The following is a 72089-nucleotide window of genomic DNA, read 5'->3' as shown; positions in this document are numbered from 1 at the left end:
CATCTCCAAAACTCTCTCCCTTTACACTGTCTGAACTGGAAGATGCTTTGAAGAGGGTTAAACCAGGAACAGCTGCTGGCTATGATAACATCACCCCAGAACTCATTCTTAACTTGGGCCCCGCAGCAAAGAAGTGGCTCACTACATTCCTGTCCCACATCTTGGAATCCGAATCTATGCCCAAAATTTGGCGTCGTGCGAAGATAATAGCAGTTTTGAAACCAAAGAAAGACCCAACACTGGCCGCCAGCTATAGACCAATTTCTCTCCTCTCCGTGTGTTACAAACTCCTTGAGAGGCTGCTTCTGTCACATATTTCTCCTCTTACAGAGAAATTCCTATCACCCGCCCAAGCTGGTTTCCACCCAGGAAGATCTACCTGCGAAAAAGTCCTGGCCCTCTCAACTTACATTGAAAATGGATTCCAGAAGAATTTAAAGATGGGTGCTGTCTTTGTTGATCTCACAGCAACCTATGACAACGGTCTGGCACCGAGGTCCCTAGTCAAGATCTCAAGATGCCTGCCTCCATGGGTGGCCAACACTATATCGTTTCTTCTCCAAAACAGAAGATTCCGGGTGCATCTGGGTGACAAGTCTAGCAGTTGGAGACTTGTCTCAAGTGGCCTCCCCCAGGGCTCTGTTCTGGCTCCTACGCTATTTAATATTTACATCAATGACCTTCCAGAAACTTCTTCAAGGAAGTTCATCTACGCCGATGACATCTGCTGTGCAACTCAGGCATCCAAGTTTGACATCCTCAAGGAAACACTCATGAAAGACATGTCTCTGATATGTGATTACTGTAAAAAATGGCAACTAATCCCTAGCACTGCAAAAACGGTATTATCTGTTTTTCATCTACACCATACCTCGGCCTCGTGTGAGCTTAATGTGCAACTTGACGATACGAGAATCCGGCATGAAGCACAGCCAGTCTATCTTGGCGTTATTCTCGATCGCACCCTGTCATTTCACAAACATCTCATAAAAACCACAGCAAAGGTGGGTGCGAGTAATAACATCATTGCAAGAATGGCCAGCTCCTCATGGGGTGCGAACGCTTCCACACTACGATCATCATCTCTGGCATTATGCTATTCCACTGCAGAATACTGTGCCCCAGTATAGTTCTGTAGCCCCCATGTCCACTTGGTCGATTCCAAATTATACTCCTCCAGGAGGATAATTTCTGGAACCATCCGTTCCACCCCGGTTCCATGGCTGCCAGTTCTTAGCAACATCGCCCCGCCAGATATTCGTCGGGATGCGGCATCATCTAAGTTCATTTCCCACGTCTACGCTCTACCGGACCTGCCAATATACGCGGATATCTTCGCCCACCCTGTTCATCACCCTGGGTGATGACATCTCATCACCCAATCTGGTCCCCTACGCCTACACTGAACTTCTCTGTTCCAGTCTCTTGGAAACAGAGTTGGCTGTCAGCTGAGGTAAAGAACAAACACCTCATCACAGACCCCTGCAAGCGTCAACCCGGCTTTGACCTAGCACGTTATGATTGGGCCCTCCTCAATCGCTATCGAACAGGCCATGGCTGGTGTGCCGCTATGTGCCATTGCTGGGGAGCCAGAGAGGACCCGAACTGCCCCTGCAGCTCCTGACAGACTATGCCCCACATAGTCAACGACTGCCACCTCTCCAGATTCAAAGGAGGTATCGAAACTACATCAGGCTCAACCTGACGCTGTTGACTGGCTACGGAAGAACGGCAAATGCTAGAAGAAGAAGAAGCTGATAGTTTTTGTAGACCAGAATTATAGGAGCCTGGGGCTTGAACCAGGATCCTTATGCTGGTCCTTGCGCTTTACACCAAGCGCGCTTAACCCACTGCACTACCGCCCAACTCCCGGGAACAGTTTAATTTCTTTAGTCCCAAACTAGGTTGTTTGTCAGGATGTCATCTCTGTCTCTCTGTCTCTCTGTCTCTCTCTCTTTTTCCTTTTGTCGCCCTTGTTGGATAGGACAGAGAGAAATGGAGAGAGGAGGGCAAGACAGAGAGTGGAAGAGAAAGACACCTGCAGACCTGCTTCACTGCCTGTGAAGTGACTACCCTGCAGGTGGGAAGCCAAGGCTCAAACTGGGATCCTTAGGCTGGTGCTTGTGCTTCTCGCCACTTGCACTTCACCCACTGTGCTACTGCCCCACCCTCAAAGCTGTCTTCTCTTTAGAGGCTTCCTTGCAAGGGGAGATTAGGACCTAGAAGAGAGCTCACCTTGTAATGCTGTCAATTTAGGTCAGGTGAGGTTCCAGGCTAGAATCCCAACACCACACTAAACCACAATACCACCTAAAGCCTATGGAGTCATACATTATTCATGTCTCTGTCTTTCTTTTTTTCTCTCTTTCTACCATAAATGACGAAGAAAAATGCTCCCATTCTCAGAAGGGAAGCTAGGAAATATTACTCTCCCACTCAAGGAAGACTAACTCTGGAATAAGCATAGCTTAGAATGTTCACAACTATGACTATGGACTGTGAACTCAGTCTAACAGGGACTTAGAGGTTGTTCAAGCTTGTTGATAAATATGAATGGATAAGGACCCCACAGTTATGTCATTGTGGCAAACAGTTAATTTCATCTGTATCTTTCTTCAAGTTTGTGAGCAATTCTCTGCCATAATCCTTCTTTCTAGTTCTACTTCCAACTCTGACACCATCTTCTCAGACAATATTTCTAGTCTACCCCCCCATGTTAGTTATCAAGCTAAAGCAAAGATTATTAAAACATAGACTCCTATGAATACTCCTAAAATAAACTTCTGGACTTCCTTCTACTCTAAGGTCTCTACTTTCATCTGTCCTATTTCTACTTTATAGTTCTAGTATATTAAACATTATTTTCCTGCTTACTATCTTATTGTATGTCAACCACCAAGATCCAGATGCTACTATGATTCCACCCTGACTTCCCTAGGCAGATGACCTCATCAATGCTTCCTGGAATCTCACCTCTCCAGAGCCCTTCCCCACCTGGAAAAGATGGAAATAGGCTGGTGGTATGGATCAGCCTGCCAACACCCATATCCAGCAGAGAAGCAATTACAGAAGCCAGAACTCCCATCATCTACACCCTAGAAAGAATTTTGGTCCATACTCTCAGAGAGAGAAAGAATAGGAAAGCTTCTAATAGAGGGGATAGGACACAGGACTCTGTGTGGGAATTATACCCCTATTACGGTTATACTCCTTAAAATCTAGTAAATCAACATTAAGTCACTAATAAAAAAATAAAACATTAAAAAATTCCCATTTGTGTGTGGAATCATGTGTACCCTGGTACTGCAAAAAATATAACTAGAAAAGATTCTACTTCAAGATTTAGAAATGTTTTTAGTGGTTCTTTGTGTTGAAACCTCTATTTTTTTTTTTTTTTTTACTTTATGGTCATTTTAAAAGAAATTGATATTGTTTTTTCCAACTCCCTTTTCCAATTTTGTTTTACCTTTACTATTATTTTCTTCTATAAATATTTTTAAATTATTTCACTGGTCTGGGTTAAGTTTTTACACACATAAAAAGACATAAACAGAAAGAGAGAGAATAATACAGCACTGAGGTTCCAGCAGTACTGGGGGGGGGGTGTTAGAATTTGAACCTGAGTCATGAAGAGGCAACAATTGTGCTCCAAGGTGAGCTGTCTCATTGGCCCTCTTTATTTGAATAAAGAATATAGTCAAAATGAGATTTCTTTTTTTTTTTCCTTTGTGTTGTGCCAGGGACTTACACATATGTGATTTCACTGCTCCTATGATTTTTTTTCATTCTTTTTGTTTCAGATATATAGTGAGAATTAGACAGCAAGAGACAACCAGTTTTGAGCCTTTCCCTGTGTTTTGCCAATTCCATGTGGTTCCAGGACTCCTAAAAGGGTAACATGCATGACAAGGTAATGTTGAAACAATCCCATTTTCTTCAAATATCTCAGACATCTTCAGTTGTATGACTTTAGAGAAGTCATACAACTGAATGAATTCTTAGAATGAAGTCTTCAGAGACTTCACTCAAAGAAAGAAATGAATCAGTATGTTCAGTGATTAATATAACATAAATGTAATTTTAATTTTATGATAGCAAGTGTGTATGATTTTTATGTTGGCATTATTTACCACATAAACTTTTAAATTCTGTTCTTTAGCAAAAATTTCTTGGGTTTAATGATTAAAACCTTTGAAAGTATTTAGTTTAGTTAATAGTGAAAACTAACCAAAATAATTAGTGTATGTCCATATCAATGGAAAGACCACTGTAATAAAGTATTCTGGAAAAAATACCTTTTCAAAATTTATATGTTACTATTTTAATTTCAAGACTAGTAACTGCATAGGACAGCATAACTCAGTAGAGTAGGTTTGTAGGTATAATCCTTATTAAGAAAGAATTGATATTTGAAATGGACAATGTTAGCACTTTAAAAATAACAAGAGGATATTGCCTAATAACCTTAAATCAACTGAATCAATTTACTTAGCTTCAGCATCAAAGTTGATAGGTGAGGATGTCATAACACATCACAGTTTTAATACATGTACCATCTTTTAAAATTGGAAGCCATAGACAAATTATTTGACCTCTCCAAATATGAGTTTTCTCATTTGTAAAATTGGTCACAATTATATCCAAAGGTTATGAATGATTGTGGACTTTTTGTAGATGACCTGCAAAATGAAGTGTAAAAAGTTAAATGCAACTGTGTCAATAAAACTAATCTGAAATAAAATTTATATTATTTTTAGTATTTTCACCACTATACATTCTTATAGTTATACATAACTGTTCTTTTGATAGTCAGCTATGAATAGAATATTTTACCCATAACAAATACAAACAGGAGTGAAATTATATATCACTGGATTAAAAAAATTTAAACAACTAGGAGTGAAGTGATTAAGATGGATTTGTAATGGAATATTATAAAACAGCATGGGTTTCACAGTGTGAAATAATTTCAGAACAGTAAAACAGTATGTATGTTATGGAAATGGCAATATATATATTTTTAAGAGTTCCTCTAAGGGAGAAATTGGAAGACTTTAAAAATTAAATCAAATTTATGGAAGAACAAAGAAGTAACTGCTATTGATTTTATAAATTTAGTCATATATATCTCTTATTGCTCTTTTGAACTGCATATACCAAGAATAGAGATAGTTTTTTTTGGGGGGGGGGATTTAGACAATTTACTTTGCATTTTACCATACAGGGATTGTAACTACATTCTTGTTTATTAATCATGCAATGCTTACAAAACTGTGTAATGCATGTAAACTTCTATTTTAATTGTGAAGCATTAAATCTACTTTGTATAGGGCTAGGAAGATAGCATATAGATTATGCAAAAAAGACTTTTATGCCTGAGACTCGGAGGTCCCAGTTTCAATCGTTGCCTCACCACCATAAGCCAGAGGTGAGCAGTGTGCTGGTTACAAACAAATAAAAAATTTAAAAAGTGAATTATACCATCACTCACTAGGTCCTGTTTGGATCTACACATCTCTATGCAAATAAATTGAACAAAAACCTAGATGAAATGGATTCATTTCAAGAATCATACCACCTGCCAAGCTTAACTCAAGAGGAGATGTATAGTTGAACAGACCAGTTACTAGTACAGAAATTGAATCAGTAATCAAAAATATTCCTAAGAATAAAAGCCCAGGTCCAGATGACTTTACTAACAAAATCTGTAATGCTTTCAAGGAAGAACGAAGACTAATTTTCCTTAAACCCAACCAGATTTTGTTTATTTTTTGCCAAGAGTGTTTTTCCTCTATGAACTTATTTATTTTATACAAAAGAAAAGCTTTTGAATTTTGTGCTGAACAGGTGGCATTAGTCAGCCAGCTTGGTTTGGAGTATTACTGAGGTCCAGCTGTCAGATAGTAGGAGAACTAAGAAAATATTGCCTGTGCTAAGATTACTTATTTATCTTAGCTGCACAAGTAGCAATCAGTGGTGTTTTAAATAAATTTGTATTCTATTGACCTTGTCAGATGTGGCAATAGAGTGGGGATCATATACTAATGGGTACATTTAAAGAAGTTCACAAAGTGAAATGTATGTTTTATCTCGAATACACTGTTAGTATTTGTAATTTTTTTCATTTAAAACTTGGTGAAACAAACATAAATATTTCAGGCTTACACTCTAATTGTGAAAGAACATTAGTTGTTATAAACATCAGAGAACAATTTAGTAAGAATAATATTTTTATTTTTAGGTATGTGCATATGTGTGTTGCAAACTGTATTAGTGTATTTCTGGAATGGTTGCAAGATATAAACTTCTTAGAAAATGGAAAATTACTTTGAAATGTGAATGTCAACAGATCTATTTAAGGTAGATTGTGATTTGAAATGTTTTTCATTATACTTAATTCAGGACAACAAAAATATGCTTTTAATTTTGAGGATATGTTCTTCTCTAGCAAATGTCAGAATGCAATAGAAGACATATTAAAGAGCTGGAAATGTGTCATAACTCTCTATTATCTTTTTGTGTCTGGGGGTGCATAAAATTCTAGAGGCTGATGTATTAAAAACCATGCGTCATCTGCTTATCATTTCTTACTATGTGAACTTAACCTGATGCGCCACTGCCTGGCCCCTGTTTATCATTTCTATTGCTAATATGTCATTGACTCCTTACCTTTGCAAAGATCATACTTTCATAAGTTTCTCCCTGCCAGTTGTCACAGATTTTTTACTTTAAGGAGAGTGAGTGAAAATCTGCAACCATCTTATGCTATTTATAACTGTACCATATTCCTGTTTATTCTTAAGGAACTGAATACTTCTCCAGGATATTATTAAATACTGTATACATTATGCCACCTAGATATAAATATTACAAAACTGGGAATTATGCTATACAGTAATAGGCCACCAACATCCCTCTGAAATAATGTTTTCCAATGTAATGAACCCTCAATTTCAGTTGATTTTTTTCTTTTATTGGCCCATTTTTACTACCAACAATTAACAGTTGGAGTTTTAAGTTAAAGGACAGTACCATTGCCAAATATTGAGGGATTCTATAGAATACATGCCGGCGCTCCTCAAAATGTCAAAGAGGCAGACTGGGAGTATGGATCGACCAGTCAACGCCCATGTTTAGCAGGGGAAGCAATTACAGAAGCCAGATCTTTCGCCTTCTGCAACCCACAATGACCCTGGGTCCATGCTCCCAGAGGGAAAGAGAATGGGAAAGCTATTGGGGAGGGGATGGGATATGGAGATTGGGTGGTGGGAATTGTGTGGAGCTGTACCCCCCCATCCTATGATTTTGTTAATGTCTCCTTTCTTAAATAAATTTAAAAAAAAAAAGGCAAATCTGAGAAACCGTACTCCACAGGAAGGCTGGAAAGACATAATGACTAATATAACGTATCCTAAATGGTAACTTACACAGAAAAATGACAACAGATTAGAAAGTTTGAAAATATAAACATCTTTATAATAATAGTGATAATAGTTCATAAGTACTAGTTCATTAACTATGGCATATATCGTAATTTCCAAGATGTTAGAGGAAACTGAATGTGCCATGAATTCTCTGTAGAAACTTTTAAACCCTTAGGTCTAAAATATATTAAAAATAACATGTATTGCAAAGTAATTTATTGCCCAAAGAAAAATATGCTAGCAAAATTCAAAAGTATTTCCCACTAAAATGTTATTATAAGATTACCAGTGTGTTCTTTATATAGTCAAACTATGCATTGTTTAGAGGTATTAACATAAAAGAAAGTTATGTAAATTAAACTTTGGGGCAGAAAGGTCTTTGTGAATAATTTTGATGTTATTCTAACATTTGTGAGTAACTTTATGCATTTGAGAATTGTCCACAGTAAATCCATGTAAATATTAAAGAAAAATTTTGAAAATATAATTTGAATATAGTTAAAGGGAAATTGCCCCAGGATTGTCATAAAAACAAGTTTAAGATAAGTAATGCTAGCTTCAAGGCTGAATGAAATAACTTACTGTGCAGTGAATGACTGTTTAGTAAGTAGCACAAAATTCTCAGGGTTATGAAATGAATGGTGGCATTAAAGGAGTGAGTTTATGTTTTGGGTACCCTGGCTTGAAAAATCACAGGGAATAGAATGCATTTCAGTGAGCAGTAAATAAAGCAGTGAACCATATCCACCCATAACAGCAATATGAACAGCCTTTACCAAAACTGACCTGGTTATGGTAACCATTGAATCTGCCAGCATCAGAGTCCTCAATATGATAGATACCATTTCCTGGTAAAATTTTTAGTACATGGGTACCATTTCTCATCTCACAAAGATAGCTATCTGCAAGACACACTCACCTCAAAATTAGGTCCATCGTTATTTACCATGACCCTCTCTCTCCACCCCACTCATTGTGACTTTTCAGTATCCTTGCTTTGGTGAGATACACCAAACTAGTCTGAGTTTTACTTTATGTTTCCTCTTTCTATTCTTGTTTCTTAAATTCTGCCCATGAGTGAGATCATTCCGTATACATCCTTCTTTTTCTGGCTTATCTCACTTAACATGACTCCTTCAAGCTTCATCTAAGATGAAGTGAAGAAAGTGACTTCCTCACCTCATTCTTAATAGATGAGCACAACTTTCTTGGAGACATGTCTGTTATTGGACATCTAGGTTGTTTAAAAGTTTGGCCTATTACAGGTTGTTCTGCTATCAACATAGGTTACACAGATCTCTGAATGGATGTGTTTGTTTTCTTAAGATCTATCCCCCCAAAAAGAATTGCCAAGTCATAGGGTAGGTCCATTTCTAGTCTCCTGAGAGTTCTCCAGACTGTTCTCTACAGTAGTTAAATATTTTTACATTCCTATCAGTAGGGTAAAAGTGTTCCTTTGCCCCCATAATGTGTCCAACATATGTTGTTACTGTTCTTTTTGGTGTATGACATTCTCACAGGAGTGGAGTGGTATCTCCTAATTGTCTTTATTTGCGTTTCTCTGATAATTAGTTGCTTTTTTCTTCTTCTTCTCATATGTTGGTTCTTTAGATCTCTTGTTTGGTGAATATTCTGTCCATATTACTCTTCCACATTTGGATGGGGTTGGTTTTTGTTGTTGTTGCTACTGAGTTTGATGAGATCCTTACATATTTTGCATTTTCAGTTATTAATCTTTTGTCTGATGTATAACATAAAAAGATCTCACATTCTCTAAGGAGTCTCTCTGTTTCATTGGTGGCTTCTTTTGCTGTGCAGAGGTTTTTAAATTTGATGGAATTCTGCTGGTATATTTTTATTTTTCTTGTAAGTGGATTTGAGTCGTTAAAGATGCCTATTAAACACAAATCAAAAAGATTTCTGCAGGGGCCTTGTGGTGATTACCCAGTGGAGCATGCCTGTTATGCACAAAGACTCAGATTCAAGCTTCTGGGCCCCACTTGTAGGAGGTAAGCCTCCCCTTTCAGTTTCTCTCTCTCTCTCTCTCTCTCTCTCTCTCTCTATATATATATATATATATATATATATATATATATACTATATTATATTATAGTGTTTATTATATATACCTATATATAATAAACAAGTGATAATATGCTCATCTAATTTTAATATTTTTGCTTATTTAGTATCATACTCTGTGATGCAAAGGGTCTAAGCTATGAAGGTATGTCAATATCTACTATTTTTTTAACTTGGACAACAAACTCCATATTTAGAAAAATATAGTATGAAATATAATTTAGAGTAAGAATCTAGCATTTTTATTAAGAGAATGTGAACCTGGTTGTCAGTAAAAATCATGTACATATCTAAAAATTTTCATGACATTTTCCTGTAAAAGTCTAAGTGAAATGTACTATAAAAAGAAATAGGAGCTGTAATATTGTGCTGTTTGGCAGTGTTGCGCTTATACCATTTAATTTAGATCTGGAGATTTACCACTTGCCTGAGAGGTTTTGAAATTGGCTTATTCATCAGCTTTATTTTCTGTCAAATTGCAATCATTATCTTTTTTTTTTTTCTGATGATAGTTCCAAAAGAATATTGACTGTCTCAGCTAATAAGTATACAGAAAATTTTCCATTCTCTCACTGACTGGAAGATTTTTTAAAGAATATAGATTTCTTGGGAGACATAGCATTGCACATAGGACTTCATAAAATTCCTTTATATGTTCCTCTGTCTATGAGATCTTTTCAATTTGTCATTTTATAGGCAGGTGTAGATTTTGTCCATTTTTCCCCTCCATTTTTATATAGTACTATGTACCACATGTGTGTGTGGTAGACTGAACTTCAAAATAGAGGGATTTTTTATTTGCACATCTAAATAACAAAGTCTTGTAGAATATGAAGATGCTAGCTAAATTAATAAAATAAGTTTTTAAAAAATTATTGCTCATTGGCAAACAAGTAATTGACAAAAAGTCAACCACACAGATTTTTTTTTTTTAAATCTATCACTTTACTGGGAAATATTGATTTACAAAACTGTTTCTTTCACAGATGTAGTTAGTTATATGTCTCCCTATAGTAGATGTCAGTCGACCACACCCTCCACTAACAGCTTTTTCCTATAGGACACCATTAATCCCCTTCTGTTTTTCTCCTCGAGAGTTTGGATCTCCTTCAGCAAACCCTAGGTAATTAGGTTTTACCCTGTATTTTCCTTGTCTGGTATTCCATCTTTTTCTGGCTCACTTTACTTGCCATGATTTCTTTAAGTTCCATCCAAGTCATAGCAAAGGAGAACCTTTCATCATTTCTTACAACTGAGAAATATTTACTAGATCTCTGCCAGAACTTATTACTATCTTGTATTTCCCCCTGCCCCAGGGTATATATGGGGCTTAAGCGATGCCGGCACTACTAATTCACCGCTCCTGGCGGCCATTTTTTCCATTGTATTGGATAGGACAGAAAGAAATTGAGAAGGGAGGGAAAGACAGAGAAGGGGAAAGACCTGCTTGTGAAGCAACCGCCCTGCAGGTGGGGAGCCAAGGGTTTGAAAGGAGATCCTTGAGCAGGTCCTTGTGCCTTGTACTATGTGTACTATGTGCTTTAAGCCAGTGTGCCACCGCTGGGCCCGTTACTGTATTTTTAATGTATGACATTCTCACTGCTGAGAAGTAGGTGCTATTGCTGTTTTCAAATAATTTACATCTCTCTGAGTCTTTTTTTTTTTGCCTCCAGAGTTCTCTCTGAGGCTCCCTGTCTGCACTATGAATCCACTGCTCCTGGAGTCTACATTTTCCTCTTTTGTTGCCCTTGTTGTTTATCATTGTTGTTGCTATTATTATTGTTGTTATTGTTATTGGATAGGACAGAGAGAAATGGAGAGAGTAGGGGAAGACAGAGAGGGAGAGAGAAAGACACCTGCAGACCTGCTTCACTGCTTGTGAAGTGACTGTCGGGCAGGTGAGGAGACACGGGGGGCTAGAACCGGGATTCTTATGTTGGTCCTTGCACTTTGCATGTGCACTTCACCCCCAGTCCTACCATCCGGCCACCTCTTATAGAGTCTTTAAGCACTTTTCCATTCGTCTATTGACGATTAGAGTCTATTTTGCTCTTCTCCCCATTTTTAATGGGATTGTATTGTTATTATTATTATTTTAGTTTATGTCACTATCTTTTGTTTGTTCTCTGTATTTTTTGGTGATTAGTACCTTTCCAGATGTAAAAATCTTTACTCATTGGTCTGTTTTAAAACTAAATATTCTCTTTGCTCTTTTAGAATTAAGTATTTAGGATTTTTACTATTCTTATTTACTTTATGTGGAGGTATTCCTAGCTTAATTTATTCAATTTGTTTTTCTTACTCTCTAAAGTGGGATTTTTAAAAAAATAATCATATTTTGTTTAAAAAGTGTCTTTTTGATGCACTCAAATTCAATCATGTACAATTGTTTTAACACATCATGTTTTTATTTTTGATGTGAATATATAAACCTATCATGAAGTAACATCAAACATTTGTAAATCAGCCACTATCGATTTAAGTTCTTCATTTGCAGATTTTTTTCCTTGTTCATCTCTGCAGACCTCATTAATAGGCTTATTAAGTCAGCTAAATGCATAGAAATTAATTAACCATATTTTACAAAGGTTAATAAAAGTAACTCAATCAAACTCATATGTAATATGAAAGAAATGGTTTAGGGATAATCAACTGAGACTTTTTATTTTATTTTATTTTATTTTATTTATTTATTCCCTTTTGTTTCCCTTGTTGTTTTATTGTTGTAGTTATTATTGTTGTTGTTGTTGTTGGATAGGACAGAGAGAAATGGAGAGAGGAGGGGAAGACAGAGAGGAGGAGAGAAAGATAGACACCTGCAGACCTGCTTCACCGCCTGTGAGGCAACTCCCCTGCAGGTGGGGAGCCGGGGTTCGAACCGGGATCCTTATGCCAGTCCTTGTGCTTTGTGCCACGTGCACTTAACCCGCTGCACTACAGCCCAACTCCCCAACTGAGACTTTTAAGATTTTTTATTTACTTTTATGAAAGAAAGAGAGACCAGCGAATTGCTGTGTTCTCGCATTTGTCAATAATGGAGATTGAACCTTGGGCTTCTGAGGCATCCAGCATGCAACTTCTGTACTTTAAAGCTGTGTTGTCTTCCGAGCTACATAATTATGTTGAAGATGAATTATTTCTGCATCTGTGTTCTTGGTAACTTTATATATATATTTTTGTCTTTTTCATCATTTTGTTTGGGAGATAATGATTTACTTAAGAGTTGTTGACATATGGGTATAGTTCCTTACCTACCTCTGCTGTCTGAACACAACTCCCATCACCAACCCAAATCCCTCTTCACCATACAGTGATAGGGAATTGAAACCATCCACACTCTTCCAGCATCACTATGTAGATTGACCTTCTCCTGGTGCATCCCGTGAGTACCCATTCATTGGGGAAACTGACGATCCTTCCTAGCTGACTGAACCCACATGGATCCCAGTCACTTTCAAAGCCATTTAACTGACTATGGAAGAAGGGCAAATGTTAGAAGAAGAAGAAGAACTATGTAGATGATTGAGTCCTTAAGCAAGTAAATGTACATACTCAAGAAGTTGTCTTACAAGAACACTCATCAGTGAATGTGAATGTTTTTCACTGAAGTACTGTTCCCAGTTATAAGTCAAACATTTTCTACGGTCCTCATGCAAAACAGACTTATCTAAAGTTATCTTTAAAATTTTTAATTCCTATAGATCAGCGAGAAAAAAGAAGCACTTTTCCCCTGGATTTTTCAGCTTGTGCAAATACATGTAACAACCTCATTCTAGATAGTTACCCAGAGCGACCTGTGACTTGCTTCTCCCTTAAAGAACTCTGAAAGCACCAGTTTTATCTATTTGTTTTAAAAGTTATAATGCATTTGCAATGTGCTTGTGCTTAATTTATTACATTCCTTTTGCCATTTAGGTCAGTTTTATGTAAATTATTTAATAAATTTTCTTTTTTTTAGAACTTTTTAAAAAATATTTTTATTTATTTATTATTGAAAACAGAAATTGAGAAGGGAGGAGGGAGTGACAGCAGGGAAGAGACAGAGAGACACTTGCAGTCCTGCTTCACCACATATGAAGCTTCCTCCCCGCAAGTGGGGACCAGGGACTTGAACCAGGGTCCTTGCACATTGTAATGTGAGCACTTAACCAGGTGCACCACCGCCTGGCCTCCTCATAATTTCTCATATACACTACTACTCTGACAGCAATTTCAATCATTATACTTAATTCTTAAAACTTCTTACTGGTGGCCCAGGAGGTGGCACAGTGGATAAAGCATTAGACTCTCAAGCATGAGGCCCTGAGTTCAATCCCTGGCAGCACATGTACCAGAGTTATGTTTGGTTCTTTCTCTCTCTCCTCCTATCTTTCTAATAAATAAATAAAATCTTTAAAAAAACCAACAACTTGTAACTGATCCACTCTCCTATTAGCTCTTATTTTATACTCACATTATTAGGTTTAATATGCTAATTTCAGAAAGTTGGAAAATATCAATCATATGTCTCATATATACTTACATAAAATATTTTAAAATTATGAAAAGATTTAAAAATCAGGGAAAGCATGGATGACATAATTTATTAAAATGTAGTTTAGAAAAAGCTGGATAAAGCAAACTGTTTCTAAATTGACATTTTTTGGTCATCATCAGAACTTCACCAACATGAGCCAATGTTGTTGTAACAAAAAGAAACAGAGACAGAGACAGGGGTTGGGATGGGAGTGGGAAGTAAGAGAATAATAACACAGCTTCTCCCAGTGTGCTAAGTTGTCATTCTACAGAACTATTTGAAAGTGTATTTAGATAATTATGTGCAAGTAGATGAAAAATGCGTTGTGTGCAACATCTGTATAGTTGATAATAACTTAAATATTGGGGTAGGAAGACTCCCTAACGGTTATGTGAAAGTACATCAAACCTTAAATGCCAGGTTTAAGCCCCAGAACCACCATAAGCCTGAGATGAATGATGCTCTTTTTTCTTTCTCTCTATGTCTTTCTTGATATATTTCTTGTTAGAATAAATAAATATAATTAAAAATAAAATAACCTAAACATTAAAATAAAATAAAACACAGAATTTCATTCATACATTTCATACCAGCTGTTGTTGTTACTATCCTTTCTGACATGATGTTCCCATATGAGTGAAGTGGTATCTCGTTGTCTTTATTTGCATTTCTCTGACAATCAATGACTTGGAGTATATTTTGCAATTAGCAAGACCCAATGTCAAATTAAGCATCTGTTATAATTTTAAATAATAATTGTGTAACTAGTGTTAATTTCTTTCATCTGGTACTAAGAAAACAGATTGAAGATTGGTTACATGGCTAGCTACATGTCTAACTAGATCATGAAGTAATCTTCCATCATAAATTTAAAGATGACAGTAAATGTATACTATAGACATTATCATCATACGTTACATGGATATCAGTCTACTCTTTTTGCAGATAACTTGACCTTTCTACATATTGATGTATGTAAACATTTCTCTTAGATAAACTAGAGGTTCACTAGCTAGTGTGACTTATATTATTCCTATATTTTCTACTTCTTTTAAAATAATAATCTAGGGGAGTCGGGTGGTAGCTCAGTGGGTTAAGTGCATGTGGTGCAAAGCACAAGGACCAACAGAAGGATTCCAGTTCAAGCCCCTGGCTCCCCACCTGTAGGGGAGTTGCTTCATAGGCGGTGAAGCAGGTCTGCAGGTGTCTATCTTTCTCTCCTCCCTCTTTCTTCCCCTCCTCTCTCCATTTCTCTCTGTCCTATCCAACAACAACATCAATAATAACAACAATAATAACTACAAAATAAAACAACAAGGGCAACAAAAGGGAATAAATAAATATTTTAAAAATTTAAATAAGAATAATCCATATTTCTAGTCTATGTATTTTTTTCTGACAATAACTTTATCTTCAGACTGTTGGTAATACTAGGCCATTTTTTTCAAATGTTTACTATAATTTCCCCTTATTTCTTTCTTTTTTATTTGGTTAGAAAAGACTTTAGACATTATATTTTTTCCCTGCCTCCAGGGTTATTGCTAGGGCTGGGTACCTGTACTTTGAATCAACTGCTTCTGGAGGACATTTTCTCACTTTTGTTGCCCTTGTTGTTATTGTTACTGTTGCCATTGCTGTTGTTGTTGAATAGGACAGAGAGAAATTGAGAGAGGAGGGGGCAATAAAGAGGGGGAGAGAAAGATAGACACCTGGGGTCAGGCGGTGACACACTTGGTTGAGCACACTTGTTACAATGTGCAAGGACCCAGGTTGGAACGTCCAGTCCCCACCTGCAGGGGAAAAGCTTTGTGAATGGTGAAGCATGGCTCCAAGTGTCTTTGTATCTCTCCCTCTCTATCCCCACCTCTCACTTTCTGGCTGTTTCTATCTACTAAATAAAGATAATTTAAAAAAAAAAAAAGAAAGAAAGAGAGGGGGGGAAGAAAGAGAAAGACACCTGCAGACCTGCTTCACTTCTTATGAAGTGACCCCTCTGTAGGTGAGGAGCCAAGGGCTGAACTAGAGTGTCATTCAGAACTAAAAATTATCTACTCTTCCACAATTAAAAGATCCTTGGACATGAGAAGTTCTGATTCTATGATTCATGCATCTTTTCTTTATTTTTTCTAATTTATATACTTATTATATTTGGAGAGTTACTTAACTGGATTTTCTATCACACCAATATTCTTTCATCTCTCTATTTAGATTGCAATTAAAATTCTATTGTGTGTATGTTATTTTATTAATTACATTTCACTGACAACACTCAATCTTTAATGTAAAGGTATGCAAATATAACTTTACAACAAATCACATGACCAACAAAATGACAATTTAAAGCCTAGGAAAAGAATTTAACATGTTAATGTCATTTCATTGTTTATAGGTTTAGAGACCCCTGGCATTTTTAATACTATATTACTTATTATCATTAACAATAATATTTTGTTCTAGTGATTTTAGAATATCATTCTTATTTTTAATGTTTTATTCAGAAAAGTGGCAAGTAGGTTTTTAATTTTTGTCAGCTTTTAGAGGACATTTAATGAGTTTTCTAGTCTTTTTTATCCCTCCCATGTGGTATAGAAAAAAACTGAAAATAAATATTGTTGAGGACAAAGAAAAAAAAGAAACTTAAATATATTCATTTTAGCTGGTAAACCTAGGTCCTTCCTTCCTTCCTTCCTTCCTTCCTTCCTTCCTTCTTTCCTTCCTTCCTTCCACCAGAGCACAGCTCGGCTATGCCTGGGATTGAACGTGGGACCTCACAGTTTTAGGCATGAAAGTTGTTTGCATGACCATTAAACTAGATCATTTCTTTTTTTTATTTTTTATATTTATTTTCCCTTTTGTTGCCCTTGTTTTTTATTGTTGTTGTAGTTATTGTTGTTGTTGTTATTGATGTCGTCGTTGTTAGGACAGAGAGAAATGGAGAGAGGAGGGGAAGACAGACAGGGGGAGAGAAAGATAAGACACCTGCAGACCTGCTTCACTGCCTGTGAAGCGACTCCCCTGCATGTGGGGAGCTGCGGTTTGAACCAGGGCCCTTATGCCGGTCCTTGCGCTTTATGCCACATGTGCTTAATCCACTGCGCTAGACTCCGAGATTATTTCTTTCTACACATTGCCTATTATTTATGTAGCATGAAAACCATAGTACTGGGCAGGCTCACTTGCTTTGCCATGTGCATGGCACAGGCTTGATGCCAGCCTCCAAGGCACTGAAGCAAGTTTTGGTCTGTTTCACACTCTCACTCTCTCTGCCTCTTTATCGCTGTATAAAAACAAGCAATCAAACAAATGACAACAAAAACCAATAGCAGCAACAGCACATACCAGTACATATATTTTAAATGAGAAGATAAGTATGCTGGATATTTGTGATAGAAGCTCTAGATGCATAGTTCCATCCTCACCTCATATTTACTAACTCAATTATCATTTTTAGAATAATTATACCTATGGCAAAAATTCATAGGCAATAAATAACTATGAAGGGGCTAGGTGGTAGCACAGTGGGTTAAGTGCACATGGTGTGAAGCACAAGGAACAGCATAAAGATCCCAGTTTGAGCCCCCAGCTCCCTACCTTCGGGGGTCACTTCACGGTTAGTGAAGCAGGTCTGTAGGTGTCTATCATTTTTTGGTTTAATAGTTTTTGTTTATTTTTTTTCCTTTATTGGGAGATTAATGTTTTGCATTTAATAATAAATACGACAGCTGGTATATGCATAACATTTCTCAGTTTTCACATAACAACCCCCACTGGGTCCTCTGTCAACTTTTTCCAGGACCTGTATTCTCCCTCCTCCCACCCCCCTGCCCCGAACCAACCCAGAGTCTTTTACTTTGGTGCAATACACCAACTTCAGTTCAGGTTCTACTTGTATTTTCTCTTCTGATGTTGCTTTTCAACTTCTGCCTGTGAGTGAGATCATTCCATATTCATCTTTCTGTCTCTGACTTATTTCACTTAACATGATTTCTTCAAGCTCCATCCAAGATGGGCTGAAAATGGTGAAATCACTATTTTTATTAGCTGAGTAGTATTCCATTGTGTATAATTACCACAACTTGCTCAGCCACTCATATGTTGTTGGATACCTGGGTTGCTTCCAGGTTTTGGCTATTACAAATCGGGCTGTTATGAACATGGGTATACACAAATCTTTTTGGATGGGTGTTGTTGGGTTCCTTAGGATATATCTCCAGGAAAGGAATTGTAGGGTCATAGGGTACGTCCACTTCTAGCTTTGTGAGAGTTCTCCAGACTGCTCTCCACAGAGATTGAACCAATTTATGTTCCCACCAGCAGTGCAGGAGGGTTCCTTTGTCCCCACAACCTCTCCAGCATTTGTTGTTGCTACTTTTTCTGAGGTATGACATTCTTACAGGAGTGAAGTAGCATCTCATTGTTGTCTTTATTTTCATTTCTCTTACAATAAATGACTTGGAACATTGTTTTCATATGTTTCTTGGACTTTTGTATCTCTTCTGTGCTGAATGTTCTGTCCATGTCCTCTCCCCATTTTGGGGTGGGATAATTTGTTTTCTTGTTGTTGAGTTTGGCAAGCTCTTTATATATTTTGGTTATTAGCCTCTTGTCTGATGTATGGCATGTAAATATCTTCTCCCATTTTGTGAGATATCTCTTTGTTTGGGGATTGGTTTCTTTTGCTGTGCAGAAGCTTTTTAATTTGATGTAGTCCCTCTGGTTTATTCTTGCCTTAGTCTTCTTTGTAATTGGATTTGTTTTATTGAAGATGCCTTTAAATTTTATATGGAAAAGAGTTCTGCCATTATTTTTCTCTAAGTATTTTATAGTTTCTGGTCTAACATCCAAGTCCTTGATCCTCTTGGAATTTACTTTTGTGTTTGGTGAAATATAGTGGTTGAATTTCACTCTTCTGCATGTTTCAACCCAATTTTTCCAACATTTGTTGAAGAGACTCCCCTTCCCCCATTTAATAGTCTGGGCACCTTTGTCAAAGATTAAATGTCCATAGGCCTGGGGGCTTACTTCTGGTCTTTTCTATTCTATTGGTCAGTGGGTCTATTCATGTTCCAGTACCAAGAAGATACTGTGCCTTTCTGGTCATTTGAAGTTTCTGTCATCACTTTCTGTGTAGTTCTCAGTTTCTACAGTTAGCATGGCTTTTGTTGTTGTGCCAGCTGAAGATGTTGTGGCGAAGATGTTTCATTTCCCTGTTTATATGTCTTGGGGAGGGAGGGGAGATTTTATCCTCAAGTCACCAGACCAAGTCAGTGACCTTGATGTCAATATAAGGTCTCACTGGTGCTGTTCCAGCATCTGTTGGGCAACAGCATTGGAAACTCAAGATGTAAATGGGTGAGATATTTTGGTGATCTGTTTTTCCTTCTTTTTAACAGTTTTTTGGTTGCTTAAACTTGGACTCAAATGTCGTGCACCTGAGCCATCAGTCTTTCAGTTTGGTGCTAGCCATCTCTGAGCGCCACTTTTTGGTCCTGTGATTGACTCTCTCACTCTCTTTTTGTTCACAGCCACAAGTGTCTATACTCACCTGTGGCTTGGGTGCTTTTCCTTCTTTCTTTTCTCTTTTGTTTTCTTTTCTCTTTTCTTTTTAACAGACATTTCTTTAACTCAGACCTGGAAGTGATATACTTCAGTTCATAAGCTCCCAGTTTGGAACCAGCCATTCCTGAGTACAACCTTTTATACCCAGGAATCTCACTGCCATCCCTTTTCTATTTGTGAGTCCCAGCTTTCTACTCACCTGTGGCTAGGTGAGCTTCTGAAGAAATCCTGGTCCCATTTTGTTGAGTTTTTAGGTGATTTTCATTGCTTTTCCTAGTTGAGCTAGGAGAGCAAAAACAAGTCTTCTGCTACTCCATAGCTATGCCTCTGGGTGTCTCACAGTTATAATATTCTTATTTGGAAAGGCAGCAGATGAGAATATTGAACACAGGACACTGCAGGACAAGGTAAAGGAAGAGAAAACAAGTCATAATGCTTATTTCAAGTCATGTTTTATAGAAGGTTATACATTTAAGCAGCAACACTTTCTCAATCAGTTGTTTGGTGGAAGCCAAGTCTCTCTGTGTTAGAACTAAACTACCATGTTACTGAGCAATGAGAGATCTCACTTTTCTACCACTAACAGAGAACATAGAGGTAAAGTATACTTCAGAGGAATACTTGATTCAAAGTCATACGACTAGGCAAGAACATAGTTCATACAAACAATTTAATCTAAGACCTTTTTTTTAGGTCCATGGTGTTAGCATATTAGTTATCCAAAAGTTTATGTCTGGGGTTCAGAATTTTCAAATTCAGTCACCATCACTACAAGGCAGACCTCTACACATGAAAACCTAGTAATATACAACAATTTTGTGACAATCCAAATGAGTCAAGACATTGACAAATGTACCCTGAAAAAAGAGAGGGGAACAAAACCACCATGGATTAATCACTGCTGCTAACACTGACAATATTTTGAAAAACATATGACTATTGCTAAAGAAAGAATGATAGGGAGTCGGGTGGTAGCACAGTGGGTTAAGTGCACATGGCGCTAAGCACAAGGACCAGCCTAAGGATCCCGGTTCGATCCCCCGGCTCCTCACCTGCAGGGGAGTCACTTCACAGGTGGTGAAGCAGGTCTTCAGGTGTCTATCTTTCTCTCCCCCTCTCTGTCTTCCCCTCCTCTCTCCATTTCTCTCTGTCCTATCCAACAACAACAATATCAATAACAACAACAATAACTACAACAATAAAACAACAAGGGCAACAAAAGGGAAAATAAATAAATAAATATTAAAAAATGATAAAGATATCACTAGAAACAGTAAACCAGATTGTCTATTACTTATTTTTGAGACTAACAACCATATCTATTGGCTGGGTGGTACTACATCCAGTTGAGTACACACATTCAGTGTACAAGGACCCGAGTTTGAGCCCATTTCCCACCTGTAGGGAGAAAGATTCGCAAGTGTTGTAGGTGTCTTCTATTTTTCTTTCCATCTGTATCTCTCCACACCCTCTCAATTTATTTATGTATTACCCAATATAATAAAGATAAATAAAATTTAAAAAATGAAGATTTCTTATCTATAAAGAAAGTGTTATGGAAACACAAAGCATTAACTTACTGGCAGTTGTTGAAAAACAACTATAAATTGTACTCTGAAAATTTATGTAATTTCTGTATACTGTGACAGAATGCTGCTAAAGTTTTCCTTTCATCTTTTGCAGTTCTGCCAATCAATATTATCAAATTAGGTGAAATTATTCTGTGGTTGAATTTAGAGATTGGGTATTTGTAAATTTCTCTCAGTCACTTTCAGAAAAACACTGTAAGAGAAATGAGCTCCTTCTGCAGTGGGAAATAAGTCAGAAGAGCTGGAAAAAAAATCTGATCAGGTAGGTTGTTGGACTGTGGCCTCAACCTAGTTGTGGGACAAGTTGGTGCACTGTGGGATTAAAATATCAGCAACTTCAGTGTCCCATAATGAAGCCAGCATGAGGATAAAGTTAGAGCCTCAGTTTTCTCATAAAGTTCTTCTGTCAAATAATGAAAATAACTCTGGCAAAGATTAGTAACAAGAGATTGTTTCTCTCTGTTCAGATCAAGTTTCCCATCTCACATAGTGTCACAGAAATTGTCATCAATTTGGAAAGAGGGATGTAAGTAGCGCAGTGACTAAAAAAATATAAGACTAAGACATCAGACCTTAAAGAAACAATTACATGAAATCTTGTTATTTACTTGCATATGGACTGATAAAGAGCAAATTGGACTGAACATTGCTGTTTTTTTTTAAGCAGTGGCATTTGACAAAGGAATCACAAGCTTGGCCATAAACATTTGTCTTCTCCCATTCAGAATGCTACTTGTAAAACCTCTATGCCTACATAAGTAAAATGTAGGCTACAAAGTCTGAACAACTCTAAACAGGAGAGGTTCCCCCAGTGAAATCCTCAGATATGACCACAGAGGTTGAAGAACAAACCAGACAGTCCTTTTATTCACAGAAATCAATGTGAACCTCCTTGTAGGAACATCTGAATGTGCTAAACAGATTTTCTATAAAAGGAAACCAGAAATCATCACATTGGCTTCTCTAAGGGTTTATATATATATCCCCCCCCCCTTTTTTTTTTTCAAATGAAGCCCTGTTGTTGTGATGGTGGTGGTTATGTGGACAAATAAATAAGGCTTTTTTTCTTGGGTTGGGGAGACAGCTTATTATGTTCAAGCAAAAGATTTATATGCCTGAGACCCCAGAGGTGCCTGGTTCAATCCCCAGCAGCATCATAGTCAGAGGTGAACACTGCTGTGGTCATTCTACTGTAAAAATAATCAAATAATAAAAGGAAATCTTAATCTTAGACAGATTTATTTTCCAAGAAAAGTTAGGCTCTGTTTTGAACCCAACTCACACAAGAATTTTTTTCCTTGGTGCTTACAAATATTGATTGGCACCTCAATAAATTATTTTATTTGAATTTTCCCTTTTTAAAAAACATACTTCTGTGACATATGTACATTTTAACCATACCACTGCTCATCTCTGACCATCTCATCTGGGACTTCTCAAACTCAAGATCTATGAATCACCACCGTATATTTCCCAGCCACTTACGTTGACTACAGATAAAGGATTTATTTATTTATTTATTTAATAATTTATTTTGCTACATATATTAGCTGTATCTAGTAAAATTTAAATGACAGTAGTTCTTGAGATTATATAATATATTAATTATGTTAATACAGTATTCTTTTTTTGTGCTAAATTCTACTGCCATAATCTTTATTTCGAAGCACAAACTTCTTAAGAACCAGAGTTAGTACTTGTATTGTGCTTCTCAAATATCATGCTGCATAGGAATGAGTTAAGAAGAATCCTAGGAGACAACTGTCATTATCTCTTCTTATGTTTTATTTATTTTTAATTCAGAAGTAACTACGAGCAAAGACATAATTAACTATAAGATAATGCCAGAGGACAGCTTCAAAGCTAGCATCAGGAGTAAAAGATATGTATTTTAAATGGAGATGGAAAATATCTATTTTATTAATATTAGTAAGAAAATTTTATGTAAGTAAGAGGCATTTTTTTTCCCTCCAGGGTTATTGCTTGGGCTTGGTGCCAGCACCATGAATCCACTGCTCCTGGAAGCTATTTTTTTTTTCCCTTTTGTTGCCCTTGTTGTTTGATGTATTGTGGTTATTATTGTTGTTGTTGTTGTTGATGTCCTTATTGTTGGATAGGACAGAAATGGAGAGAGGAGGGGAAGACAGAGGGGGAGAGAGACACCTTCAGACCTGCTTCACCACTTGTGTGGTGACTCCCCCTGGTGATCCCCCCACCTTGGCGACCCCCCCTGCAGGTAGGGAACCGGGGGCTCGAACCGAGATCCATATGCTGGTCCTTTCACTTTGTGCCATGTGCGATTAACCCCGCTGTGCTACTGCCTGATCCCCTAGAGGCATCCTTTTAAGTAAGCTCAGACTGGTAAAGGGCTAACATACCTATATTACAGTATAGTTTATTTATAGATAATGTTGGAACACTTTTATCCAACTAAGTATTATTTCAATCCTTGGATCTAAGTAGGTTTTTTTTTTTACTATTTACATTTTATGTAACTTTAAATTTCATATAACTAAATAGATATTCTGTTATAATGTGTAATCTGGACTGCAATAAAACAGTTTCATTCAAAGTAACTGAAAATAGTATTTTTCATATTTTTATTTATTATTGGATAGAGATAGAAATTGAGAGAGGAGGGGGAGCTAGAGAGGGAGAGAGATGGAGAGACACCTGCAGCCCTGCTTCACCACTTCTGAAGCTTTCCCCCTGCAGGTGGGGACCAAGGGCTTGAACCTGGGTCCTTGTATACTGTAATGTGTGCACTTAACCAGGTGTGCCACTGCATGGCCCCCTGAAAATAGTATTTTAAGTGAATTTCTTTGGTGCCTTTCCCAAACCAATGGATAAGAAAATCTGTGTAGTGGACTATTACCATAAACCCTCACAACAGCAAGAAAACTGTTTTGTTTATTGAAGTATACCCCCAAACTTAAATCAGTGAATGCTGTTTTAACTTGTTCATGCCTGAGATTGACTGATCAAAATTCAAAAGGGGGAAATTAATAGTGTTAAAATTTGATTTGCATCTTCATATTTAAATATTTCTAGAGAAGCTATTTGGATAGACAAAAGTTAAACAAGCTACTTGAGATTTCTCTTAACCCATTACTCAATGACCAGTTTTCATTATTGTATAGATTACAGAAAAGTGAACACACACACACTCACATACTCACACATATACGTTAAATAAGAGATATTACTCATTTTACAATTCTATTAATGTATAGAAAGGCTGAAGGAGAGAAAATGAAAATTGTGTAACATTTTTTCAAAGTTTATTTTGTTTGATAGAACAGAGAGAAAATGAGAGGGAGGGAGAGTTAGAGAGGGAGAGAGAAATGGAGAGACACCTGCAGTACTGCTTTACCCTGTCTAAAGCTTTAACCCTGCAGGTAAGGACCGCGGGACTTGAACCTAGTTCCTTGTACATGGCAGTATATGTACTTAACCAGGTATACCACCACCCAGTCCTCCAAGGTTTTTTTCTATTGTAGTCTTGTTTACAATGTTCAGTTATATCAGTCAAAATTCATATTAATTGTAGTTTTTTTGTATGGATTATAGATAGCCTGAAGACTGCTCCAAATCTTAATGTCTTCATTTAGAAAGAAAATCCAGAAGTTTAACAAAGCGATTGTCATGCCCATATACATCATAAAAGATCCTGAAGAGCATTAATAATATTAGACCAGTCATTATCTTCTCTTTTTCTTTCTCTCTGATCATGTATTTCAGTTTCTTTCTATAGCATATCACTTTTAGCTGCAAGCTATTAGGCATCTTCTTGATTTGTTCATAAACTGAGATGTCTTGTATGTTCAGTGTAGACAAATCCAAGCATAACTTTCTTACAGGACAGTCTGTAGTAGATAGGGTAGTAAACTTTGGAAAGAGCAGGCATTATTCCAGCTCATATGGAACTAACTGGATCAGGGCCAGATGGTGGTGCACCTGATTGAGCACACATATGACAATGCACAAGGACATGGGTTTGAGCTCCTCTCTCTACCTGCAATGGGAAAGATTCCTGAGTACTGAAGCACTGCTGTGAGTCTCTCTCTCTCTCTCTCTCTCACTCTCTGTCATTCTTTCCTTCTCAATATCTAGCTGTCTCTATCCAATAAATAAATAAAGAAAATAAAAAGAAATTAGAACTATTTAATTTTTTATATTTATTTATTTTCCCTTTTATTCCTCTTGTTGTTTTTATTGATGTCGTCATTGTTAGGACAGAGGGAAATGGAGAGAGGAGGGGAAGATAGAGGGAGGGAGAAAGACACCTGCTGACCTGCTTCACCACCTGTGAAGGGACTCCCCAGTAGGTGGGGATCCGGGGACTCAAACCAGGATCCTTACACTGGTTTTTGCATTTGCGTGGCCACGCGCACTTAACCCACTGCGCTACTGCCCGACTCCCTAAGAAATTAGCACTATGTGGGTATATGTTTTCTTCTATTATTCTCATGTTTTTCATTGATTTTTTTCTGATATGGTTGTAATGGAGTATAAGCTTTCAATGGAATAAATAAATGTTACTCAGAATAAAACAAAATAAAGTATGGCTGTTTATAAATAATAATGGAATTTTGTTCCTATAGATTTTGAACGTCTTTGTCTGATTATAACTCCTCTTATTTGTTGACTAGCTGCTGTGTGGGAAGCTTATGAAATAGAAAGTTTGTATACTTATCTCTTTCACAGGATCTTTTACATTGGAGGTTGATAACAAGCATCTATAAGAAAGCACAGCTGGTTTATGATAGGACTTAGTGTGAACAATAAAATCTAATCAGAGAGGAGCACAGGTTGGGCCTGAAATTCTGTAAATAGATGTAGAGGTAATATAAAAGACAACATTTACACTTACACTTGTACTGGATTCTCCCTCAGGGTCATACCATGAATGTTGCAGCACAAACATGAGATAAACAACTTCAGGTGTTGTGAATATAATGAGGTGTCTTAGCTTTCCTTTAAGTTTTTAATCAACAAAGAGACATTTTTTTAAAAAAAAAAGAGATTATAAGGAGAATTAATAGTAAGAAATTTCTTCCTAGTCTTCTTTGAATTCTGTCATAATTCTTTAAGATATTACAGTGGTATATTATGTCAAGATTGTTCTCCAGTTAGTTCAGGCATGCCAGTACTGATGCCTCCCTTCCCAAATGAATTTACATCTGGCCAATGAACAATAGCATATATGACACAAGTAAAGATTCAACTCTACATAGCACATACTAATGACTCAACATTTAGACAACATCATCATTGCTATCATAATCATTAGTATTGTATTTTCTTTTTTTTTTAAATTTTTTTATTTATTTTATTGATTCCCTTTTGTTGCCCTTGTTTCATTGTTGTAGTTATTGATGTCATCGTTGTTGGATAGGACAGAGAGAAATGGAGAGAGGAGGGGAAGACAGAGAGGGGGAGAGAAAGACAGACACCTGCAGACCTGCTTCACTGCCTGTGAAGCGACTCCCCTGCAGGTGGGGAGCCGGGGGCTCAAACCGGGAACCTTACGCAGGTCCTTGCGCTTTGCGCCACCTGCGCTTAACCCGCTGCGCTACAGCCCGACTCCCTAGTATTGTATTTTCTTAAAAATTAGTCTTCTTGATATTAAATGTGTTGCATAGTGCTTAAAATCATAATTATTGATGTTTACTGGATCAATAAATTGTATTTTCAATGGTGAAAAGCATTGAATTGTCCACAAAAAGAAACTATGCTATATGAGATACATTATGAGCACTGATTCAGAGGGAAGAAATTATTTTTGTTTAGGATGTCAATTCTTACATTATTACCCCATTAAAATGCTATATTTTATAATAGTATTTAATCTGAAATTGAAATTTAAAGAAGTTATTTTCTGCAAGCATATTTTTTAATATTTTTACAATTCTGTCCTAAACTTTTCTTTATTATATTTTGCCTGCATTTAGTGACTTATTTTAAATATCAATGACAGCAGCATGAAAGCACTTTTCTTGATTCCTGCAATGCCAAAGATAAATCATATCCTGTCGAGCTAACTTATTGCTGTCCATCTGTTCTAGCTTGTTTCATACCACCCTCGTATTTATCTTTATAATTCCAGCTTATTTTGAAACTAATGGTTCATACATATAAACTATAGTTGATTTAATATAGGAAAAGCTTATTTTTCACATAAAAAACAGTAGACATCAATGTAAGCTTGGGAATTCTTATTTTATATAATAATCTAGGGACTGGAGTTCTGTCTTGAATGGGTTACCACAGTCTTCCAAAATCCTTTTCTCTTCTGAATTAAATGGAGCATACTGGAAAAAAATGAGAAGAGCATCTTTTTATTTTTCTTCAGAAATTAATCCTATTGGAAAGTGGCTTATTTTATTTATGTTCACATTTCCACTGTCTCAACCTTGGTCACTTTATTCCATCAACGTTCAGAGAAAGCAGGAAAGCAAAACTAATCTGAACTTCACAAAATGAGAATAGTTTTCTGAATAATAGAAAAATATTCACTATAGGATAAGAATAAGTTACATTTATATTTTAATATGTTGTGTTATTTATGTCAAGAAAAGGGAGATTGTGAGCTCTGAAGCCCAGCCTAGAGGTGGAGAAGACAGTGCTGCATCAGGTACGAAAGATGGGAGAAGGGTGAAGGGTACATGCTACTGCCTGACTGCCACTGTTGGCATCACGCCCTTTTGCAAAAGAATAAATGCGTTGCTTCAACTCCTTATTTTTTGCCTTGACAAGTAATTTTAATTGGATGTCGTTTACAACAAAATCATTTCTTGTAGCTTTACATCATCAGGTCTCAAACTACTGCAATTTCCTTCTGTTTAGTATTCCGTATTTTTCTACTTCTAATTCAACTTTATTCTCCATATAGTTGTCTGAATATCATTTAAAACTTATATAAATGTAAATGAGTATCTCCTTTTGAAACTCTTTGATGAGTTGACATTTAGGTAGAATAATTTTCAAAACATGTTTACTGATGATAAGTCTCTAAGGTTTCTAATTTTTGTATGGCTTTAACTTCATTCCATTATCTTCCTTGACTTCTTCACTTTAGCTGTAAGATCTTCCATATATGTGTGTGTGTGTGTGTGTGTGTGTATTAAGTTTTCATCATGTTCTAATTTGCTGGTCCAGTGTTATCTTCAAGTCAAGCCTAGACTTGTTCACTTCTAATTCACTTACTTAGTGATCCTTTTTTAATATTTATTTATCCCCTTTTGTTGCTCTTGTTTTATTGTTGTTGTTATTGATGTCGTTGTTGTTGGATAAGACAGAGAGAAATGGAGAGAGGAGGGGAAGACAAAGAGGGGGAAAGAAAGAGAGACACCTGCAGATCTGCTCCGCCTGTGAAGGGACTCCCCTGCAGGTGGGGAGCCAAGGGCTCTAAACGGGATTCTCAAGCTGATCCTTACACTTCACGCCACGTGCGCTTAACCCACTGCACTACCGCCTGACTCCCAAACCTGATATTTATCTTCCATGCAAATTAACCTATTCCACTATTTCATTCTAATACACCCTTATTATTTCATACCAAATTATAAAGTTATAACTATGTATGGATATGTGTATATTTATATGTTCATATATTACTTATGTATTAATTTGCTTTCTGTATCATCTCTCCTGAAATTTTGTAAAAGTTATTTAAATTGCATCAATTGCCAGTGCTGAATAAAATGGCTAACATTGAGAACATGTATTCTTCAGCCAATACTTAGAGCATTTTGTTTTAGTGATCATAGAAAGCTAGAAATTATGATGTTTGTGAGTCCATCTTTCTTCATAGCCATGAAATAGAAATGATGTGGTTGCAGTATGTTCAGAGTGAATTGACAGAAAGGCATATATAGATAAAGATATTTATCAGGAGTCGGGCTGTAGCGCAGCGGGTTAAGTGCAGGTGGCGCTAAGCACAAGGACCCGCATAAGGATCCTGGTTCAAGCCCTGGCTCCCCACCTGCAGGGGTGTCGCTTCACAAGCGGTGAAACAGGTCTGCAGGTGTCTATCTTTCTCTCCCTCTCCCCCTCTCCATTTCTCTCTGTCCTATTCAACAACAATGACAACAATAAAACAACAAGGGCAACAAAAGGGAATAAATAAAAATAAATATTTTTTTTAAAAAAGATATTTATCTTTAGAGATAAAAATTTAAAGTATGATCATTCTGTTTTTAATGGAGGTGTGATTCAAATTACATTGTTGATATAATTTTCTTCTTTTTTTTTTTTTTGGCCTCCAGCGTTATCGCTGGGGTTCGGTGCACCACGAATTGACTGCTCCTGGAGGCTATATTTTTCTTCCCTTTTGCTGCCCCTGTTGTTTTATCGTTGTTGTGATTATTATTATTTGTCATTGATGATGATGTTGTTGGATGGGACAGAAAGAAATAGAGAGAGGAGGAGAAGACAAAGAGGGGGAGAAAAAGACACCTGCAGACTTGCTTCACCGCCTATGAAGTGACTCCCCTGCAGGTGGGGAACCAGGGGCTCCAACCGGTATCCTTATGCATGGTCCTTGCGCTTCAGACCACATGCACTTAACCCACTGTGCTATCGCCTGACCCCATAATTTTCATATTTTCATCTGGAAGTGTGTCTGGTTACAGATAGGTTACCAATTTTGTTAGACATGAAATCTAACTTTATTTTCCTATAATAATCCATTTTAAAATTTACATCATTTCTCTCTGAATTAGTGAAAATAAATCTCAATTCTGGTATTAGAAAAACATTAAGGGGCCAGGTGATGGTGCACCTGGTTAAGAACACACATTACAGCACACAAGGACCCAGGTTCAAGCCCCTGGTTCCCACCTGCATGTGGAAAGCTTCACAAGTGGTGAAGCAGGGCTGTGGGTGTCTGTCTTTCTCCCTCTCTATCTCCTTCTCCTCTCTCTGTCTCTATCCAATAATAAATAAATAAAAGAAAAACTTTAATCATTTTCATAATAGTGTCACTTATATAATCATATAACTTAAATCCATAGTTGTACAAAGATTAGATATTTTTATGCTCCATTTACAGTCAGCTATATCCACATAAATTAATTCTAACAATTAGTTGTCTATATATACCACATATAAGAGACACACCGATTTCCACTCTTTTTTGTCTTAAATGAAGATTGCTAGATTACTAAAACTGATGTGGCCACTTTGGCCATCAGATGACCTCAAGCCTATGGTTACAGATAATAAAGGAAAAAGATAGAAAATTCTGGCATCTAAACACTGTTTGTCAGATAGTCAGTCATACAACCCTAAACAGTGTTTCTTTACATGCTGTTTAGATGACAAGAGAAATAATCATCCATCTTGATGAATCTATCATTATTTGAAAATTAAATTTAACACTAGTCAAATCTTAACTATTTAAAGCTTAACCAGCTAATATTTGCCTATGTTCCCCTTATTATCATGAATTGGGAAGGAATGGTTAGTCTTTGGTGATATCTATTATTCAGTCATCTACTACATTTCTTCTCTGGCTCCTACAAAGATGTACCAAGGATTGCTTTTTATTTTCTTTTTTAAATTTTTATATAATTTGTATTTATAAATTGGAAATATTGGCAAGACCATAGGATAAGAGGGGGTACAATTCCACACAATTCCCACCTCCAGAATTTCATATCCCATCCCCTCCCTTGATAGATTTCCTATTCTTTAACCCTCTGGGTGTATGGAGCTAGGATTATTATGGGGTGCAGAAGGTGGGAGGTCTGGCTTCTGTCATTGCTTCCCTGCTGAACATGGGTGTTGGTAGTTCAATCCATACTCCTAGCCTCTCTTTCTCTAGTGGGACAGGAGTCTGGGGAGGGGCTCCAGGACACATTGGTGGGGCTGTCTGCCCAGGGAAGTCAGGTTGGCATCATGGTAGCATCTGAAACCTGGTGACTGAAAAAGAGTTAAGATATAAGGCAGACCTTATATCTTAGTGACTAAAGAGTCATCACTAAAGTATGTCATCACTTGCCCTTATTCAGCTTTTGCAGTCCTTGCTTTGATAAGGTTAGCTTTGGAGTGAGCGAATAAATGTAATAGGAAGTAGATGAGGAGGACATCTAAGTCTAATTAAATACTATTTCATTAGGAAATTTATAATGACTCATTGCAGGCTATTGTGTACTTCTTCTTTTTTTTTTTTTCCTCCTCCAGGGTTATTGCTGGGCTCGGTGCCTGCACCATGAATCCACTGCTCCTGGAGGCCATTTTTTTCCCCCTTTTGTTGCCCTTGCTGTAGCTTCGTTGTGGTTATTATTATTGCCCTTGTTGATGCAATTCGTTGTTGGATAGGACAGAGAGAAATGGAGAGAGGAGGGGAAGACAGAGAAGGGGAGAGAAAGATAGACACCTGCAGACAAGCTTCACCGCCTGTGAAGCGACTCCCCTGCAGGTGGGGAGCCGGGGGCTCGAACCGGGATCCTTACGCCGGTCCCTGCGCTTTGCGCCACATGCGCTTAACCCACTGCACCACCGCCCGACCCCCGCTTTTGTGTACTTCTTTCGGGTATATATTTTGCCCTAATTTATGGATACATGTGGACATATGCTCTATCTCATGGGACCTGGTCTATATCTAGGTTTTGGGACTTTGTTAGGAAGTGAACCACCTGGAATGGAATTACAGAATCCTGTGAAAGGAAAGGTCTCACCCTAGTAATGAGGATGAAGGGTTGACATTCCACACCTGACATCTATGGACATAGTCTGAAGTGAAGCATACTGAGGTAGTACTCCTTGTGTTGATTAGGTTGGGATCAGTGGATGAAATATTATTTGGTATGAATTGAGAGAAGCATTCAGGAAAGTGAGCCCCACCCTAAAGGTTCCAGCACTGGGGGAAATATAGGCTCTATTGAGTAAGTGGGAGGTCTCTGCTGTCTTAGGGTTAAGAAAACAATAGATTGCTATAATCCATTATTTGGCAATTGGGTTAACATTGAAAAATCCCTTTGTTAGGATTTGCTGTATCATACACAACATCACCATAATTTATGTCCTATGACATTATTTGTATATAACTGTGCCACCAGTTGCTTCTGTTCTCCCTGGTCTAGGCTTTTGAGAGAGTCAACATAGTAAAGACTCAGCCTATGTATTAAAAAGGCTTGGGGGAGTCGGGCTGTAGCGCAGCGGGTTAAGCACAGGTGGCACAAAGCACAAGGACCGGCATAAGGATCCCGGTTCAAACCCCGGCTCCCCACCTGCAGGGGAGTCGCTTCACAGGCGGTGAAGCAGGTCTGCAGGTGTCTATCTTTCTCTCCCCCTCTCTGTCTTCCCCTCCTCTCTCCATTTCTCTCTGTCCTATCCAACAACGACAACAACAATAATAACTACAACAATAAAACAACAAGGGCTACAAAAGGGAATAAATAAATAAAATAAATATTTAAAAAAAAGGTTCGGTTTGTGCTTTAAAAAGTTTGAGACATACAATCATTTTTCCCCTCTCATATTAATTAAATAGTGATTTATATGACTACAAATTAATAGGAGTACATAAACACCGTTCCCACCACCAAGACTGTGTCCCTTTCCATCCACCACCCCACCACCCCTACCCCACCCTGGGAAGCCTAACATTCACCCTCACCCCAGGGTTTTTACTTTGGTGCTCTACTCCAAATTCAGTCAAATCCTGCTTTTAGTTTCCCTTTTTCTTCTTCTTTCTCAACTTCTGTTGATGAGTGGGATCATCCCATATTCATCTTTTTCTTTCTGACTTAGCTCACTTAACGTATTTCCTTCTAGCTCCATCTAAGATGGGTCAGAGAAGGTGGGTTCATTGTTCTTAATAGGTGCACAATATTCCATTGTGTATATATACCACAACTTTCTCAGCCACTCATTGGTTGTTGGGCACCTGGGTTGCTTCCAGGTTTTAGCTATTACAAATTGTGCTGCTATGAACATAGGTGTACACATTTTTTTTTCTTTTTTCATTTTTTTTTCCCTCCAGGGTTATTGCTGGGCTCGGTGCCTGCACCATGAATCCACCACTCCTGGAGGCCATTTATTCCCCCTTTTTGTTGCCCTTGTTGTTGTAGCCTCGTTGTGGTTATTATTACTGCCATTGTTGATGTTGTTTGTTGTTGGATAGGACAGAGAGAAATGGAGAGAGGAGGGGAAGACAGAGAGGGGGAGAGAAAGATAGACACCTGAAGACCTGCTCCACCACCTGTGAAGTGACTCCCCTGCAGGTGGGGAGCCGGGGACTCGAACCGGGATCCTTACGCCAGTCCATGTGCTTTGCACCACATGCGCTTTGAGCCACTGTACCATTGCCCAACCCCCGGTGTACACATATTTTTTGGTTGGGTGTTAGGGCATCCTTGGGGTATATCCCCAGGAGAGGAATTACTGGGTCATATGGAAGTTCCATGTCTAGTCTGAGAGTTCTCCAGGCTGGTCTCCACAGAGGTTGGACCAATTTACATTCCCACCAGCAGTGCAGAAGAGTTCCTTTGTCCACACAGCCTCTCCAGCATTTGCTGTCCTTTTTGATGTATGCCATTCTCACAAGGTTGAGGTGGTATCTCAATGTTGTCTTTATTTGCTTTGCATTTCTCTGACAATCAATGATCTGGAACAATTTTTCTTTTTTTTAAATTTTTTATCTTTATTTATTAGACAGAGACATCCATAAATCAAGCAGGAGAGGGTGATAGAGAGGAACAGAGACAGAGAGACACCTGCAGCCCTGCCTCACCATGCGTAAAGATTTCCCTCTGCAGATGGGGATGGAGCAATTTTTTTGTGTTTTTGTGTTAGCCTTTTGGATCTCTTCTGTAGGAATGTTCTGTTCATATCCTCTGCCCACTTTTGGATGGGGTCATTTGCTTTTTTGTTGCTAATTTTGCTGAAGCTCTTTGTATATTTTTATTTATTTATTTATTTATTTATAAAAAGGAAATGTTGACAAATCCATAGGACAAGAGGGGTACAACTCCACACAATTCCCACCACCAGAACTCTGTATCCCCTCCCCACCCCTGATAGCTTTCCTATTCTTTAACCCTCTGGGAGTATGGACCCAGGGTCATTTTGGGATGCAGAAGGTTGAAGGTCTGGCTTCTGTAATTGCTTCTCCACTGAACATGGGAATTGACAGGTCGATCCATATTCCCAGCCTGTCTCTCTCTTTCCCTAGTAGCGTTGGGACTGGGGAAGCAGAGCTCCAGGACACATTGGTGGGGTTGTCTGTCCAGGGAAGTCTGGTTGGTATCCTGATAGCATCTGGAACCCAGTGGCTGAAAAGAGAGTCAACATAAAAAGCCAAACAAATTGTTGACCAGTCATGTACCTAAAGGCTGGAATAGTGCAGGTGAATATTTGGGGTGGGGGTACTCTGTTTTGTCGATAGCTAGTAGGCATATTTTAGTTATATTCCAAAGGGCCTGTGGCTATACTAGGTTTTGTTTGTTTGTTTGTTTTTCCTGAGCCTAGAATCTGATATACCGGTAGGTCCAAGTTATTGTCTGGAGAGATGATGTCATGGCTGGAAAAGGACCAGAAAGTTGGATCACAGAAGAGAGTAGCTCCCAAATATGGGAAAGGGGTATAAATATTGTTGACTGTAAACCCCATCTATTTGATTTGGTCTTGGGCCCATATTCAGTTTAGGAGCTTATGTGACCTCTGCATCCCTGTAGATCTGAGCTCACATTCTGTGGTCATGAATAGGAACATTCCAAGCTGCCCCAGTACCAACCCATCTTCCTCAGGTGTAGCATAGATTACGCTGTACATCCTCCCTTCTGAGGATGGAACATTCTCTACTGTTGTTGATCCAATTTGAGGGTAGGGTCCTATGGGAGGCCCACAAAGGGGTCTATTGTGTTGTTCCTGATAGATATGACTGGTAACAAGGCAAGAGGGACTTATTTGAGGTCTAGGCTCATCATGTCTGTTCAGGAATCTCAGGACTTTCCGAATAGGGCCCCAGCTAATGGTGAGCTATTTCTCAACCCACGGATGCAATTTTAAACTACCAAACTTTTACACTAGTACTGTGTATCTTAATTTTCTTTCCTTACTGCTCTTTGTGGTCTTTGATTTATCAGTAGTAACTAAGTGTTCAGTGACTAATGCATATACAAATTTGGAAATTATGGCCTGCATTAATGGATTAGTATACCAATCCAACAACAATAGAGAAGGAGAAAGTTCCCCGCTCATAATAAAAATTACATTATAAAAGGTATATATATATTTTCTATAAATAGTAGAGAATATCTTAATTCTGCATTTCTGTAAAACTATAAAGTTCTTTAAACTTTTTTCCATCTTCATCAAATTGTAATAAAAAATAAATCACTTAATAAAAGTTGATGCTGATTATTTAAAACTATACTAAAACATTGTTTCCAAGATGAAATTATATCAGGGACATTGTGGGAGCACAGGACTTGAAAACATATCTGAGGCCATAAGAGCCGATCCTTTTATCACTATATGCCAAAGAGGAGAGGTACTTTCTCTCCTAAGTATAAATGAAATATTGCCTAAAAAGATGAAATTACCTAAACATCAGTGTTATTGATATAATATTTTCATTTATAGAGTTCTGGTACTCATTGATGCATTCATTGTGTACGTATGAATGGCATACATATGTATAGGAGATAAAGTAAAATAAATACATGATTTAAGTATAAAAGTATAAAATTTATGGAATCACAAAATTTTTTTTCAGGAAACATTATGAGTATTAAGAGTAGTATTGCCATGAATGATTGTGAGATTATCTTCCCTGCCTGAGTATAGTTTTGAGCTCCTAAGAAGTGCCCTTGGGTGGAGTTATAGATTTTTGGACTTCATTATTAGCTCTAGATTTAGATCTGTAGAAAACTGGACTAATTATATGTCTAGTGTCCCTTAAGCCAATGACATAATAGTATTGGGAGGCCATTATCCTAACTTATCATGTCACGTTAAAGAGAGTAGATGAAGCAATTAGCCATAAACAGAAATAGAGTGTTACCAGCTAAGGATGGATCAATAAGTGTTTCTATAGTATATTTATCCAATGAAATGTTGAAAACAACTTGGATGGCAAAGTACAGTGAGTTCATATTGTCAAAATATAAACAGAGTTTATCTTAAAAGCTTACTAGATATTGTTATATGGAAAACTGGGAAATGTTATGCATGTACAAACTATTGTATTTACTGTTGAATGTAAAACATTAATTTCCCAATAAAGAAATTTAAAAAAAAGCTTACTAGGTGTTTAAAACTTTTTTTCTTCATATAAAAGCATAAGATGTAGCTATATTTTTATTTACCACTTGAAACAGAAAAAAAAACAAAACTAAAGAACCACACAGTATTTTGGGACAGAAATAGAATAGACTGTTTTGATGATTATCAAAGTAAAGCTAAGAAGTTAAGCTACTTTTGTAACCATTGATATTATTTAAATGGTACTCTTGATGACCTTTACAATGACTGAAAAGCCAATAATTGCTGTTGAGTATGTGTGATATTATATACCTACTTTGGGAAGTATATCATAAATTCAGTGACTTGTCTTATCAACCACACTGCCTTTCATGGGGTGTAGAAAATTGAAAATTCTCACAAGTGAACTAATTTAGCAAGTGGTATCCATTTTTTAGTAAATCATTCACTATATAATATTTTGTTTATATTTTCATGTTTTGCTATTAATGTAAACTATAAAGATGTTGATTGTGTTACAAGAAGTTGGAATGGTATGTTTTAAGAATAAGGAGGATAAATTAAAACTAAGACTAATGATTTCAGTTACAGATACTATCTAATGATAGTGATAGATGTATCATGAATGAACTTTTGTTCTTATAAAAATGTGGTGTTAATACATTTCTCTATAATTTTATCATGGAATTCTCTATATTTTCATAATTCTATCAGTAGTAAATTCTTTTTTATTGATTTTTTATTTAAGAAAGGATTAATGAACAAAAACATAAGGTAGGAGGGGTACAACTCCACACAATTCCCACCACCCAATCCCCATAACCCACCCCCTCCCATGGTAGCTTTCCCATTCTCTAGCCCTCTGGGAGCATGGACCCAGGGTCGTTGAGGGTTGCAGAAGGTAGAAGGTCTGGCTTCTGTAATTGCTTCCCTGCTGAACATGGGCGTTGACTGGTCGGTCCATACTCCCAGTCTGCCTCTCTCTTTCCCTAGTAAGGTGTGTCTCTGGGGAAGCTGAGCTCTAGGACACATTGGTGGGGTCTTGAATCCAGGGAAGCCTGGCCAGCATCCTGGTGGCATCTAGAACCTGGTGATTGAAAAGAGAGTTAACATATGAAGCCAAAAAATTTGTTGAGCAATCATGGATCCCAAGCTTGGAATAGTGGAGAGGAAGTGTTAGGGAGGTACTCACTGCAAACTCTAGTGTAGTCCTGCTTTCAGGTATATATTTTGCAGTAGTTTATGGATACGTGTGCACATAAGCTCTCTCTCACAGAAACTGGTGTATATCTAGGTTATGGGACTTTGTTAGAAAGTGAACTACCTGAGATGAAATTAGAGTGTACTATAAAAGGAAAGGTCTCACCCGAGTAATGAAGCTGAAGGGTTGTCATTCCACACGTGAAGTCTCTGGATACAGCCTGAGGTAAAGCATGTTGAGGTGGCAATCGTTGCTTTGGAGTAAATTCTATTTTATAATGTTTAATTTTTATTAGTAATTTAATAAGTCAGGAGATAACAGGGGTATATTTCCACACTGTTCCCTCCACCAGAGTTCTGTGTCCCCATTCCTTCTACTGGAAACTTCAATAGTTCTTCCAAGGTCACAGACATGGGTTGAATATTATATATATATAATATATATAATATATAATGTAAATTATATATTATATATATTATTATATAATATAAATAAATATATATATATTTGCCCAAATTTTCCTATGGTTATGCCTTCTCTTCCTTTCTAAGTCAAAGCTACACCTGTTGCTATTTTTGAATGTCCTTCTGTTTTTCTTCCCTGGGTCTTGATTAAATTCGAGTTCAGAGCCCTCTGGTAATCATTCACTAACATTTCTCTCCCTCTGAGGGTATTCTTTATGGTGTACAGAGGGTGTGCTTTATGGCCTTTGTAATTGACATTTTGCTGGCCATGGGCATTGGAAAGATGATCTATACTCTCAGACTGTTTTTATTTTTCCTTAGTGGGGTAGGGATGTGGAGAGGTGAGGACTGGGACACATTCATGAGGTCATCTGCCCAACAAAGTAGGATAGAATTTTAGTAGCATCTGCAGCTTGGTGGCTGAAAGATGGTAAGGTGGAAAGCAGGGCAAAATGTTTAATAAACTGGAACCAAAAAGTAGTAATAGGGCACATGAGAATAAGGATCTAAGGGTGAAAAGAAGCTAGAAAGTCCATTTTAGGTATGTACTTAGGAGCCTATGACTTCAGTGATTTTTTACTTGAGCTTGATAACTAACATCATGGTGGACTGTTGTCTGGGAAGATGGTGTTAGAGTTGAGAATAGGGCTAAAAAGCTGGACCAGGGAAGACAGTAGCTCCCAAACTCTATGAAAGTTTATAAATACAATTAACTACCTCATAGATATGGTCCAGGCCATATATATATGGATATATCCATTCATATTTAGCACAGGAGGCTATGTAACCTCTGTATCACTGTCAAGCTGAGATCGCAGTCCATGGACACAACCAGGAGCATTCTAGAATGCACTCATTATAGGATCAGTCTTCCTCAAGTGACAGAGTAGATTGACCCAACCACCCTTCAGAGAGTGGGGCTGCCCCTACCAACTGCTTTTATAGTGAGGGCTAGATCCTAGAGAGGCCCATGAGTGCTTATGATGACATTCCTGCTGGAAGTGACCAATAAGAATGGAAAGAGAGATCTAATAGAAGTCTAGGTCTATCATATCTTTGTGTGTGCCCGGCATTTGTGGGAATCCAAGGATTCCCTAACTAGAGCCACAGAACTTAAATATAGACCAGGGTCCATGAGATAGGGCACATGTGCACTGGTATCCATGTTAAGGGAAAATATATACCTTAAAGTTTAAGTAAACAATAGCTTGCAGTGACTCAGTAAGTTCAGCAAGCAAGTAGAAAGACCTTAAAAAGACACCAATAATTACTTAATCAAACACTTCCTACTTAGACCTAGATACCCTCCTCAGCTACTTCCATCATTATCCTGCTTTTGTAGCCCTTTATTTATCTGATGAGCTTAGACTTTCTCTCAGTTGTTAGCACTGAATGTCATTTCTGCCTCATGTTAGGGAGAAAATATACCTAGGATTTTAGTAGGGTCTTAATTAACCTTGAGTTTTACTGCATTTACTTGTTTGATGACTCTAGTAAAGGATGTTATAGGGACAATACTTACCCTTTAATTGAGATACATATAGCCAGTATATCTCTTGGTCAACTGTATACAATGTTTCTTCTAAAGATTATCAAGAGGTAACAATAATGCTGATGCTGTCAGAAGATATTAGATATATTTTCTTTTCTTTTCTGTAGTTAGTTGAGTAGATAGAGTGATTAAGGGATGTGAAGTGTGAGGTAGGAGAGGAGGGTTTCGAGGCCTAAATAATAAATATTTGATTAAGCAATTTATGGTCCTTCTTTTAGGCCTTTCTGCTAGATTTCCAGGCTAAGGTCTAAGTCCAATCACAGTATGTTAGTAACTTCTTGATATATAGTAAATTCTTAATATAGATTTTTTTTTTGTCATATCTAGATCATTAACCTTCCAGCTCAACTTTTTAGATAAAGACAGAGACAGAGACATGGAGGGATAGAGGAAAAGACACCATAGCATTGAAGTTAAACCTGTGCACTGGGTACCAGGCCTGAACCTCTGTCACATACATAGCAAAGCTCGTGCACTATGCTGGTAGCTGTGAAGATAGCAGTTCTTGTATAGACACGTGTGTTTCCGTATCATATGAATGTATTTACACATATAGACATGTTTTATAAGAACCTAAGAAAGGGAAGAGAACATATCAAGGACCTGGTCAACTGATTTAATGAGACATAAAACAAAATGTTGTAGAAATAATTGTATTCATCATCCTCAGGTTTGATGATTGCCTCACTTATGGGTTTCTCATAGCTTCCTAGTGCAAAAAGATGAAATCCCTTTATTACCATTTAATATCTCATTGCTGAACATTAGCAGCATGAGGACTCTATCCACATTTGACAAGGCATACTTGGCTAATTGTTCAAAGACAACTTGAAGACAGCACTGTTCTTTATTACAGCAATGAATTTCTTAATAAAGTCACAGTTGACACAGTTAATATTTTGCCACCTACCTTAATAATCTATGAAACAAGTAAGTGTCTGCTTTATTTTAGGATGGGGTATATAGTTGCATAAACTTGTTTTTTTTTAAGTTTTCTTAATTTACTCTGCTAAGAACAGTCAGCAGAGGCAGACATATGAGCTATATTAAGGGATACAGAGGACAGAATCAGGATGGGGACTAAAAGTGTATGAGGATAAATAACACTTGAAGCATACTATTTGAGCTTTATTTTTTGGGTCAAAAGCAATTTTTCTCTTGCTCCCCAACTACTTGAAACTATTTTTATTTAGTATTACATTCCAATATTTGAAATCTAATTTTAAAATGTTCAATATAAAGTTTCTAGTTTTGTGCATATATTTATAAGATATATTATTGGCTATAAGTATGTAGTTTTCAAAGCTCTAACTATAAGTACTAACTAGATGAAAGAAATGTATTGAGTTCAAATAGAGGAAGAAGGTTGGCAACATGATGTACATCACCTAGAAACCAAAAATGAAATAAATTGTACTTATCCAATTGAGAGTATTTAGACTTGGGGGTTGGGTATTGGTGCACCTAGTTGAGCATACATGTTACAATGCATAAAGATGTGGGTTCAAGCCCCTGGTCCTCACCTGCAGTGGAGAAGTGTCACAAGTGGTGAAGCAGTGCTTCAGTGATCTTTTGTCTTTCTCCCTCTTTTTCTCCCCCACTTCCTGTCAATTTCTGGCTGTCTCTATCAAATAAGTAAGCAATGATAATAAAAAGAGTATTTATACTTGTTATGTTACTGAAAGTATATTAGTAGAAATTTAAGCTTTTTTCACTTCTGCATGAAGAAATATTCCACTATTTTTTAAATTCTGAACTTTATTATGGGACTAAAGGTTAACAGTGAAGATGTTGACACATAGGTATAATATCTCATCAACCCTTGATAACTATCTGCAAGACATTCTCTCCCACAGCCTAGGTCCTTTTCCATCAAGAACCAGGATCTGAGGGCCCCACCACCCTGTTCCTTTATTTCCTTCCCCAGAGTTCTTTGCTTTGGTGCAATATACCATATCCCAACCCAGCTTGTCCTTATGTTTTCTCTTACTGTTTTTGCTTCTTAATTTCCACCTACTAGTGAGATCATTAGATATTCATCCTCCTTCTGGATTAACTCACTCAGCATTGTACCTTTAAGTTGTCCGAAATATGACAAAGGGCACGAATTCATCATTTTTTTGTGCATATATACCACAACTTCCTTAGTTTACTCATCTGTCATTGGACATCTGAATTGCTTCCAATTTGGCCTATTACAAATTGTGCTGCTGTGAATATAGATGTGCATACATCTCTCTGGACAGGTGTTCTATTTCCTTAGGACATATCACTGAGAAGAATTGCCTGGTCATAGATACGGTATGTTCATTTCTAGATGAGTCTCCAGACTATTTTCCACAATGCTTGGAAGAGTTTACATTTCTTCCACCAGTGTAGGCATGTTTTCGTCTTTATATTTATGTTCAAATATATTTGTCAGACTCACCTTTTCCCCTTACTGGACATGTTGATCTTATAGCTTAAGATTTATTGTATTGTTTATCAGAATATGATTGTGATTAAACTAAAATAACATTGACTTTCATTCATAAAAGTGTACAGTAATATATAAACTCTTTTATAAGAGAACTTTTGTATGTTTTGACACTTTGTATAACTGATAGTTGAACAGTGTATGAAGTAGAGACACTGGATAATGATCTCAGAGGCTAAATACAGCTGACTGGAGAGTGGAGACCCCATGGACTGGGCTGTATAGGATCTTATATCACAGTGCATCACAGATCCAGAGCGGAAGACTTGCTAAGGTTCCATTACTCCACATAATTCTGAGAGACATTTTAGAATTGGAAGAAAAAAAGTTATTTTATGTTAGATTGCAGGCAAAAACCTGAGAGGAGCCACATCTTTTGAAAGCAGTAGCATTGGCATGCAGACAGCTAACATTGACAACAACTCAAAATCCAATTGCTGAGATTTACTGAAGCTTACAAAAAATGCTGTTTAAAAGTGTCTGTGGTGGCAGCTTCTAATAAGATTTCTGAGGTTCACTATGACTTCCAGGTGATCTCCTGTGAATCACCTACTTCTGGCATCATTTTTGTCTTTTAAGTTTGACTTAACTTACCAATGGTTTTCTTAATTCCTTAAGATAAATCTGTTTGGAGGTTATAGCTAGACATTTTCTACTTTTCTGTTCATATCTTCACTGATTAATGATTCATTCAATGTTTTATTTTAAACTATTGTTTTTTTTAAATAAAGGTTGTTATTTTTTAAATATTAAGTTACAGAAATGTGAAGAAAATCATAGCATGGACACTTTTACAACTCACATGAATAAGCACTGAATAATCTGAGGAAAATAACTCTAATTAGAAAACAAATAGATTTTAAAAATTGGAAAACTTATAGAAATTAATTAGGAGATCTGAGAAGCGTAATTCTCACCCAGAAAGTTTACTTCTAATTAAGTACACTGAAAAATGCCTGAAGCTGATTTACATCAGGTTGTACAAGAATATAAATAGCAATGTTATTTATTGTGCTTAGAAACTCTATAATCTAAATATTATCAGCAAAATTTATAGAAATTAATTAAAAACATACAAAGTATGATTCTGACTCAGAAACTACTTCTAATTAAATACACTGAAAAATGCTTGAAACTAGTTCACATCAAAGATGTACAAAATGCCCATGTTCAGCGGGGAAGCAATTACAGAAGCCAGACCTTCTACCTTCTGCAACCCTCAATGACCCTGAGTCCATGCTTCCAGAGGGATAGAGAATGGGAAAGCTATCAGGGGAGGGGGTGGGATATGGAGATTGGGGGGTGGGAATTGTGTGGAGTTGTACCCCTTCTACCCTATGGTTTTGTTGATTAATCCTTTCTTAAATAAAAAAAAAAAAAGATGTACAAAATATTAATAGTAAAGACTTCTAAGGTGGGCCTGATAACCTAGTCAGAGTAAGCTGGTAATATCCCAGAAAACAGATATTACAACAACAACAACAACAACAAAACTTTACAGATTTCATCAAAGAGGAGCTGAGATTTCTGGTAAAGAAAGGAAAATCTTTTCTGAATGTTGGTGTCTGTACATGTTCAGTGGAAGCACAAACTCATCTAAAATAATTTTTTAAAGAAATGTTTAAGATTTATGTATTTTTATGAGAGAAAGGAAAAGCTAGAGAGAGGCCATAGTACTGTCAGCTCTGATATATGTCTTTCTAGGGGTTGGATCAAGGCCTCATGCAGGTAAATCTTTTACCATGACAAGATTATCTTTAATGTTCCTCTGAATTAAAGACAAAAACTTAATCTAAATTTTATTGATTTTATCTCACTCCAAATAAAATCAGAAGGCACTGAACACTTTCAAGATGAGCACAGATGGAATTGAAATAGTATATTATGATTTGTAGAAACTGGAGTAATAAAATCCATATTTACTGGATCTAGTTTAGTTAAACTAAAACTTAGCTTTATTTTTTTAAGGAAATATTTATTCTTAGAATGAGAAAGACAGGGTTCTCTATGCCACATGTGGTGACAGGGACTGGATTTAAAACCACATGCTTGCAAGTCTTAAAATTTATCTGTATGTAGTCTCCTGAGCCACTAAATTATACTTTCTTTATATATATTTCTCCTTATTGGGAGGACTAATCATTTAAAGTCACCAGTAACATACAGTTTGTACATGTTTAACATTTCTCATTTTCCACATAATAATTTAACCCCCTCGAGGTCTCCCTCAGCTATCATGTTCCAGGACCTGAACCCTCCCCCCATCCCAGAGTCTTTTACTTGGTGCAATACATCATAAATCGCACTTTGTATTTTTTAATATTTACTTATTTCCTTTTTGCTGCCCTTGTTGTTTTTATTGTTGTTGATGTCATTGTTGTTGGATAGGACCCAGAGAAATGGAGAGGGAAGGGGAAGACAGAGAGAGGGAGAGAAAGATAGACAGCTGCAGACCTGCTTCACCACCTGTGAAGCGACTTCCCTACAGGTGGGGAACCAGGGGCTTGAACCGGGATCCTTACGCTGGTCTTTGTGCTTTGTGCCATGTGCGCTTAACTGGCTGCACTGCCGCCCGACTCCCAAATCACACTTTCAATGTGAGTAGAAACTCTTTTACTTTTCGATTTTCTGGATTATGTAAGAAACCGGGAGCTTGTTCACTTTTAATCCTATCACAATACAGAAAATCACACTGATTTTTTTTTTTCTAATTAGGTGATATTTTGCCAATTCACAGTGTGAAGTATGTTGCAATTTGTCAAAGGTTTTTAAAAAGGAAAAGAAATGTTTAGTATTGCATAATCTCTTCTGCAAGTAAAATACAAGCTGTGAAGTTCTGAATGTACTGATTTTACTGTGATAACACTATGTTAAATAAACATTGTATTTAGATAATGAAAGATGAAATAATCCAGTGTAATCTAAAAATGAATTTGATAACTGTCTGTTTTTTTTGTTGAAGAAATTATGGAAAATCTTTTATTTTATGTCTTGAAATCATAAATATATGTGGATGTGCCTAGGAAGGCTATCCAATAAGCATAATTATGTTTACATTTTGTATTGAAAGTTTCTGTTCAGAATGACTAGCATCAAGCTACTGACAAAGTATCTGAGCACCTATTCTGACCTTACATTTATTAGTCAAGTTTGATAAAATATGTAAGAGTTGAGCATCTGTACTAAACTGTTAAAAATCTGGAGAGTGCTCCCATTAGCAGCCATATTTATGACAGTTATTTAGTTATGTATAATCTGATCTTTTTGATGCTATATAAATGTCTATAAAAGCCAGTACAGGGGCCAGTACAGTAGAAGGTGGCGCACCTGGCTGAGTGCACATGTTAGAATGCACAAGGACCCAGATTCAAGCCCTCAGTCCCCACCTGCAGGGGGAAAGCTTTGCGTGTGGTGAAGCAGGGCTGCAGGTGTCTCTTTGTCTCTCTCCCTCTCTATCATTCCTTTCCCTTTTGATTTCTGACTGTCTCTATCCAATAAATAAATAAATAATAATAAAAATAAAAAATACAAAAATCTTAAAAAGAAAAAAGCCAGCAGAGGACCTTAGAGTGATGAAACCACAATACAACTTATGTCTTCCTGAGTAGTCAGTTTCACAGCAACTTTCCTTCAAATCTTCAAATAAGTAGGCATACTTTTTTGCTTTCTTATACAGTATGTAGAATAATAACGACTCCTATTTTTTGACTGGATATCATAACTGGTAACGAAATGCTGACCAGAGCTGGGTAGAGCACCTGCCTTGCCCAGTTTTGAGTTCTGGTACCATGGAGAGGAAGTGCCACAGTGTTAGGGGACATCTCTGGTGCTGGAGTGTCTCTCCTCTTTTTCTGTTGGAACAAAATAATGAAAAATGGCTCAGGAGTGTTAAAACCATTCATGTGTGAAGCCCAACTGTGAAAAGAAAAAAAAGAGAGATGACAAATCAGTAATGAAGATCATTCATTCATATTTTCTGAAACTTATAAAAACAATGAAAATATTGGAAAATTCAAGTAAAACATTTGAGTTCAGGCAGATAAGATGTACCAATTTTAAATTTACACAATAAACAAAACAAGCTAACAGTCAATCATCATTTAACAGAAAGTGAGGAAGATGTAAGCTCATAATTATATAGTGCTTCCATTCTACTGGTGGAATATAAATAACATCAAAGGCAAGTACAATAGTAACACTTAGGAAAGTAATTTGGAAGTGAAAGCTTTGAATAGTATTGTTTTACAAATATACATAATATTGAGTTTTATTTTGCACCATAAATTCGCTTGTAAAAACATCTCAATTTAACAACCAGTGTATAAACATACCTAAGAGAGGAAGAAACTAGGAACAGGACAGAGGAGTGAAAATATTCCATGCTGCACGGAGCCACCACAGCCTAACAACCTGTTCTTCAGCACCTGTTTATACATTGACTAACACCTGGTGCCTTTGATTGATGACATTTTGTTTTTAAATCTCTCATTCATTGTTTTTTACATGCAAATAAAATCTGGCTGCTTATGTGAAAAAAAAAAAGCCTAAGAATTTACTAGTAGGTTTGCAAGCTTATAGAAACTGACTCCAACCACTACAACATCCATTCATTAATCTATTCATGCATTTTCCTATTCATCTGTGCATGGCTATAATTAACCAAATGTAAAGCAGTTTAGAGAAGCTCAGCACTTAAATGGCTAGTCGTGTCTTTTATAAAGTGTTCAATTTTCAGTTTAAATCTGTTTTTTAAGGCTATTAGAGATTTTTTTCAATAGATCACTGTCCAAAAAGAGAAAAGTTTGTCATAATGATACTAAAAGCATTGAATTAGATTTTACGTTTTAAATATTTTAATGCCCCTTCCTACATTCATTCCCAAAGTAAAGTTAAAAGAAAATCACGGGGGCCAACCAGTAGCACAAAGGTTAAGCACATGTGGCGCAGTGCTCAAGGACCAGCTCAAGGATCCCGGTTCAAGTCCCCAGCTCCCTACCACGGGGGGGGGGGGGGGTGTCGGTGCACGCGGTGAAGCAGGTCTGCAGGTGTCTGTGTTTCTCTTCCTCTGCCTTCCCCTTCTCTCTCTGTCCTAGTCAATAATAACAACAGCAATAACAACAACAATAAACAAGGGCAACTAAAGGGGAAAAAAAATAGCCGCCTCCAGGAGCAGTGGATTCGTAGTGCAGGCACTGGGGTCCAACAGTAACCCTAGAGGCAGTAAATAAATAAATAAAATGAAATAAAATAAAATCACAAAAAAATGTATATTCCTCTAGTGAAAGAAACTAGATTTTAAACCCTAAGAGATAAACACAAGTGGCCTGGGAGATACCTCACTTGGTAGTGTGTCTTCATGCACAGGCCCAGGCTCGAGTCCTGAAGTGATACCAGAAAAACCTCTCCATCTGCCTCTCTGTGTCTATCTAAATAAACAAACAAACAAACAAATAAAATGACCTAGAGTGATCCAGAACACAATAGTAGAATGTCTTTTTAACCAATGAGGATTTATCAAAGCTTTATAAAGATCATATACACATAAGATTTTTGATTTTGCAAAAAATAACTTAAGAGATAAAAATAAGCTTATGTATACTTATGTCTCAATACATGCATACATACTTATTTATTTACTTAAAAAAAAAAACTGAAGCAGCACTCAGCTTTGGTTCATAGAGGTGCCAGGGATTGAACCTAAGACTTATAACATGAAAGTGTTGTATATTCCTGCTTCACTGTCTCCCCAATCTTGCTTTACAAAAAAAAATTAAAAATAATTGGAAGAATAAAATTTTACTCAATAACAATGATTAAGATAGGACATAGTGTGTTTTTAGCTATGTACCAGTATTAAAGCAAGTGTTTTTTCACTTTAACAAATATATACATATATATATATATGTACATGTATACATATGCATTTACTTGTGTATGTACATGTGTATGTATATACATACATATGTATCACATCATTTTCCCCTCATTAGATGAAGACAAGAGAAATCTATATAAGTGCCAAATGCCAAACATAACAGCTCCACCTAACAAAATTCCTTACATATTTAGGTAATCTCAGCTTATTTGATGAATAAATGTACCTATGTTTAGTCTTTGCTATCAACAAGTGAATTATTATGTATTAATTGTAAATATTATATATTAATGTGTATAACATAATATAATTTCACTAATATGTGATCACAACTGAATTAAGATTTCTTATTTAGCAGATTGCCAATTAAGTTAAAATACATTCTAGCAACCTGGAAGGCGGTGCAGTGGATAATGTGGTGAACTTGAAAGTGGGTGATCTCAAATTGGATCCCCAGCACTACATATACCAGAGTGCTACTCCGACTTCTCTTTATTCCCTACCCCCCCTCTAGCTTTCATAAAATGAATAAAATTTTAAAAGTCCTTAAAAATAGACACAATTGCATCTAAATGTCTAAATAAAATATTAATGATATACACATATACTACTTAATATATTTAAATTATATCTCATCATTTGACTTTTTAAAACTATTGTGAAAGTTAGTAATGGTATTAAACTGTATGTGTACTTATAAAGTCTATGGAAAGTACAAAATTGTCTCAATTACAAACTTAGCAGATTCAGAGTGTTAGGTAAGCTTTTCCCCCAATTTTTATATAAGTAGAAATAAAACAAAAAAGCTGAAGGCATTCAGAGTCCATTAAGAATGACAAGATTTTAAAAATAATGTTAGATTAAAGTGTAGAAAACCAGAGATGTTTCTAAAAGGAATAATGCATTAGTTTGAAAGAAGTAGGTAAAGTAATAAGAGGTAAGGAAAAAAAAAAGACAATTCCCAAATTACCTCTAGGTCTCTTTCCTATGTCTCATAACTAGATATATAAAATGTATTTCATATTAGTGTTAATCTATGATTTTAATAAATGAGATCATAGAGGTAAATGTTATAGTCTTTAGGAACTAACAGTAATATATAATGCTTACAATTATTTTAATTTTCATTCTAACTCTTGTTTACGAAATAAGTGTTTATTGTATTCATGTCACAAAATACCTAATCAAATTAAGACTCAAAGTTACTTTATCCAATAAATTTCTTTTAATAAATATTGGTTAATATTTTATTTACTTTTCATTGATAGAGATAGAAAATGAAAGAGAAAGAGGAGAGAGAAGAGAGACACTTGAAACACTGCGTCACTACTTCTAAAACTTCCGCCCTAAAGTGAAGTATGCTGAGGTGGCAATCTTTGTGTTGGTTAAGTTGTGATCGGCAGATGCAATATTATTTGATATGTATTGGGAGAGGCATATGAAAAGTGGGCCCTATCCAAGGGTTCCAGGACTGGGGGAAGTAGAGGCTCTATAGTGGAGATGTGAGGTTCCTGCTGTCTTAGGGTTCAAAAAGATAATCAATAGTTAATATTTTCATCACATTATTTGGTAATTGGGTTAACTTTGAAAAGTCCTTTTGTTAGGGTTTGCTGTACAGTACCCAGTATCTTGTGTCCAGAGACTTCACGTGTGGAATGACAACCCTTCAGCTGCATTACTCGGGTGAGACCTTTCCTTTCATAGTATACTCTAATTCCATCTCAGGTGGTTCACTTTCTAACAAAGTCCCAAAATATAGATATACACCAGTTTCTGTGAGAGAGAGCATATGTTCACACGTATCCGTAAACTACTGCAAAATATATACTTGAAAGCAGAAGTACACTAGAGTTTGCAGTGAGTACCCCCCTAACACTTCCTCTCCACTATTCCAACCTTTGGGTCCATGATTGCTCAACAATTTGTTTGGCTTCGCATGTTAACTCTCTTTTCAGTCACCAGGTTCCAGATGTCATCAGGATGCCGGCCAGGCTTCCCTAGACTGAAGACCCCACCAATGTGTCCTGGAACTCAGCTTCCCCAGAGACACACCCTACTAGGGAAAGAGAGAGGCAGACTGGGAGTATGGACCGACCAGTCAACACCCATGTTCAGTGGGGAAGCAATTACAGAAGCCAGACCTTCTACCTTCTGCAAACCACAATGACCCTGGGTCCATGCTCCCAGAGGGATAGAGAATGGGAAAGCTATCAGGGGAGGGGGTGGGATATGGAGATTGGGGGGTGGGAATTGTGTGGAATTGTACCCCTCCTACCCTATGGTTTTGTTAATCCTTTCTTAAATAAAAAATAAAAAAAATAAAATAAAACTTCCGCCCTGCAAGTGAAGACTGGGAGCTTGAACCCAGGTCCCTGAGCATGGTAACATGGATGCTTAACCAGTTGTACCCACCACCACTCAGGTCCTCCAGTAAATTTCTAAAGTATATTTTACTTGTCACATAAGAAATTTTGAAGATCTTAACAAACATGTAAATTATGTGTGAACTAGGTATTTTGATAAGTATTGTGGGTAAATAAAATTTTGTGCTAAATAAAATTTTGAGGGCAAGTGTACTAGACTTGCATTTCTTAGGTCACATTCCAGTCCCCAGTGCTTCTTCTTCTTCTAGTGTTTGCCCTTCTTCTGTAGCCAGTCAACAGCGTCAGGTTGAAAGCTGTCAGGAGCTGCTTGTTGCTGGCTTTGAAAGTGACTGGGATCCATGTGCATTCAGTCGGCTAGGAAGGATCGTCAGTTTCCCCAATGAATGGGTACTCATGGTGCTAATACATGCCAAGTCTGATGCAGGTATTCTCTGGTCTCGTTCTCCTGAAAATAGGTCTTTTCAAAAAGTTGTATTCTATACTATATGCAGTAGAAGGTCAATGAGAAAAAAAAAGTAAAATGTGATCTAGCTCATGAAGCGGTGATGTTGTATGTAAATTGCTACTGAAACATAAACTTGGCTCAGATTGCTTGATCATCGTCTCCCCTGTCACATATAATGAGATGCATCTTTTCTTTCAGTTTCTCTATACTTAACATGTTCATATTTGAAACAGCACAATTATACTAAATGAAGCAGAATTTCATATTATGCTATATTAGAGTTTTAATTAACATATCATTTGATCCTAGAAATGTAATGATTCAATATATATAAAAATACCACTATGTTATGGCTTTTGTCACATTACACAAACCAACCAATATCTGGGAGGAAAGCTTATATATGTTTTTTTTTTTTCTTCCTCTTCTCATTTTTGCCCTTTAATGATAATTCAGGGGGGAAAGCAAGTGATGTGTGAGTTATAGGTTCACATACTGAATGTTAAAATGCATTCTTTCTATCACCTGAAGAGAATGAGAATATAAATAGGGGGCAGTTACTAGAGAATACTTATAAAAATTAGTTAGGAAATGAAATTTCTGGTCAATTAAGTAACTCACATGGCTAGTGCTCTGCTTTGCCATGTGCTTGACCCAGGCTTGAGCCCAGTCCCCTAACACATTGCAGGATGCTTTGGTGCTGTGAGTGCGGTCTCTTTCACTCTCTTTCTCTATCACTATCTCTACCTTAAAAGAGTTTCTTCTGGAAGCTGGGTGCTGGGACACTTGGTTAAGTGCACATGTTACCATGTACAACAAGCTTGGTTTCAGCTCCTGCTTCCAACCTTCAGGGTGAAATTTCATGAGCACTGAAACTGCAGGTCTGTCTCTCTCTCCCTATCTCCTCTTCCTCTCTCAGTGTCATTCTTTACTATTAATTAATAATAATAGCAAACAGGAATGGTGAACTCATCCCCAGAAATAACCCTGATGGTGGAAAAATAAAAATTTTCTTCTGCAGACAACTGAATACAAACAAGTTAAATAAAATATTAAATTTTAAGAATTAATAAAAAAAGAGAATGGAGTGTATAAGGGAAGAAAAGAGGTGTTGAAATGAACCAGCCATTTTTACAATAACTGTAAGAGTCTATTTGTGTATTATTAAAATGGGCTTGTAGTGGAGGTGTATTTTATTAAGGTGTAAGTGACAGAGTTGTATTTCCAGAAAATTTTTACTCCCACCTTTATAATGTAAACTTGTTTGTAATTTAGCAGGGATTAACATTTCTTGAACCCCCTTAGATTCAGGGAGGCATTGGGGCTTGCAAGTGAAATATAATTCGAAGTCATTCAGGACTGCTGCTAAATGACTACAGGAGGGAATGGAACCAACTCATAGAAAATCAAGTTGGTAAAAATCTGAAACTCTAAACTAGAACATATTGAGTATCACTGACCAAGTAGTCTTTAAAAAAAAAAACGAAACTGTGGAGTGTTTTCTTTTTTTACATAAAATGAATTATCCTAAATAATAAAAGGTGCAAAACCAGGAGAGTTTAAGGCCTTACCAAATGTAAATACATGTGTGTTGGAGGATGGTGCATGTGTTGTCGAGGCTTATACTTAGGTTGAACTTATAGAAAATAGGCCCCTCACTTTTTATAATTACAGTCATATATATATATTGCATCTTTTTTCAGAAATATTTTCTAAGGTTCTGTTTTGTTCCGTTTTTAGTCAGTTGTGCTGTCTAACGTAGTAAAAATACAAAATGTGAGGGGGTCTCATGTAATTTTTTAAAAAATATTTATTTATTCCCTTTTGTTGCCCTTGTTGTTTTATTGTTGTAGTTATTATTGTTGTTGTTATTGATGTTGTTGTTGATGGATAGGACAGAGAGAAATGGAGAGAGATGGGGAAAACAGAGAGGGGGAGAGAAAGATAGACATTTGCAGACCTGCCTCACAGCCTGTGAAGCAACTCCCCTCCAGGTGGGGAGCTGGGGGCTCCAGCCAGGATCCTTATGCTGGTCCTTGTACTTTGCACCACGTGCACTTAACCTGCTGCGCTACTGTCCAACTCCCCTCATGTTGTAATTTAACCAAAAAGGAGTTTGGTTGGGAGCTGCTGCACATAAAGGGATTCACAGCAGGGAGCTGGGAACTGGTTTAAACAATACAAGGTTTATTAGGGTGAAACAGGTCAAAGGCAAGATAAGCAATTATCACCAAGGGTTAAAAGTATGCTAGGTCCATAACATCTGAATATAGTTATCAAAAGTTTAGTCCAATAAGATAAACAATTATCAGCTCTGGTAAGGGTTACTCATGGCTACAGAGGGGTCTAAAAGTTTACCTGTTAGCAGAGTCACACGTGTTCAGTTCCTCCACCGAGATGTATCTGACCAGGAGAAGCAGCAGTAGCCAAAGAGAATGACTTCTGGCTGGCTGTTCTTTTATGTCTATTCAGACTACCCACAATGCTTTGTACACCAGCACAGACTGGATCCACTCACAATCCACCATGTGCCTGCATAGATCACTGCATACTCTGTCACCAAGGCTGATGTCAGCACTGTGTTGGGACTTCCATCCATGGTCGCCAGGATATTGCATCACCACAGTCTCATATTTCTCCTACTTAAGTAAGCTAACAAGTTTGCCTTTCTCATGTCCATATACATATGCTGACAAAAGACATTAAACCCTGTGTTAAAATATAGATGCTTTATTATTCACAAGGAAAGCAGCAAACATAACCACTTAGTGCTAAGTCCCCAAGTGCCATTCTCTAGGTTTTGACAAAATTAGAATGCTTTCCTGCATATGTAGTAGTCTGCATTATAGAAGAAAAACTTCGAAATTAAGAGATGTCAAGTTTTATGAACTGATGGGCCTTTTTTTTTTTTTTGCCTTTAGGATTATCAGTGTGGCTTGGTTGCAGCACTACCAATCCACTGCTTCTGATGGCCCAGTTTTTTCTATTATTATTATTATTATTATTATTATTATTATTATTTAGGACAGAGAGAAATTGAGAGGGGAAGGGGAGAAAGAAAGGGAAACAGAATGATAGACACCTGCATATCTGTTTCACCACTGGTGTAGAGTGCCTTGCAAATATGGAATGGGGCTCAAACCAGGATCCTTGCACAAGTTCTTGGCATAATACTATGTGCTCTTAACTAGGTGCACCACTACCCCACCCCCTGGATCAGTTGTCTATTCTCCCTTATTATTTATTATGCTTTTAGAAAATGATTACTCCAGAGAAGATGACTATTCATTACCCTTGGATGTAACTGTCTTTTAGATAGGATTCAGGTTTTAATTTTCTTAGTCAGAATATATTGGAGGACCCTTTCTTTGGAAGGATAATTTAACTTCTAAAGTATGTTTGCTATTGACATACATGCTTATTTCTTGGAAGATTCAGCAGTATAGGAGCATAAGATAAGGATTTAAACAATCGCATATGTTGAAATACAGATATATTAAAAATATAGATTTAAATAAAGTTAGATGTAGACATAAACATTTATAGACATAGATATGTACACTTTTAGTTGATCTTTATTCATGGAAACCATATTTATGAATTCACCTACCCAATAAATTTATGTGTAAACTATAAATCAATAACCAATGCAAGCTGCATTTTTATCAGAGGATGGAGGTGGTAAAAACCAAGACAATTTAAGTGAGAACAAAGTGTTTCTAAAACCAATTAGAGGAATTTGAATCCCAGCTCTGACCCCTGTTAGTAGAATAATTTTAGTCAAGCTATTTAGCACATCTAAGCATAATTTTATCTTTTGAAAAATGCAGTGCATAAAATTTATAAGATTAAGTTGTTTTTGTATTGAAAAATAGTCAATATAATACACTGTATATATTAATAAATTTACTTATGTATGTGTGAAAACTTTGACTTAAATGAAACAGCAGACACGATAAAGCACATAGAGAAAACACGTTGGCAGAACACTATAAAATGTCTATTTTGGAAATATCTTTGCAGTCTCAAGCCCAACAGCTTGAGGAAAACAAAAGAAAAGATAAAATTACTGAGACTTCATCAAGCTGAAAAGCTCTTGTACAGCAAAAGACACCATCACCAAAACAGATAGCCACCATACAGAGTGAAAAAAGATGTGTACATGTCACATGTCAAAGGGCTAATATCCACTCTAAAGAACTCACAAAACTCAGTGACAAAAGAAAAACAATCCTATTTAAAAATGGAAGAACTGAACAGACATTTAAAAAAAATTATTTGTGATTTAATAGTGATTTTCAAGGTTATAAAAAAATAGGGGTACAATTGTATGTCTCAAAGTTTTTCAAAACACAAACTGAATCTTTTTAATATATAGGCTGTGTATTTGATATGCGGGCTCTCTCAAAAGCCTAGACCAAGTAGATCAGAAGCATCCAATAGCACAGCTATATACAAGAAACTGGGTACTGTACAGCAAACCCTTACAAAAGGACTTTTCAAAGTTAACCCAATTACCAAATAATGTGATGATAACATTAACTATCAATTGTCTTTTTGAACCCTAAGACAGCAGGAACCTCACATCTCCACTATAGAGCCCCTACTTCCCCCAGTCCTGGAACCCTTGGATAGGGCCCACTTTCCCGTCTGCCTCTCCCAATCCATATCAAATAATATTGCATCTGCCGATCACAACCTAACCAACGCAACGATTGCCACCTCAACATGCTTCACTTCAGACTGTGTCCAGAGACTTCACGTGTGGAATGACAACCCTTCAGCTGCATTACTCGGGTGAGACCTTTCCTTTCATAGTATACTCTAATTTCATCTTAGGTGGTTCACTTTCTAACAAAGTCCCAAAACCTAGATATACACCACTTTCTGTGAGAGAGAGCATATGTTCACACGTATCCATAAACTAGTGCAAAATATATACTTGAAAGCAGAAGTACACTAGAGTTTGCAGTGAGTACATCCCTAACACTTCCTCTCCACTATTCCAACCTTTGGGTCTATGATTGCTCAACAATTTGTTTGGCTTCGTATGTTAACTCTCTTCACCAGGTTCCAGATGCCATCAGGATGCTGGCCAGGCTTCCCTGGATTGAAGACCCCACCAATGTGTCCTGGAGCTCAGCTTCCCCAGAGACACACCCTACTAGGGAAAGAGAGAGGCAGACTGGGAGTATGGACCGACCAGTCAATGCCCATGTTCAGCGGGGAAGCAATTACAGAAGCCAGACCTTCTACTTTCTGCAACCCACAATGACCCTGGGTCCATGCTCCCAGAGGGATAGAGAATGGGAAAGCTATCAGGGGAGGGGGTGGGATATGGAGATTGGGTGGTGGGAATTGTGTGGAATTGTACCCCTCCTACCCTATGGTTTTGTTAATTAATCCTTTCTTAAATAAAAAAAAATAGGGGTACAGTTCTATACCAGATCTGTGCCACACCCTACTTGAACAATAGTCACCATAGTCCGTCCAAGGTGCCATATATATGAGTTGAATATATATGTCTTTTCTCTTTTTAAGTTCATGTGCTTCCATTCTCTATATATTGCATATGAGTGAAATTATGCCATAGTTCCATAGTTGTCCTCCACTTCCTTCACTAAGCATACTCACCACCTGTTCCATTCATTTTGTACCAAAAGACACAGTATTCTCTCTCTGTCTCTCTTTTTAAATTAATGAGTAGTTTAACTCTATTGACTATATGTCCTGTAACAAGGATTTTTCTCCTCTAGCTTCAGCTTCAGCTCCACCTCCATCTACTTCTCCTTTTTTTCTTTGCATTTATAAGACTCAAATGAGTGGGTTTTACTCTATTATTAAAATTTTCCCTAACTCTAAGTATCTCACCTCATAGTTTTTCCTCCATGATATTGATTTTTTAATATTCATTTATTTATATCCCTTTTGTTAGCCTTGTTTTTTATTTGTTGTAGCTATTATTGTTGTTATTGATGTCACTGCTTTTGGATAAGACAAAGAGAAATGGAGAGAGGAGGGCAAGACATAGAAGGGGAGAGAAAGACACCTGCAGCAGCAGACCTGCTTCACCGCTTGGGAAGCGACTCCCCTGCAGGTGGGGAGCCGGGGGCTCTAACCAGGATTCTTATGCCAGTCCTTGAGCTTTGTGCCATGGGCACTTAACCTGCTGTGCTACCCCCTGACTCCCTGAGATGTTAACTTTTTAATCAGGAAAATGAAAAGGCATGTACCAGAGAAACATGTAGGTGATTTGAGCAAAAATGGGTGGCCTCATGTGGAAGCTGATACCCATTTTTATTTACTTTCAAGGCCCATTTCACATTTTTTCTAAGACACAACTACACCTATTATTATAACTTCTAAAAGCCCTGCCTTTTTACTCTTCCTTCTCAAGTAAAGGAGACAGGGCTTCACTTTTAGGCGTTTTGCAAATTCTCTTCCCTCTCAGTAGTAGGGCAAAGACAAAGATTCCTGATTAAAAACTTCCTGATCCAGGTGGATCTGGGGTTCAGAGTCCTCTGGTAATTTTCCCTTAACATTTCCTCCTCTGCAAATATGGACCAACATTCTTTGTGGGGTGTAGAAGGAAGGGCTTCTGGCTTCTCTAATTGCTTCCCTGCTTGATATGGATGTATACCAGTCTATACACCTAGCCTGTCTCTATCTTTCTTTAAAAGAGTAGCGCTCTGGAGATGTTATGTTCCAGGACACATTGGCAAGATCATGTGCTTTATTTAAAAGGACTAATCACATCACCAGGTATTCATCAAGTTAAATTGTGTAGATTTTTTTCAAGTTATGCTGTTTATTAAGTTTTGCATTTGGCATTATGCCATTTTATTTTATTTTTTATTTTTTTATTTATAAAAAGGAAACATTGAGTAAACAATAGGATAAGAGGGCTACAACTCCACACAATTGCCACCACCAGAACTCTGTATCCCTTCCCCTCCCCTGATAGCTTTCCTATTCTTTAACCCTCTAGGAGAGTCCTTGTGGGATGCAGAAGGTTAAAGGTCTGGCTTCTATAATTGCTTCCCTGCTGAACATGGGCATTGAGAGGTCAATCCATACTCCTAGCCTGTCTTTCTCTTTCCCTGTTGGAGAAGGACTCTGGGGAAGCAGAGCTCCAGGACACATTGGTGGGGTTGTCTATCCAGGGAAGTCTGGTTGGCATCCTGCTAGCATCTGGAACATGGTGGTTGAAAAGAGAGTTAACATACAAAGGCAAACAAATTGTTGACCAATCATGGGCCTAAAGGTGAACAGTTGGGGGGGGGTGTCTCTGTTTTGTAGATAGCTAGTAGGCATATTTTAGGTATATTCAAAGGGCCTGTGGCTATACTAGTTTTTTTGTTTGTTTGTTTGTTTTTTGCCTGAGCCTGAAATCTGATATGCAGGTAGATCCGAATTATTATCTGGGGAGATGATGTTATGGCTGGCAGAAGGATAAGAAAGCTGGATCAGGGAAGAGAGTAGCTCCCAAATATGGGAAAGGTGTATAAATATTGTTGATTGTAAACCCCATTGATTTGATATGATCTGGGGCCCATATTCAGCTTAGGAGCCTAAGTGACCTCTGCATCCCTGTAGATGGGCTCACATTCTGTGGTCATAAGTAGGAACATTCCAAGCTGCCCCAATAATATGATTATAGCAATAACTGTCTTTGTCTTCTTAAACCCTAAGATAGCAGGAACCTCCCGCTTCTTCTATAGAGCCTATATCTCCCCCAGTCCCGGAACCTCTGGATTGGGGCTCACTTTCCTGCATGCTTCTCTCAAGTCATAGCAAATGATATTGGATCCGCCAATTTCAACCTAGTCAATGCAACGAGTACCACCTCAGCATGCTTCACTTCAGACTGTGTCCAGAGACATCAGGCATTGAATGTAAACCCTTCACCCTCATTATTCAGGTGAGGCCTTTCCTTTCATGGTATTCTCTAATTCCATTCCAGGAGGTTCACTTCCTAGCAAAGTCCCAAAACCTAGATATAGACCAAGTCCTGTAAAATAGAGCATGTGTCCACCTGTATCCATAAATTAGGGCAAAATATATACCTGAAAGCAGAAGTACACAATAGTCTGTAGTGAGTCAGTATCAAGTTCATATGAAATAGTGTCTACTTAGACTTAGATACCCTCCTCACCTACTTCCTATTACAGTTCTTTCACTCACTCCAAAGCTAACCTTATCAAATCAAGGACTGCAAGAGACTGGCATACTTTAATGATGACTCTTTAGTCACTATACGGCCACCCCATTAGCTGGGGCCCTAATAGGGGAGTCTTGAGATTCCCAAACAGTCATGATGGGCCTAGACCTCGAGTAAATTCCTCTCTCCATTGTTACTGGTCATCTATATCAGGAACAACTAAACAGACACCTTTGTGGACCCCCATAGGACCTTGCCCTCAACTTAGATCAACAATGGTCGAGAATGTTACATCCTCTGAAGGGAGGCTGGACAACATACTCTATGCTACATCTGAGGAAGAAGGGTCCTGAAATTGGGGCAGCTTGGAATGTTCCTACTTATGGCATTATACTATTTTATATAATAACTTCTAAAACTTTACAACATTGGGCACTTTGCAAATTTACATTTCTCTTATCATCTTAGTAACTTTGAATTTTTATAGTTGAGATTGAGTCAATTAGCTGTATTGACTCATTTAATGTATATATATATATATATGTGTATATATATATATTATAATGGTACTATTAGTGTGCGTTTTAATTCAGATAGAGAAAAAGTATTACAAGAAATTCTAAGGAGGGCATAATTTGTCAGTATGGCTGTATTTTCAAAACAGCTCTGTGTAAAGTCAGTTTACACATATGTGTCTGTATATAATATATATACACACCAACATACTTTTTTCTCATTACTTGTGGAATATAGTAAATGAAAATGCGCAAAATAGTAGAATCTGGATTTGATCATGCTCGTTGAACAACCTTGGCTCATTTTCTGAATTTTTCTGCAAATCTATTTCATCGGAGGATTTTGCATTTGAAGCCATTTAAAAAGCAATAAATGTGTTCCTCTTTATAGTTGGAATCAATTCTGTTAAGCTTCAGTGTTCTATCTATATCTATCTCTTGCACTTCATTTCGTAAATATCCTCCCTGTTCATTAACAGTGAACATTCAGCAAATGCTAAAGCCAATGAAGTGCTCTCATATAATTTGTGTTTAAATGGTAAAAATGACCTCAAAGGTACAAAGTTATTTTTTTGGTTCTTCCACCTTTGAAGTCATTATTGCTTAATTTTTCACTGCTGCCTGAATGCCATGGAAACATTAGTAGTGGATTCATGAATTACTAATGTGGTGCTTAAAGGTGAAGTGTAAAGATCTCATCATACTCTGAATATTTGCATATACATTGCAGATAATTAAGTGGTTGATAGACAATATAGCCTCCCACGCCGATGGAGTATTTGAATATGACAGGATATTTAATGTGACATATTTCTCAAAATTAACCCCACTTTAAGGATGTCCAGGTGCACATATTTCAGGGTACATGGAATTTTACTTCCAGTGTTTTCACCTTGTTTTTTTATATCAAAACTAACATAAAATAGTCACATTTTATTTATAACCTACAGGTTGTGAGAACTAGTACAATTCTTTGTTTTGCTTTGCTTTACTAGGTTTGTCTCTTTTGATTAGTATGCCTTGATAATAATTGCCTAAAATCTAACTAGATAACTCACACTGCCCATAGTGTTTATTTCATAAAATAGTTAGCAATCTGTGAAAATATGAGATAAGTAAGAGGGAATACTATTTTGTTAAAAATAAAACCTGGCATGCATCTTCTGTTAATTAAATAAAGTTTGCTTGCTCTAGGTCATTTTCTTTGATCTTTGAAAAATGTAATACCAGATATTTATTTTAGTGTCCCATGGTTTTCAGTATATTTATAAGTGTATTATTTCACTTGATACTCAATAAATATGTACATTTAATAACTGATGTTTGTTATAATAACATTGTTTTAATAACATTTTTCAGTTACGAAACATTGTTATTTAAAATTAAATGAGACAAATGGAAGATAACTTTGTCATTTATATATACTACATGTTCTATATAATTTCATTTCAAACAGAAATGAAATTTGAAATAGTAGACAATAATTATTTTCCCATAACTGACTTCCTTATCATCTACATGTCTATAGATAACAAAAAAGGTCCTTTATGCTAAATAAAAGGATAATGAGATAATAATGGAGATTTTCTGGACAGTTCTGTCTTTTCATTAACAATTATGGGTATTGTTTGTTTAAGTCTCCTCAGAAATGTCAGATTTCAACAGATGTTTACTGAGCTTTATTTTGAATCAGCTGAAAAGGATAAAAGCAGTCAGATTATTTATCTTGTTATAAAAATGTCTTTTTGTAAAAATACATTAACTTAAATGGAAATAAAGACTCTAGAATCATATTAATTTAATTTGCATATATTACATGTGTTATGCAATTTTTACTCAAACAGAAATGAAATCTGAAATAGTAGACAATATTTATTTTCAAATAACTGACTTTCTTATTGAGTGCATATCTGTAGATCACAAAAAAAATCTTCACTTTATCTTAAATAAAAGGATGGTGAGATAGTAATGTAGACTTTCTCTACAGTGTCAGTTATTATTATCAGGGAAGTTAATGGTTTATGGTACAGCTATTGACACGTAGGCACAAATTCTCATCTCCCCATAATAAGTGTCTACAAGATACTCTCTCCCAACCGAAATCCTTTATTCTCATCATACAACAGCACCCCAGTGCCCCTTCTTCTCACCCCTCCCCCTTCTTACCCAGAGTACTTTGCTTTGGCATAATATACCATACCTTGTCAACATTTCACCTCATGTTTTCCCTTACTGTCCTTGTTTCTTAATTTTCACCTATGAGTCAGTTCATTCAGTATTGGTTCTTCCCTTCCTGGCTGATCTCACTCAATATGATTCCTTCACGTTCTGTCCAAAATATAGTAAAAGAATTGAGTAGGTCATTTTTTACTGCTGCGTAGTATTCTATTGTGTATGTCTATATGCCACAACTTTGTTAGCTACTCATTTGTTGTTGAACATCTGGTTTGCTTCCAAGTTTGGGATATTATTGTATAAACATGGCATTATATTTACTTTACACAATTTGTGGAGTGATAGTCTCATTATTATGCCATGAAACTCTGAAGATTGTGGGGTGATTTTTAGGAAATATGTATTTGAGCATTAGTAATAAGAATTGGAATAAAACTTTTTTGTTAAATAAGATATGTGTTAGAGGGCCAGAGAAATACCTGACAAGTTAGGGTTCATTCTTTGACACTCGTGTGTCCAGGCTTGAGCCTTGGCACCACATTGGAAGTTCTTTGATACAGGGGACATACTGGTGCTGTGGGATTTCTCACTTTCTTTCTTATTTTTTTTAATATTTATTTTATTTGTTTATTCCCTTTTGTTGCCCTTGTTGTTTTATTGTTGTAGTTATTATTGTTGTTGTCGTTGTTGGATAGGACAGAGAGAAATGGAGAGAGGAGGGGAAGACAGAGAGGAGGAGAGAAAGATAGACACCTGCAGACCTGCTTCACTGCCTGTGAAGCGACTCCCCTGTAGGTGGGGAGCTGGGGTTCGAACCGGGATCCTTATGCTGGTCCTTGTGCTTTGCGCCACCTGTGCTTAACCCGCTGCGCTACAGCCTGACTTCCCCTCACTTTCTTTCTGAATGAGACTGTCAGAGAGTGATGGAATTATGAGGTCCAACTCCACCAAAAAAAAAAAAGTCTGATATATACAGGGAGGCAAAATTTTCTCTCCCAAAATATGCAATTAGGAAATACATATAATTTTTCACTCTAAATTTGCACCTTTAATTTCAAAAATTTTCAGTGGGATATTAGCATTAAAGTCAATAATATGCATAGATCACAAGTTACAAGTTCTATATAATTTCATAGAAATGAAATTTGGAATAGTAGACAATAATTATTTTCCAATAACTGACTTCCTTATCAACTACATGTCTATAGATAACAAAAAAATCACTTTATGCTAAATAAAAGGATAATTAGATAGTAATGGAGACTTTCTGGACAGTTCTGTCTTTTCGTTAACAGTTATGGGTATTGTTTGTTCAAATATCTTCAGAAATATATAGTTACTTCCTAAGTATCTGTCTAATCAAAATCCTTCTAAGTAGACTGAACTGATGAGTCTGCCTTATGTGGGGAGGCTGGAAGGGGAGTATAGGAAGCAAAAGGACATTGCCCAAGGTTAGAGTAGCTCAGAAAGGCTATGTGGTTCCTTATCATTCTAGTAAAACACAAACTAATAAAAAGATTAGAAAAAAAAAAACCATACACCCCAAACAAAGCAAAATCTTGAATAAAGGCCAGCAAAATAACTCACTAGGATAGTAAATCATCACGCTTGAACCCAGGCTTGAGTCAGCTGGGCATGTTGAAGGAGGTGTCCATGCTCTAGTCTCTTCCTGCCTTTTTGTTTAAAAACAAAACCACTTCTCTAACACTGTCAAGATTCTCTAAAGTAACAAAACATCAGTATTTTCATAAGATCCCAGACTCATAAAGCTAAAGACCAAATTTCAACAAATTATCTCTTCTCTTTCTCTCCCCACATGCTTCCTATCAAGATCTTTTGCATTTAATTACGTATTTTTGTGTTAGAATCCTTCTTTCTTGACGAAGTACTGAAATGAAGCAGTTTGTCTTGATACTTGCTTTATTGTCTTAACACGGACAGTTACTGTGTTTGTAATTAATCTCCTATAGAATATCACATTCTAGGAACCTCAGTGTGTTTGAATTATCACAAACAGAACATGGAATAAGAGGTGAAATGCATTTACCTGCTTCACAGGTGGTGAAGCAGGTCTGCAGATGTCTGTCTCTCTCTCCCCCTCTCTGTCTTCCCCACCTCTCTCCATTTCTCTCTGTCCTATCCAATAATGACAACATCAATAACAACAATAATAACTACAACAATAAAACACAAAAAGGGTAACAAAAGGGAAAATAAAATAAAAAAAATAAGTCTTTCAATAAAGAAATGCATTTACCCATGGTTTTTTTTCTCCACATTAAAACTGAAGTTCTTGATTAATCAATGTAAATAAAGAAAATAAAGTTTCACAGGTGTAGTGGGGTTCCGTTTTCTGTTCTGTTCATAACCTCTGCCTATTTTTGGATGGAGTCATTTGCTTTTTTGTCGCTTAGTTTGCTGAGTTCTCTGTATATTTTGGTTATTAGTCTCTTGTCTCATGTATGGCATGTGAAGATCTCCTATTCTGTGAGGGGTTTCTTTGTTTGTGTGATAGTTTCTTTGACTGTGCAGAAGCTTTTCAATTTGATGTAGTCCCATTGGTTTGTTTCTGCTTTAGTCTTCCTTGCAATTGGGCTCGTAATATTTAAAGATGTCCTTGAGGTTTTGGTGGGAAAGTGTTCCACCAATCTTTTCCTCTATTTGATAGTTTCTGGTCTAGACCAGAACATCCATTTGTTAGACCAGAACATCCATTTGGAGTTGAATTTTTTTTCTGGTGAGATAAGATAGTTCAGTTTCATTCTTCGGCATGTTTCAACCCAGTTTTCCCAGCACCATTTATTGAAGAGAGCTTCCTTCCTCCATTTAACACTTTGGGCCCCCTTATTAAAGATTAGATTCCATAGGTGTAGGGGTTTAGTTCTGGGCTTTCAATTCTGTTCTATTCTGGTCTGTGTGCCTATTTTTGTCCAGTACCAAGCTGTTTTGATGATGATGGCCTTGTAATATAGTTTGAGATCTGGGAGTGTGATGCCTCCATTTCTGTTTCTTTTCCTCAGGATTGTTTTGGCAATTCTAGGTGTTTTCTGGTTCCAGATATATGACTGTAGTTTTTCTTCTATTCTCTTCAAGAAGTTTGGTGGAACTTTAATGGGTATCACGTTAAATTTGTATATGGCTCTGGGGAGAATATTCATTTTGATTATATTTATTTTGGTGTCATGTTCTATTTCCTTGAACTCATAGTTTTCATTATACAAGTCTTTTACATATTTGATCAGCTTTATTCCTAGGTATTTTATTGATTTTGCTCATTTTATTGACTTTGAGTGATTTCTGGATGTCTTCTTCTCCAGATTTAGTGTTTGCATAAAGAAATGCCACTGATTTTTGTACATTGATTTTATAGCCTGACACCTTGCTATATTGCCTAATAACTTCCAGTAGTTTTCTGCTGGATTCTTTAGTTTTTTCTGTGTAAACTATCATATCATCTGCAAATAGTGAGAGCTTGACTTCTTCCCTTCCAATCTGTATTCCTTTGATTTCTTTCTCTTGCCTGATTGCTATGGCAAGAACTTCCAATACTATGTTGAAGGGTAATGGTGATAATGGACAGCCCTGTCTAGTCCCCGATCTGAGGGGGAATGCTTTCAGCTTCTGTCCATTGAGTATGATGTTGGCTGTAGGTCTGCTATATATGGACTCCACCATCTTCAGGAACTTCCCATTTATTCCCATTTTTGAACATGAATGGATATTGGATTTTGTCAAAGGCTTTCTCTGCATCTATTGAGATAATCGTGTGTTTTCTGGTTTTGCTTTTATTGATGTGGTGAATGACATTGATTGACTTATATATGTTGAACCAGCCTTGCATTCCTGGGATGAATCCCACTTGGTCATGATGAACAATCTTTTTGATATACTCCTGTATCTGGTTGGCCAGAATCTAGTTTAATATTTTGGCATCTATGTTAATCAGAGTTATCAGTATGTAGATTTCCTTTTTTGTTACGTACCTATCTGTTTTTGGTATCATGGTGATGTTGGCATAGAAGTTGGAAGGAAGTGTTCCTGTTTCTTCGATTTTGTGTAAAAGCTTTAGAAATATAGGTATTAAGTATAGGTGTTTCCTGAAGGTTTTGTAGAATTCGTTAGTGAAGCCATCTTGTCCAGGACTTTTGTTGTTGGGAAGATTCTTAATAACTATTTGGATTTCTTTGTCTGTGATTGGTACATTTAAGTTTTGTAGTTCTTCTTGGTTCAGTTTTGGAAGGGCATATGCTCCTAAGAATTTTTCCATTTCTTCCAGATTCTCTTAGTTGGTGGTGTATAGTTCTTCACAGAAGTTTAGCATGATTCTCTGGATTTCTGTAGTGTCAGTTGTGATATCTCCTCTATCATTTACAAATCTATTAATTTGAGTCTTCTCCCTATTTTTGTAGTGAGTCTGGGTAGGGGTTTGTCAATCTTGTTTAATTTTTCAAAGAACAACATTTGGCTTCACTTATCTTTTGTATGGTTCTCTTATTTTTGATGTTGTTTATTTCTGCTCTGATTTTGATTTCTGTCCTTCTGGTTGCTTTAGGGTTCCTTTGGTCCTCTTCCTCTAAGACTCTAAGGACAGAGAGAAATGGAGGAGGGGAAAACAGAGAGGGGGAGAGAAAGATAGACAGCAGCAGAGCTGCTTCACCACCTGTGAAGTGACTCCTCTGCAGGTGGGGAGTCAGGGGCTGGAACCGGTATCCTTATGCTGGTCCTTTTTTTTTCTTCATTTATGCTTAACATACTGTGCTACAGCCCAGCTCCCATGTCTTCATTTTCATTTATTTCCAGGAAGATTTAGATTTCTTGCTTTAGTGTCTCTCTGACCCAGCAGTTCTTAAGCAGTATGTTGTTGAGTTTCCAAATTCTGTGATTTTAGTAATTTTCTGTTTGTTGTTAAATATTAGCTTTACTACACTGAGAAGATATTTGAGATGAATTCAGTGCTCTGGAATTTGTTGATGCTGCCTTTGTGGCCTAATATTTGGTCTATCCTTGAGTATGTGCTGTGTGGATTTGAAAAGAATGGATATTCCAGTTTTTGGGGGGCGAAGAACTCTGAAAATGTCCAGGAGGCCTAGTCTGTCCATCTCTTCATTTAATTCTCTTGTTTCTTTGTTGATTATCTGCTTTGTTGATCTAAGTGTGAGAGTGGGGTGTTGAATTCTCCCACTATTACTGTATTACTATTGATGTATTTTTGTAGTTCTTTCAGTAGGTGTTTGATATATTTAGATGGACCTCATTGGGTGCATAGATGTTAATAATGTTAATAATTGTTAAAGCTTCTCATTATGTAATGGTCTTGCCTATCTTTTAGTACTTTATTTAATTTAAAATCTATTGTGTCAGAAATGAGAATGGCTGTTTCTGCATCTTTTTGTGGTCCATTAGCCTGTATGATAGTCTTCTTTCCTTTCACTTTAAGTCTGTGTTTGTCTTGTTTGGGTCAGATTGGATTCTTTCAAGAGGTATATGGTTGGATTATGTTTTCTGATCCATCCCCCCACTCTGTGCCTTTTAATGGGCAAGTTTACACCATTGACATTTATTAATATTATGGATTTAATGTATTGTAGTGCCACTATTGAACTTTTTTTTTTTAATTTCCTCTGATATATGGCAAGTATTATGGTGATGTTCTTGTTTATAAGGGGTCTTTTGGAACCTCTTTCAGGGCAGGCTTGGTGATGGTTGTCTCCTTTAACTGTTGTCTGTCTGAGAATGTTTTAATTCCTCCATTTGGGTTGAGTGAAAATCTAGCCGGATATATGATCCTTGGTTGAAACTCTTTTTCATTCAGGGCTCGATAAATATCTTGCCATTCTCTTCTGGATTTTTGAGTTTGAGTGGAGAAGTCTGCTAATAATCTTATGGGTTTTCCCCTGTATGTGACTTTTTGTTTCTCTCTTGCAGCCTTTAGGATCCTTTCTTTATCCTTACTTCTTTTCATTGTAACTATGATGTGTCTTGGTGTCTTTAGGTCTGGGTTGATTCTGTTTGGGACTCTCTGGGCCTCTTCAATCTTAATGTCCTTTCTGTTGTTTAGGTAAGGGAAGTTTTCTTCTATTTTTTCCTCTAGAATGTTTCCTTCGCCTTCCTCTCTTTCTTCCTCTGGTAGGCCAATTATACGAATGTTACTTCTTTTGAGATCATCCCATAGGCCTCTGTTGTTGTTTTCAGTGTCTCTCAATCAATTTCTGAGCTCTTTTACCTCTTTCTTAGTTTTCTCTAGCTCATCCTATATCTGGGTAATTCTGTTTTCAGCTTCTCTTAGCCAAGTTTTACTTCCCTCAGCTTCTTTCTTCATTTCAGTTATAGTATTAGCTTGTTCTGCTAATTGAACTTTTAGTTCTGCTATTTAAGCTATCAGTTCTCTAATTAGCTCGAGGTAGCTAGTATTTTCCTTGAGGGTCTCATCTGTTGTTTCCCTAATTTTGATAGCCTTTTTCTCCATAGTTGTCTTCATTTCTGTGATTATTAGGTTTACTATTGCTTGCATATTTTTCTTATCTATGGTTACTTCTGACTGATTTGGAGTTTCTTCTGGGCTCCTTTCTTGATTCATTGTGCTCACAGTTTTATTTGCTCTTGATTTAACCCTTTTTTTATTGATGTGTTTTTTATTTTTCTGTTCTGTCAGTCTTTAGTTGTTGCGTTTTGAGTACAAGCTATGCTATAATAAATACCTTTATGACAAATGCAGTCACCAACCTTGGAAATTACAACAGTAGTAACTGAAGCAAGGATTGATGCAGTTTAACCAATACCAGTTAGCCAAACAATGCCTTCAGTCCAAGAAAAAATAGCAACCAAATCCAAAAGAAAAAGTGAGAAAGGAGAAAAGGGAAAGTGAGACTAGACAATTATGCAAAACTACTTTCCACTGAACATTTTAGGGATAGTAAGAGGAGAAAAGGAAGTAGAGAAGAGAGACACACACAGAGTCCACTCTGAGTCATATTTCTTCCCCAAAATAATCCACAAACAAATATTAGTGAATTCAGAACACAGAAGCAGGAGGAAGGAAGAAATAAGACAAGAACAAAAAAAAATTAGCAGTGAAAGGAAAAAGATTTTTTTCCCTTTTAATTAGCTAGGAGGAAGGAAAAAGGAGTTGAGAGTGGATGGGAGAGGTAGAATGAAACAAGTTCCTCTCATAATGGATAGGACTCCCAGTCACCTAGCAATGGAAAAAATAATAACAGTTAACTTTGGTCAACCTGAAGAAGGAGGCAGGGGAAAGGTATATGCATATATATAATAGTAATAATAAAATAGAATAGAGTGAAAAACCCTAGCAGTCAGTCTGCAGCTTGGATGGCTCCAGATTGGCTCAGGCAGCCTGAGCAAAGACAGCCAACTATAAGAAGTATCCAAAAAAAACCTCCAGGTAGTCTTTCCCAGGCAGGGGTGAGGCTCTGATTGGTCACATATTTTGTTGCCCAAATAGAGCTCCAGCCACTTAGAGAAAAAAAAGGAAAAGGAAATCAAAGAAAAGAAAAGGATTGGAATGACACCCCTGGTGAGCCAGGAATCTTGGTAAAGAAAATAGCTCAGGGGGAAGCCTGCTAGGAGTGGCTGTCCAGCCTCTGGGGTCTGGTTCTGTGGTGAGGGGAGGGGTGAGCTTCAGAAATAATCAAAAGATTTCCATTCTTTTTCCTCCATTTTCTAGCCCAGGAGTGAGCTATAGGACCTCTCCTTGGTGTCACACATAGGACTCTTTATTCACCTTCTTGTTTACAGCCCAGTATCCTACCCTATCCAGCAAATACTAGGTCACAACCTGCTGCTTGTTGGAGTTCATTCTAGCAGCTGCATCCAAATCTATATCTTGGCTCTGCTCCCTATATCTTATCTTTAACTGACCCCTCATTTCTTCTTCACAAACTACTTTGCATTTATAGGTGTTTAAGTTTGTTCCTAAAAAGTGATTTTTCTCCCACATTTACAGAAGCACACATATTGTTAATAAATTTATCTTCATTTTTTGCTCTTATTAATCTTCTTAATGTTTGCTTATTTCCCAGCATTAAAGAACACAGAGCAGTATAGGATTCCTTTGCACATGGCTAGACTTCTCTAGCAAATGCAAAGTGGATATTACTTTCATAATACTTAGTAGAATGAATATTCAACACTCAACATTTATGACTTGTTATTTTTCTTTTTTAAAGTTTTTTATTATATTTATTTAATAGAGAGAGCCAAAAATTGAGAGGGAAGTGAGTAATAGAGAAGGAGACAGAGAGACATCTGCAGCACTACTTCACCACTCTGCAGGTGGGGACCTGGGGCTCAAACCTGGGTACTTGGGCATTGTAGTATGTGCGTTCAATCAGGTGCTCCACCACCTGGCCTCACTTGTTATTTTTCTATAGTAATAAATTTGAATTCTTATGTACTTTTTCTTAAACCTATATACCCTGCCTAATTGTATTGGACACAAAATAGATAAGACAGATAAAAATATAAAAATACCATCATTTATACAAGTACCATGATCACCACCACCTCGAAACACAAAGATTATGTTTCTTTTGCAGAGCCTTTACTTGAAAGGAAAAAAAAATCAATTTTTTTCTTTCTTTCTTCATATTTCTGTTTTACATTTTAGAAAGAAATATCGAGAGGCTTGTCAAAATCCTCTCTTTCTCTCTCTGTAATACTTATTTTTCCACCTTACTTATTCGCAGTGAAGAACCATATGCCCAAGGACATGCCAGCCACAAGAATTTGGGCTAGAATTTGACTTAATTGCTGGTCACTCTCTTTATGTCTAAGATCATAATGGTAGCAGTGGATAGGAAAATGAGTGAAATCTGGTGCAGAAGTCACACTGATACCAGAAAAATAGCTTCTAAAATAAAATTTAAAAATAAGATAAATAAAACAAATTCAAGGGCGGGGGTAGATAGCATAATGGTTATGCAAAAAAGACTCTCATGCCTGAGGCTCTGAAGTCTCGGGTTCAATCCCCCACGCCACCATAAACCCGAGCTGGGCAGTGCTCTGGTGTTTCTCTCCTCCCACCCCCCGCATCTCTCTCAAAATTAAATAAATAAAATATTAAAAAAAAAAAAAAAAACAAGTTCAAGTTCCTGACCCAGGAAAGCTCATAATAGAAATCGTAAAATACAATGAATAGTGATTGTGGGAGAGACTTTTCTCTTTTCAAGCATGATTTAGGACATTAAGTCTAGCATCTGAGTTTACAGTATAGTTTGTAAATTCTGCCTATTATCATTTGAACTTCCAAAAGTTCATGTATTTAAAAATATATTTATGTAATCTTTAAACATATAATCAAAGTATAAAGCTTTATGTTTATAAATGTTCTTCCCTGTGAAGTTTAATCCTCAATACTTACTTCACATATATGGTTCAAGTCACCTCTGCCTGTATACAAGGAACAGTAACTTGTTCCATTTATTTGACAACTTTTATATGATTGCACTGCAGTGCTATTCAGACTCCAAACTCCTAAAATTGACTAGAACAATAAAATGGAATTAAGTATCCAAAATACAGCTAAACATCACAACTTCTAATTTACGTCTTAGACACCAGAGCTCCCAGCTTCAATTCCCAAAACCACCTTAAACCAGAGCTGAGAGTTGTTCTGGTCTCTACCTCTCCCTGTGATTCCTATGTAAACTGTAATAATTCTTACAGATCAAAATATTATGTGCTTCAAATCAGTCTCTGGAGGTAAGGCATCTGTGGTCCTAACATTTATCTCTTTCCTTGACTGCTAATTGATTTGTATAACTGGTATTGTAGTATATAAATATATTTTTATCAGAAGAGTTTTCTGTTCAAAAGCAAAGCGTTATGAAATCATATGGCACTGACCAAGATATCCCTAAGATATAATAAAGACATATGATCTTTATTGTAATACTGAGGGCCAGAGAAGTTCTTAGCATAGGACCTTTAAGATTTAAGCCTTGGCTATGGAGACAGGATAATGATTATGCACAAGACTTTCATGCTGAGGTTCTGAGGACCCAAGTCTAATCTTCATAAACAAGAGTTGAATAGTGCTCTGGTCTTTCTCACTCAGTATATTTTTTTCTCTGCATTTCTCTCAAATTAAATCAAATATTTTAAAAGAGATTTAAGTATTACTCAGGCAATTTACTGTCTATGGTGTCCTGCATAACTGTGCATCTCTCCTTCCTTTTCTGTGACTGAAGTCCATCTTGCTTGACTCATGGGTTTCCACTGATTTATTTTTTAAATTTTTAAATTTTATTTATTTATTTTCCATTTGGTTGCCCTTGTTGTCTTTTTATTGTTGTTGTAGTCGTTATTGTTATTGTTGTTGTTGCTGATGATGTTGTCATTGGATAGGACAGAGAGAAATGGAGAGAGGAGAGGAAGACAGAGGGGGAGAGAAAGACAGATACCTACAGACCTGCTTCACTGCCTGTGAAGCAACTT

The sequence above is a fragment of the Erinaceus europaeus genome, chromosome 3 (assembly GCF_950295315.1).
Source record: "Erinaceus europaeus chromosome 3, mEriEur2.1, whole genome shotgun sequence".
NCBI classification, from domain to species: Eukaryota; Metazoa; Chordata; class Mammalia; order Eulipotyphla; family Erinaceidae; genus Erinaceus; species Erinaceus europaeus.
Note: the sequence above shows the minus strand (reverse complement) of the source record.